At 45.1% G+C, this 62,811-nt stretch overlaps 1 long non-coding RNA gene across 2 annotated transcripts; it reads left to right on the top strand.

Moving 5' to 3' along the window:
- The first annotated feature begins 33,560 nt into the window (after positions 1–33,560).
- On the top strand, positions 33,561–53,746 carry LOC136388719 (uncharacterized). 2 transcript variants are annotated; one of them, XR_010748209.1, is made up of 6 exons: positions 33,561–33,676; positions 35,690–36,018; positions 44,347–44,504; positions 48,139–48,345; positions 50,529–51,034; positions 52,856–53,746. It is a non-coding gene; the product is annotated as an uncharacterized lncRNA (long non-coding RNA). The 2 variants fall into 2 exon arrangements; XR_010748208.1 differs by having other exon boundaries at positions 50,373–51,034.
- The last annotated feature ends 9,065 nt before the right edge of the window (positions 53,747–62,811 follow it).

The raw sequence follows: 62,811 nt of genomic DNA, 5'->3' as shown, positions 1-62,811 counted from the left end.
CCCTCATAAAAGCTGTTGGGGGTAAGAGGATGGGACTGGAGTGGGTTAGGCTCTAAGCCTCTCCTCCCTATTTTACCAAGAGCACTTCAGACTTTACACAAATCTTCAGGATAAGATTTCACTTGAACTAAAGAATGTGCCCTTAAAAATAATTTGCAAAGAACTGGATTAGATGACCTTTGGGATTCCTTTAAGCCGGAAAATTCTGTGACCTGCCTCTTCCTGCTCTGTGTGTAAGGGACCTCAGTGGTCCTACAGCCCACTGCCCACTGCTGTGGGGCACTTTCCTGCTTGTCACGGGAGTCTGAGCTGCTGCTCACGTTTGCACAAGCACACACGCTCTCCTCGGGAGAGACATTTTCAGGGAAAATGTTATTTTGCTGCTGTGTTTAGAAAAGAGTCTTTTGGAGAAACTATATTTTTTCCTACCCTGTCTGGCTGAAATACTGCAGAGTGAAAAGTTTCCTGGCAGTGGCCGTGTGTGACAGCAACCCTGTCTGCCTCACCGTTCTGAATGTACAATACGGCATCTTCGAGAGCCTGTCTGGGAAATGACAGGCTTTGGGGCCGGTGCATAAAAGGGGTGATTAAATAAAACCAAAATAAAAGAGGAATTTGACTCTAATTAAGTCCAGCTATCAAATTAACCCTAAATTTGATTGCAGTGGAGATCTTGGATGATATCAAACACTAAGTTTATAAAGACCGTATCACAAAGGTGAGTCAAAGACAAGAGGTGGGGGTTGGGGACTGGGAAGAGGAGGCAGAAGACATGGAGCGGTTTAGAATTTCCAGCCTATCCTCCTTCTGGTGTCTCAACCGTCCAGTAATGACAGGTAACACCAGGCTTAGGAGAGCCACTGGTGACTAAGACCCGGTTCTGGAGGGAGACTTCTTCAGTTTCAAATCCCTGCTTTGCCATTGGCTGGCTGGGTGAGACTGGGAAGTTTATTGAACATCCTTCCATTCCAGTTCCCTCATCTATAAAGTGGAGAAAAAGAACACATCTCTTCTAGGGTTGATGGGTGAATGAAATAAGTTAGAATCTGGGATGTGTCGTAAGCCTTCAGCATATGCTCTACTACTGCATGCTAGCCTGCTACATCTGTTAAAGTAATGAAGCAAGGAGGCTGTCAGACGCCGCTGGTTCTAGTGCCTGAGGAGCCTATGCGAGCAAGTGGGAACCTAAGCCAGAGTCCATTGCAAACGCACTTGCATCCGGAAAAAAATCACAACCAATCACAATGAACTAGGCCTTCCCCAGTTAAGCAATGGCTGAGAGCTATAGCCAACCAAGCGGTTTTCTTGCTTTGCTTCTTTGTCCTATGAAAGTCTTTCCCCTAGCTCTCCTTGGCGGAGTGTTCCTAACCACTCCAATTTGGTGATGCCTGAATGGGGTCAATGTTGCAAACAAACAGTTGCAATTTTTTCTGTGTCTCAGCTTACCTTCGAATACATTTATTATGTCAAATTCTCAGAACTCTTTGATGAGGGAGTTACTCATTATCTCCATTTTACAGATGAGAGAACTGAGGCACCAAGAGGTTAAATTGTTCATGGTCACATAGCTAATAAGTGGTGGAGCAAGTAATTTAGTGCCGGCTGCCTCCTCTAGAGCCTCTCCTCTTAACCACCATGCTACCCAGTCTCCGGGTGCTCCTGGGGTGGTTGTGGAGGGGCAGAGAGGAGAGAACCGCGCATGCACAGAGCACCTACCATGTGCCAAGCATCGTTCTGGAAGCACTCACCTGTCTGTCCCTGGTTATCTTTCACAACAACCCTGGCAAGTAGCTCTCCCTACCTTCTGTTTTAAGATGAAGAAACAAAGGTTCCAGGCTTGCTGGGTGGCACCCAGCTGGGCAGTGGCCAAGCCTGGGTGGAACTCAGTCCTGCCCTATGTCAAATCCACACCACAGACACAGGAGCTCGAGCTGGCCCCTCCCCTTCTGCTCTGGCCTCAGCACTGGCCTCAGAAAGGGTCCTTTCCTTTCTGTTGGTTCAAGACTCGTGGCTCTCACGGTCAATACAGGCACAGTCTATCTTTCAGTAAGGCGGACATCCTGGTACTTCCATTTTCTCCCTGGTGGCTAGTATGGCTCTTGGGACTCAGTACACTCACCACAGAGTGAATGAAAAGACAAGGGACCTGCTATAAGGCCCAGGTCTCCTACCTAATTCTTTTTATTAGATATAATGATTTCATGCTTTTCCTAGGAGCTGCTCCTTTTAAGCTAGGCCAACATATTTTTAGTCATGTCTTTTCTAATCTGCCACCTTCACTACCACCTCAGAGGCAGCAGAGGCTGAGAACAAAAGTGATTAAAAATATATATATATTTAGGTAAAAATTTCCTAGATGATATCATTGGCAGGAGAGATTTGCAGGGTGATGGGGAAATGTGTGAACTTTAGATTAGGCCTCCTGTCTCTGTTATTCTGATACTATTTTTAGAAATTACAGTTGCTGCAGAATGACATGTTTCTATGTTCTATTCATTTGGATACTTAAGAATAAAAAGTTTTCTATCCGTACACATGTATGACAAAAAACTCCTGGCTCCTGGCTCCTGGCCAGATTAGATGGCTCATCTAATCTGGGAGACATTAGATGAGCCATCAACTATTCAGGGCCTCAGTTACCTCATATGGAAGTACTTACTATGATTTCTGGTGCATTGTAAGTTCTCAGCAAATGGCAATTATTAGGGTATATGGAGAAAAATGCAGATATTGATTGAGATGCTACCCTTCAGCATTACCACAGAAACTAGAATAATGCTGCCGTTCTACAAATAAATAAACATAATCACTACCATAGATCAATCATTTAGCAGTTCTTGGTAAGCATACCAAGAACTGTTTAGGTATGGTACACGTATTAAGTGACATAATCTTTACATGATTTCTCTGAGGTAGGCACCATTATTAGCATCTAAATTTTACCAGTGAGAAAATGGACGGGGAAATTTAAGTAACTTTCCCAATATCACATAGCTGATAGAACACAAGGCAGGATTTGAGTCCAGGCCCTGGAGTCCACAAGCTTCACCATGATGCTATCATTTGGTGTTGCTGAAGGAGTTAGAATCTAAGTTGAAGAGATATCAATTTTCTTAGACATCTCAGGTTGCTGGCAGAATTCTTGAAAGCAAGGGTAAGTTATAACCCTATTGTCCTCTGTAACACCTAGCATGGGCTGAAGCGCAGATAGTGCTCAAGCAGTTCTTGTTGCTGATTGCGTGTTTGTTTTATTTCCCTTCCCGAGTCTCCTATATCCAACTCCCCAGTTAGCTGTTCATGCTGGCTGTTCTCTGACCAGGAACCCTAATTCAGTCTATAGCAGCAGTGAGGTGGCTTCTCTGACAGTCCCTCCTTGGCTAGGAGCCCCAGGGAGGTAATGGGTCTTCGTGTGATTTGCAGCACTAAGACATCATGGTGGTTCAGCAGAGCGGAGTCAATGGCCGGCAGAAGCATAACGAAAATGAGAGTAAGAGTACTGACTTCCTTGTGATAAGGTTGAATTATGATAACATTTATGGAACAGCAGACACAACAGCATGACCATTTCTAGTCTCTCTTTTTTTCCTGTAAGGATACTGGAGGTCAACCCAAGCAATATGGCTGTACAAAGTCCCAGACCTGAGAGGCTAAAATGGAGGGTTTTTAAAGACAGAATTTTCCTCAGTTGTTTTCCTACCGAACATCAGTCCTCAGGCAGACATGAGGGCTTGCTCTCAGAGAGAATTGCAGGGGGTGACAACCTGAGGAATGCATGACATTTACTCATGCACCCGGTCCATTGTGTTGGTTGGAGGATGGCATGGTGCTAAGGCTGCTGCCATTGAAATCTTGGGTGTAGAATCGTCTGGTTCCTCCAGCCATAGCTAATTTGCTTGGTTAATCTAGAAATCACATTAAGTGAAGTTTAGGCTATCAGTAGGTAATTCATCAGTCAATAATTAAAGACTTAATCTTCTTATAGGTGAGCTGACATTGGACTTGCTGGGTGAACTTAATTGTCTGAGCCTCAGTTTTCTCATCTTTATCAGGGGACGTGATCACACACGTAGTTTGGTAAAGTGCATGGCCATGCTGACTTCCATGTCTCCAGACTGAACTCCTGCCTTACGCCAGTTGTCATCCAGAGGCATGTCTTTGGTGATGGGTGAGGGGAGGGTGTGAGGAAGGAGAGTGGAGGCTGAGGAAGGTGAGACGGCTGAGGAAGGCTGTGATTTAATCCACACAGATCTGTCCTCACCAGTCAACCAAATCTGACTCTAAGATGCTGGTGATTGTATTGATAATATACATCATTGGTTTAGTTAGTCATCTCGGGGAGAAAACATTATGTTAAATGTGCAGATAGATTATAAAGCTTATTCTGATTTCAGAAATGTTAAAATGTGAATTTGGTAAATATAAATAGTTATATATATATATATATATATATATATCCATCCATCCATAATAGGCCAGTATTGACAAGAATATAAAAAAGACTGAGACCTAGTTGTGGCCTTTAAGTAATAGACATTTTAACAGAGAATCCACGAGGAAACATTTAGAGGTAGTATATAATTCCAAGCCAAATTTTGAGTTAGGGGCTATCGGACTTCAGTGAGAGGGAGGTCAGTAAAGGCTGAGACAGTCAGAGAAAGCTTCCTGTGAGATGTGGCACTTGAGTTGGGCCATGAAAAATTGGAATGACTTGCTAAATTATGTGCCAAGCACAACAATTGTTGGAGCAGGGGCTGTTATTATGCCCATTTTACAGAAGGAGAAACTGAGGCTCAAAGAGTGTCAGTAATTTGATCAAGTGCACACAGCTAACAAATAGCAGAGCCAGGATCTCATCCTAGGATTGACCGAAAGCCCAAGCCATTGCCCACTATGCTCTGTGATGTCTTTCACACAGGAGGTACGTGAGAGGAGAGAATGTATGAGAGAGCTCAAGACCGCTCATGGAAGCTTGACAAGTCTTACACTGTCACCCCATGGCAGCCGTGTGCCTGGGCTGTCCGCTCCTGTGCACAAGGAAGCTCTCTGGCCAGTTGATGGGGACTTCGAGTTTGAGGACGCCTTAGATCTTGTCTGTTCTTCCGGGGCTTGTTTGTGCAAGGCAGCAAGTGAGACTGGGTGAAAAACTATGATTTTGCTCTCACTTTTGGCCTGTGTATTGCTCCGGGATCTGACTGGTATTTCTTATGGAGATTGTTGGTGAGTTTTTTTCTTCCACCAATTCTAAAATAGTATTGTTTCTGTTGTTTGTTTGCATTCTTGCACTATCTCCCACAGTTTAATTTGCCGTTAAAAGCTATAAAAGGTCTGAAGTGTACACTGTGATGTCCTGAGTTTGGTTCCTTGCAGGAACTTAAAGAAACAGTCTTGGATGCACATGCAGAATGATCGAAGACTCTACAGGTTGTGCTTTTTACAAAACTCCAGTCTATCACTATTATGCAGTTTTCTGCTTTACCTCTTCATTACAGAGGTTGTCATCATATCCTGATGCTTAGAAATCTGAGGGAGAGCCCTCCCATTAGGGAAGCTGCCCATTCTTACTAAGAGGTCACACCAACACAGACTCATCTGTGCCTTGAACTTGCAAATGTGGGAAAGTTCCAGTTAGAAAGTCTTCACTCCCCCAAGGTGCGTGTCCAGGGTCGGCATTTTTGGACTCTAGTGTTGAGCTATTGGAGTTAAAGTGAAGAGAGTCTTCTTCTTTGGCCCTGGACATTACTCTCTCCCTCATCTCTTTTCATAAAATGCTGTCTTTTTCATTTTGGGTGATCCCTTTTCAACGAGCGAAGGGAGATGGCCAGAGTTGGTTTCGTTTTGTGTTGACAGCTGTCTCCCTGGTTCCACAAGAACAAGTGAGGTACGGTGCTTAGCTGAACAGTTTCAGGTGAGCCAACAATGGAAGAGATAACCACGGTGTTGCTAAGAGCACAAGCCAGATGAGATGGCAGCTAAAGAAAAACCAAGATTCAAAAGGGCACTGGGTTTTGAATCCGATAGATGTGAGTTCAAATCTCTATCACTTGGTAGCCAGCTAGTTATCTCCTTGAGACACAGTTTCCTCATCTAAAAACCTGGGTGAATAAATTGTAACTTCCTAGAGTTTTGGTGAGGATTAAATGAGATAATGTAATAGAAGAAGTACTTAGCTTGATGCCTGGCACATATTAAATACTCAAAAATAATGACTTCTTTTTCTTCTTCTTCTTCTTCTTCTTCTTCTTCTTCTTCTTCTTCTTATTATTATTATTATTACTATTAAACTCATCCAAGTCTCAGTTTTCTAATCAGCAAAATGAGGATAATATTAGCTGCTCACTAGATTAACTAAAATAATACAGGTGTGTGCATTTGGAGATAGTAGATACTCATCCATCCATTTGTTCACATTCAATATCTTATCTGGTATTTATCAAAAGTTTATCAACCTTGGGAGGGGCCCCTATATTTGACCAACAGACCTTACTTATCTAAAATGATGCAATACTTCTTTGACATGCTCATTCCGTCATCCAAACCTTTCTTCTGAGCTCCAATGTGCCCTCCCGGGAGCCAGAAGTTCTAGGAATCTCAACAGCTCACTTTCCAGAGTGCCTAACAGATCTGCCCCATGACTAGAAAGACCCCACCTGGCCCACCTTGCATCTTTCTACACAAGCCCTATGAGTTGGGCTTTGGCGAATTCACCTCTCCGTAACACCCGTGGGAGCATGGGCGTCACCTGCTTCTGTGGGAAGGAAACCGCTGCTAGATCTTTCTGGTTTCCAGGGGTATCCACCCCAGGCTGCGGCTGTCCCTTTGGGCAAAATTCAGGAAGTACCTCCGCATTAAAGGCAGAGGGCAGGTTTTCCACAGGCCTTCTGAAGGAGGAAATAACCAGCTGGGGTCAAGTGCTCCGGCTAAAGCAAGCAATGAGTTGCACAATCGACCAGCACATACGAGCTGTGCTGAGAGGGCTGGTCTGGGTATCTAAGGCTGCCCGTCCACCGGGGGCAGGGACAGAAAGGACCAGGCTGGCTCTGTGCCTGTCCCACAGTCTCTGGGCAGCTGCTCACCTCTCTTTGTAGGAGGAACCAACTGAGCCTTCCCATATTACCCGACACCTACCTCACCACCGATATTTAATTAAATTTAAATAGGGACTGGCCCCTCTACAGAGGACACCTTAATCGTCTGGGCTTCTAGGAATTCATTTCTCCTGCCCAGAGCTGAGTGGCATTGACTTCAAGTCAGGATCCCTTACAAACTGACAGACTGGCGTACAGTCATGGACATTGAAGGCAAGCCAAGCTGGTTCTGGAAATGAGAGTTGACAGTTTGGCTCACAACGAGTGGCTAACGAGGGCGCCTGCAGGGAATCTGCGACTGGAAGCCCTCAGACTCCAGCTAAATTCAAAGATGGAAAAGTCTATTTTTTTGGAAAAAGAATTATGACGAATCCAAGGTATAGTGAAGAAACAGAGATACTTTCGAGTCCAGTTACATAAACCTGAGCAAACAAATGCATGCACTGGCCCGCAACGCCATCACGGATACCTCCATCCCTCATGCCCAGAGCCCACAGGACACGCGGACACAGCTCTCAGCCACACTCCTTCCCGGGCACCGTCCTCCCTCCAGACCAACCGCACAGCACAGACCGCCTGCCCCCAGCTGTCAGGCATCGCCAACAAAGAAACAGTCCCCTTAGGAAGCCGATTAATAAAACTATTTTATCTGTAATTACACTTGACTGATGATAATGTCCTCAGAGTCTGCATGGTTAGATTGACTTAGATTGTAACATCCAGATTAAGTCTGAACTCCCTTTGAACTTGGGCCACACCGCTGGTTTCTCCAGCTCAGAGATTACAAATGGCTCTAGCTGGATGTGCCTCACAGAACCAGGAGGGGAAGTAGAATTCCAGCTCTCCTTGGCCCTCTGTTCTGTCTGACGCTGCACAGATGATATCTGTGAAAACACTGGCTAACACGAGGAGGAAGACTCAAATCAAATGACCTCCTCCAAACCACCACTGCGAACCCCGGAGAGCCTTTTTTCAACCCAATGTCAAGCTCAGATTTCAAGGAGGAAGTTGCCTTGAATGAATGCTGTCTTAAAGACTGACACTTGAAAATGAACAGTTTAATTCCTGGTTCTTGGACTCTTGGGGACTGGCTCCGGTGAGCCATAATTAACCCTTTCAAGTGTCCACGGTGTCCTACAAATAGTAAAATACCTGATTCTTTATGATGTAATGCTGAATGGAGGCAGCGAGGAGGCCTTTGAGGCTAATTACATGTTAGAATGAGGTTAATGACATGCCGAAGATTCTTTGCACGACTCCTCTGACATTGACAAGTCACTTGGTAACACACTAGAGCTAAAGACAGCGATGGCTTTTAAAGAAGGCTGGGAGGGGGGAGGGGGGGCTGAAAACTGAACTAGACAGATCCCTGACATCATTCCCTAAATCTGATCCCTCCCTTAGGAATAGCCCCCAGGAATTAAGAGGTCTAATTCCTCCCCACATGGGCCTGGAGGTGTGAGTCTCAATATTTTCCTGTGCCTTTTACAGTACTGGACTTTAGTCAAGCATGGTAGCAAAAGCCTGCTACCTTAAAGGGATACTTTTGGGATGAGCAGAAGGCATGTCAGTCTGAGTAATCCTGGTGTGGATTAAAATGAACCACTGGTTCACAGCAGAATGCCCAGTACCCAGGTATGGGCTCTGGAAGCGGCCGGCCGAAAGAGCAGAACATGGTCACGATTCCTTCCCTGGCCTTTCAAAACCATACAGGGAGATCCAACAACTGTGTCTTTTCCATCTTTCTATTCAGGGCCAGGTGTGAGTTTGGTCACCTGCAGAGCTGTCCCAAGGGACTGCAGCCTATGCTCCAGGTGCCCCGTGCTGCTTGACTGACTCCTCAGCAGTATGGACAGCAGCCCCAAGGCTTTCTTGGCACTTGGAAGAAGGCATCCTTTTCCCTCCATGGTAGAAGGATTGGGGCCAGGCCAGCTCTGCCCGCAGGAGGCCACGGTTTCTTTTCCCAGGTGTCCTTTCGTCCCCCTGCACACGTGGACATGCAGCACCTACCTCTGCTCTCCAGTGCCGCCAGCCTGGGCCGGGTGCAGGTCCTCGGACGTTGTCATCACTCTGCTCAGAGAAGGCCCCGGTTGGAGGGCCCCCTCCTCCTCAGTGACAGGGACAGCGCATGGCTGCCTCCAGGCAGGTGATGCCTCCTCTGGGTGCCCCAGCCCCAAGCAGGCTCCCAGAGGCAGCAGGGTCCCAGACTGGCTGCCGGCAGGTGGGCTGCCCACCTCCACAGTGCCCACGTGGAAGCGGAAGGTCAGGTGAGTCTCTGGCGCTGATGGGAGCTACAGAAGAGAGAGGCAGAGAGATGCCTGCTCGTCTCCCCAGTGTTGTTGAGGTCTGAGTGAGACACCGGGGACTGCCAATGGCTCTGTGGTCTGCGGAGGCCACTGCGGTGTCTGGAGAAGCCAGGGAGAAATGTGTCAGACAGAGCTTGTCAGCACCTCAGCACCTGCCACATAGTAATTACCAGCGCCTCATGCCGTCCAGGAGAGCGAGGCTAATATTTTTATCCCCATTTTTATAGAAGGGTAAGTGGAGGCCCAGGGAGGTCAGACAACCACTTTAGCCAGTCAGAGGCTACAGCTGGCCCCGGGAGAGGCTGACTCAGAGATGACCTCTGGAGCTTGGGTGAAGCCAGGCCAGTGGGGACAGCACAGGCTGGCCTGTCCCCTGGCAACCGTGGGCCCCAGCAGTTGTGGAGCCTCCTGTCTTCCTCAGGGCTCCCTTCTCTCTGCAGCTATTCCTGCCCCATAACCTTTATCTGATTCTGCTTTCTACTCTGGCCCCTTTGGCATGTGCTTAGAGCACAGTTTTCCCTGGGGGAACACTAGTCTTCCATGTACGGTGTGAGGAAAACTGTCTGCTAAGCAGCAGCTGTTTTAGGATAGGCTGCCCTCCGTATTTCCTGTTCAGATTCACAAGGCATGTTAGCCTAATAAAAGCTCCAAGAAGTCTTCTAGTCAAGAAACCTGTTTAATTCTGCTTACTATAGCCCTGCCCAAACGTATTTGAGCAACTTTTTCTAGTAACACCCATTAGCATACCGCCCAGCTAGTGTTCCACCAGATGCATGTTGGGAAATGAGATGGTCAACTCCCCAGGAGAAGGGATTGTGCCTCTTTCTCTGCACTACCCACTCAGGGCAGGGTGGTGTTACATGCACCACCCACTCAGGGTAGGCTCAGTAAGTTGGGAAGAACTGAGCAGTGCCAATATATCCCTAGTTCCTCAGGCATGAAAGCCTGATGTTGTCTTTCGTCCTCATTCCTCAAAGCCCTTGCCCAGAGCCAACCACCATGTTCTGTTGATGCGTCTCTCCTATTTGTCCCTCTTTTCTTATGGTCAGTGTCTAGTGTCTCCCACCTCCATGGAGAGGTCTTTCTTGGCCACTCTTTCTAAAGTGGCCCTTCCTGTCAGAGTGACCATGTTGCTCAAGCCCAGGGGGCCTCATTTTTATAGATCACAGTACCATGATGACTTCTGAAATTATGCAATATGGCTGCCCCCTTATTCTCAGTCCTCTTACTTCATGTTAGTTTTCTTTAGAGTAGTTTCCACTACTGAACATTATGTTTACTTATATATTTACTTGCTTGTTGAGCATCTCCAGGACATCAACCAATGGTTGTGCAGGTTGCTCACTGCACCAGGGGCCAGCTATTATCGTGTGCCTTTTGGTATCATTCCTGAACCCATAGTTTGATTGCAAATCCCTAAGTGCAGTAATGGAAATGAGGTAGACATCCAGCCTGAGCTGAGTTTCCTGGAAGGAACTGCAACTTCCCATAAAGATGCCACTATCCAGTTTGTGCTGAGAGGGGGATATCTGCTTGACCCACTAGGTACTTGTGGGCTATGGCCACCCAGCAGTAAACCCTTCATCTACACAAAGGCCATGTGATCTAGCCTCATGGTCTCTTCTATAGAATGTAAGCCCGTGAGTTGGGTGAGCATTTAATTTATTATTATCCAAACCAGGGCAATTTGGAGAATGAATATGATACTGTTTCATAATTATGTGGAGACAACAGACAAAAATTGAGATTGTCCTGAGCAAACCAGAGCTCATGGTCACCCTGCCCATGTTGAGTAGACTTTGTTTTGTTTATGGCTTTACTCCCACTGTCTAAACCAGTGTCTGGCACATCATATTTGTGTCATCATGTTTGGGGAAATAACTCCTGCTGTCATCTTCAAACTGGACTCCAGGTTCAAGTCTGTCTTCTCTCCTAAAATCTCCTACCAGATTCATCTTCCCCAAATACCACTGTGTGTTCATACACCTCCCACCCAGCATCTTTAAAGCTCCTGATGCTCCGTTTTCTTTCTTTCTTCTCCCTTCCTACCTTCCTTCCTTCCTTCCTTCCTCCCTCCCTCCCTCCCTCCTTCCTTCCCTCTCTCCTTCTGTTTTCTTTCTTTCTTTCTTTCTTTCTTTCTTTCTTTCTTTCTTTCTTTCTTTCTTTCTTTCTTAAGAGGAGGGGAGGCAGAGACAGACTCCTGCATGCGCCCCAACCAGGCTTCACCCAGAAAGCCCACCAGGGGGCGATGCTCTGCCCATCTGGGGCCCTTGGTCCTTTGCAACCAGAGCCATTCCAGCGCCTGAGGTGGAGGCCATGGAGCCATCCTCAGCGCCCAGGGTCAACTTGATCCATAGAGCCATGACTGCAGGAGGGGAAGAGAAGAGAAGAGATAGATAGATAGATAGATAGATAAGAGGGGGAGGGATGGAGAAGCAGATGAGTGCTTCTCCTATATGCCCTGGCTGGAAATCAAACCTGGACATCTGCCAGGCTGATGCTCTACCACTGAACTACCAGGGTCGGTCAGGCTCCATTTTCTAAAGTGTCTTCAAGAAAACACTAATTCCAGTGTGATGTGTTTAAATAAAAAAAAAAAAAAAAAAGGAAGAGTGCCCTGCGTCAATACTCAGGAAGTATTTGGATATTCACGATGGTATGGCAGAGGTGAAAGAAAGAGCCACAGAAAAGAAACTTGCTAAAATTTTTTTAGATCCAAAAATGTATTGGAAGCTGCATCCCTCTTTTTGACCGACTACACCTGTTAGCAAACACGTGGGAGTGCTCCTCCATCGGCCACGGTCCCTAGGCTTGAGACTCAAAGGCAATAACAACTGAGCTCGCATATTTCTCCATACTGAGCTCCTGTAGGCTCCCCTACAGAAACCTTTGGTCCAGTCATTCATCCACTGAGTATTTTCTGAGCACCTACTATGTGCCAGGCCTTGTGGAAGGTGCTGGGAACACAGAGGTGAACAAAGCAAACAAGGTCTCTGTCCTCTGCATATAGCTGACCATGGAGAAAAACAAATCCCTGTTTGAGGTGGACTAGTCAGGGGAGGCCTCTCAGAGAAAGTGACATTTGAGCTTGGTGTCACCAGAATGATCTTTATTACCTAAATTGATTTGATCTGTTCCCTGAAGGCATCCCAAGCTTGTGTCTGCAAGTTTCAGATGATACTGTCCTTGAAGCCTGAATTTTTCTCCACTTAGCTAAATTCTGTTTTTCCTTCACTGGCGCCCTGTAGGCTAATTCCCTTCAGCAGCCTCCTCGGAGCCATCCTCTTCTTCACTAACATCCAAACTCCTTCAGTGGGTTAATCCATCGTGGGTTTGACCCATAGCTCCGGCATTGCCTTGTATCTTTCACTGTATCTTTTTTGAATCCACCTTGACTGTAAACCCTTGTATACACGAGGAGCTCTGTGGATGTTTTGTTGTTGGTGAAGATATATTCTCTAACACAGCCTGGATGAGGAACGGGAAATGGCTTTTATCTCACATGCCGAGTTAGGCTGATGACTGTGGCTGGCTGCCCTCGAAGAGGTGCGTTTAGAAGGATTCTGACGTTATGTGTAAAGAGCGCCACAGTCTATAAGCAGTGTCTTCTGTGCGTGCGTGTGTATGTGGGGAGACGGTGTGGGGAGTGGGGAGCAGGCTCGGCATAGGCACATCTATTTGCTATTCCAGAGCTAGACCTTTCAGAGGTTTCGTGTTATGAACTCGAATGGAATTAAATAACCTGTAGGATGGAAGGAATTCTCAGGTTGAAGACTATGTGATATAAGTGCCCAGCATCTGGGGTGGTTCCCATCACCATTCCCTGTATCAGAAGGGAGAAGGGCAAATGATCAGAGAGAGCCTCTCATAAAATGTCAGTCTCTAGTCCTACGCTGCCTGAAGGTGGCTGCAGAAGAGGGCTTGCTGAGGAGGAGACCAGGAAGGGTAGGGGTTCTCCCAACCTTGACTCCTCGCTCTGTTTCATAACATTGAGCTATAGGAAGGTTTTAACTTTTCAGCTTTAGACAGACAACTCTGAGTAATGGTAAAAAAAAAAAACAAAAAACAAAAAAACAAAAAAACAAAACAAAACAAACAGAAAAGAAGGCCCTGGCAGGTTGGCTCAGTGGTAGAGTACTGGTTTGGTATGTGGATGTCCTGGGTTTGATTACTGGTCAGGGCGCACAGGAGAAGTGACCATCTGTTTCTCCACCCCCTCCTCCTCTCCCTTTTCTCTCACTCTTTCTCTTCCCCATGGCTTGATTGGTTTGAGTGCACTGGCCCAGGCGCTGAGGATGGCAACATGGAGCCACTGCCTCAGGCTCTAAAAATAGATCGGTTGTGAGCACAGCCCCAGATGGGCAGACCATTGGTCCTAGACAGGATTTTCTGTATGGATGCTGGTCAGGGCGCATGCAGGAGCCTGTCTTTCTATCTTTCCTCCTCTCACTTGGAAAAGAAGGAAAAAAAAAAAAAAGGAATAGAACATCTGAAAACTGTAGTAACAAAAAATAACAAAAGAAAAATAAAAAGGAAAGATGTTTTCTACAGTTTTTCATTCTAAACACGTTATCTGCTCTGGGTACTGTAGTTTATTTGTTCCTTCAACAAACATCTGTCTATCACAAACTAGGCACTGGGCTCTGGGTTACAAGAACACACACCATGGAATGAATCTTTAAATGGAAAACATATTTGTTTTTGTTGATTGTAAAGTGTAATGTACCCAAAGATAGGTTCTCCCAAAATATGTCTATGTCCTAATACCCCAAAGCTCTCACTGTTACGTTATATGGTTCAGAGCGAATAAGATGAGATTAAGTTAAGGATACCGGGAGGCAGAGATTATCCTGGATTCTCTGGGTGGGTCCTAATGCAATCACATGTATCCTTATAAGAGAGAGACAGAGAGCGTTCAGAGACAGACACGCAGAGGGCAGACACACAGGAGAGAAGGCTGCGTGGTCAACGTGGACTTGAGCCCAGGAGTACTGGGAACCGTCAGAGGCTGGAAGAGGCCAGGGTAGACTTTCCTTCTAGAGCCTTGGAGGGAGTGTGGCCCTGCCGACACCTCGATTTCAGACTTCAGCCTCCAGAACCGTGAGAGAATAAATTTTGGTTATAAAGCACCCAGTTTGTGGTAATTTGGTATGGCAGATCTATGAATCAAATACACAAAAAATACGTGTGTTTTTTTTTGTAGAAAATGTAGACAAACCCCAACGAAGAAAAGTCACAGAGTGTCTACAGTCAAGCGATTCTATGGTTAAGAGACGTACCCACACAAGTGAGATTATTCTGAACATTTCTCACGTCTTGTTCATCAGCATGCTTCCAGTGGCTTCCGTCCCGTTCTGCCTTCTGCATGTGCTGTGATTTATTTAACTGATTTCCCTGTGTTTGGTGTTTTGGTTGTTTCTAGTTTTCTACCGTTACAAACACCACTGTAGATCTTTTTGACAGTGGCAGCTGGGGCCAGGGCAGGGTGGGGCACACGCCCCCCCTGGAGTAAGTGAGCCTCCCGGAGCCCAGCTAGGGACCCACGACTGGCAGGAGGCTCAGGCCAAGCTTATTAGCACAAGGGAGCTGCTTCAAAACCCACAAAAATCCTTTTTTATTTTTATTTTTTGAATGAAGAGGTTTAGGAAAGATTTATGATCCAACTGAGAAGGGCAGGATGGTGTTTTCAATTTAGCATTCAGAGAAACATAGGTGACAGGGCAAATGCAGATTTAAGGCTGGGCAGTGGGGTTGCTTGGAGTAAACACGGGTGAGGGGCTGCCTGTGGCTTCAGTCCTGCCCCATCCTGTGTGATGCAAAGGTCAACAGGGCCCTTTCCTGCATGAAATTCACCCCTGCTCAAAAGGACAAGGAGTGAGATGAATTTGGAGCTACCACCACATGTCCTACAGGAAAGAATGGGCTTTACATTTGCAATCGGGAGAAAGACGTTTTGTGTTTCCTTTGATGGAGTCACTGCCATGGGCGTTATTGTGTTTCCATATTTCCATTTCAAGGGGAAGGTAACCTAAATTGGAGGCAGGAACAACAAATGGACTTGGACTGAAAAGAAGTGTTCGGAGATACCTGACCAGGTGGTGGCGCAGTGGATAGAGCGTCGGACTGGGATGCGGAAGGACCCAGGTTCGAGACCCCGAGGTCTCCAGCTTGAGCGCGGGCTCATCTGGCTTGAGCAAAGAGCTCACCAGCTTAGACCCAAGGTCGCTGGCTCCAGCAGGGGGTTACTCGGTCTGCTGAGGGCCCGCGGTCAGGGCACATGTGAGAAAGCAATCAATGAACAACTAAGAAGTCGCAACGCGCAACGAGAAATTGATGATTGATGCTTCTCATCTCTCTCCGTTCCTGTCTATCTGTCCCTGTCTATCTCTGCCTCTGTAAAAAAAAAAAAAAAAAAAAAAAAAAGAAGTGTTTGGAAAGTAAACTTCTGACACGTGCGACAGTCGTGGAACATGAAGATGAACCTTGAACACGTTGTGCTGAGAGAAGTACGCTGATCCCAAGAGGAGAACTACTGTACCATTCCACTCGGAGGAGGTATCTGGAGCAGTCAAATTCAGAGACAGAGAAAGAGAACGGTGGTTGCCAGGAGCAGTAAGGACAGGTGGAGTGCGGAGTTCTTAAATATGAACTTATATTAACGGACACACAGGTTTTGTTTGCAAAGATGAAAGCGCCTGGAGGTGGATGGTGGTGAGAGTTACACAACATCGTGAATATGCTCAATGCCGCTGCACTGTAGGCCTAAGAATGGTTAACATGTTACATTTTATGTCAAAAAAGAGCTCTTCGAGGAGTTTTAGTCAAGACAGTGGAAAAAGAACAGAGGTTCATAGGCGGCAGTGGTGGGATTCAAATAATTTAACAACTGGTTCTCCGCCCTAATGACCGTTTTAAGTGTAAAAAAAGATATACCAAAAGGTAGTTTATTATTTTATGCATTTAATAATTAGATAAGAACAAACAAAAGAGGTACACAAAACTAGATTATGTTATGAGTTTTAAAATATGAATGAAAACATATTAAATAAAACCTGACAAAAACCAATAAAACTGTTATTTAAGATATTCCCATATTGCTTCTTGATTGGTGTCCTCACTTGCAATTTTTTCCACCTATGGATGAAAAGGACAGTACTACAGGCGCTTAGCATATGCTGTTGTGCAGATGAACGTTAAAAAAGAGTGAGGAATGTAAATTTGTAATTTCCACATTGGGTGGCTGCCCAGGCGCCCACCTTAGAGAGATTGTTGATTGCAAGTGCCATTTTAACAACCGCTTTGGCAAACTCAACAAAAAATTAGGTCTCAGTTCTGGTGAACCAGCTGAATTCCACTCCTGGTCATAGGGCAATGCAGAGAGGAGAAAGAGAATAAACTACTCATGCACCTGTACGGGACCGAGCTCAGCACTTTACATACCCACGTCAGGTTGTCACACAATGGTTTCCCCTGTCTTACAGAAGGGGGAACTGAGACTTACTGAGGTCTGGTAGCTCCCCAAGGCAGCCCCAGAGCAGAGCTGGAATTCAAACCCAGGTCTGGTGTGTCTGGACTGCTTTCGTTACATTCACGGGGAGTTGGCCACTTAAGGATGTACTTGCATATTTCTTTCACTCTATCCAACATAACAACTGGTCCATTTGTTATTATTATTCCATTTTATAGAAAACCAAACTAAGACTTGGAAGTTAAGAGGTTTGCCTCACTGGGCACAGCTAGTGAGTAGCAGAGCCTGGCTTTGAACCAAGCTCTGTTTGGATGTGGAAGCCCCGTGAGGTTTTTCTCTAGCTTACTGGCTTTGACCAGGCTCCAGGGCAGTTTCTCATACATCCTCCTTTGCAGCCTGGCTCTCTGTTACAGCGGGAGAGGGGGGAGAGATTATTTTGCTGGTGTTCTCATTAAAGTGTCGTATGTTAAGACGGCCCCTGGCTTGCAGGATCTCTTCTCCACCTTCTTAGAAGTTGTGCAAGTCCTCTCCTGCTTGCCTTCATTGCTTTTCTAAGAACTCCTGCCACCAAGACAGTCTTTACTCTGAGACATTGAAATACAAAGATTTATGGACCCATCTGTCTTGTCTACCAGGTTATACGCTTTAAGAGGGTGTGGGCTCTGTCTGATTTATCTGTTTCCTCAGTTTCTGGCACGGTGCTTCAGTCACAGGAAGGACTCATTAAATATTTGTTGAATGAATGAAGCAAGAGTGCCCAATGAAAGGTTTTCCTTTTTTTTTTTTTTTAAATTAACTCTTCAATATCAGCTCTATCTGGTTCATAAATAAAATAACCTATGAAGAACTGTGGTCAGCTTTCTCCTCTGATCTTGGTGTTCACCTGAGAGATAGTGACGAAGCCCTTGCTGGATGAGTTGGAAAAACAGAAATCAATATGACAAGGCCCTGCTTTTTCAGGAGCTGACAGTCTAGAGGTGGTGCACAGTCACATGTCCCTGTATTAGGGGTCACCAGGTAAACACTGGAGAGAGGTCAGACTTCTGGAGAAGGGCGAGGATGGAGACAGAGTGAGGCTGAGATCCCAGACCTTAGCATCTAGTTGGCTTATGGCTTGTAGGACGCTGGCAAACTACATAAATCCTGTAAGGTTTGGTTTCCTCATATAATAAAGATGTTGGGGTGTTATGTGTTGAATTATGTCCCCCCCAAAAAGGTTGAAAGTCCTAACTCCCCATACCTATGAATGGAACCTTATCTGAAAATACGGTCTTTGCTGATGATCAAGATGAGGCTATGAACATGGGTCTTAATCCAATGTGTCCTTATTATAAAAGGGACAATTTGGACATAGAGACAGAGACTTACAGAGGGAAGACAATGTGAAGACAAAAGGAAAATGCCATCTACAAGCCAAGGTACGCCTGGGCCACCAGAAGGCGGAGGAGAGGCAGGGAGCAGTCTCCTCGGAGCCTTCCGGACTCACTCCCCAACATCATGACTTCAGATTTCTAGCCCCAAAGCTGAGACAATGCATTTCTGTTGTTTAAGTCACCCAGTTTGTAGCACTTTGTTATGACAGCCCTAGCAACTAAGAAGGGGCAATAATAGTGCTTATCTCATGCAGATATGAAGATTAGATGAGATAATAAAGGCAAAGTGCTTAGCAAAGTTCTTGGTACGTAGCTGTGGCTGTTGGGTAATGTGGGGGATTTCTGTTAGTTCTGCCTGCCCAGCATTCCTTTCCTGTTCTTTTGGTAATAGCCACTCAGTGTTCCTTTGAGAAACTCATCACTCCTGCTCCAGTCATGGCTCTGCCCTGCCCCCAGCCTGGCCAGTTACAGGTGTCCAGCTCCTGGTCCTCGTAGTGACTCCCAAACAGGGCCAATCAGAGTCCTCACTAGAGGGTCCTGAGAAAGGAAGGATCCTGAGAAATAAAGGATCCCTGTTCCTCTAGGGTGAAGAATATTAAAGCCAAGGAGCCTGGAGCTTCTTGGCGCCCTTGTTCTTGACCTGGTGGAGGAAGTCTTCAGGATAAGGGAAGGAGGATAATGTTAGAATAGAAGTAGATCTTAGGAAAGTGATGGAGATGAGTGGGGAGAGAGAAAAACTGAGAGAGAGACAGAGGTCTGAAGACATAGTATTTGAGTCCCGAGAAACAGCACTCCTGAATCCAGGTGCCCATGGATCTTGAAGTTATGGAAACCAATATGGTTGTTACATTAATTTGTGCTGGAGCTGATCATATGCATCTAGAAGAGTTCTGACCTAGCTGTTGCCTTTAGATGCCTGCCTTTCCCTGAGGGCAAAGCAGCTCCTGGCTCAGAACATTCAAGTGGATAGTGCTGGTGGTTGTGGTGGGGATGGTGGTGTTCACCACGGCCCAGTGGATCACAGAGGACAGGAGGCTTCCACTGAAATCTCACATCAGGCTTGACCTCTGTCTGTGACTTCCCCTCAGGTGCATTCATCATGCTAAGATGGATATTTGGGTCCTTCTATTTTGACCAAAATCCTCTGTGGGGAGTAAGGCTAGTCCTGTAAAGAATTTCTAAGTTTTTAAGAAGTCAGAGCCCTTACTTCTCAGGTTGAATGAAGAATTGCAGGGGTCTGAGCTGGGGGACCCTTCTGAGTGGCGGTGGAGGGGCAGACCCTTTCTTTTGAGGTGTCAAGGTGCTAGAGCTCTTTTTTGTTGACATTTCTGCTGAAACTTAATATCTGGTACTCTTGACATAGCTACCTCAGGGATGACCTAGCTGTTTTTCTCATCCAAAGGGATCATGAGAAGATCTAGGTTCGATTATCACTCTGTTGACCTTCACCCAACTATGTGCAAATATTCATATGCAGAAGACAAATGATCTCTGAAAGTCTTTTGCTAATAATTTACCATATATTTCTATTTAGCCTTCTAGTGGAAAGGTGACTGGGTAAATGTACACAGTTCTTAAAAGCATTGGACAGTTTCAAAAATTTATTACTCAGTAACTAAATCATGTGGGAACACATAGCATATATGAAATTGTCAAGTTAGATTTCTGTTTATCGATTTTCTGCCAGGAAGCTGGAGGAAATGATGAATACATTTTGGCTGCCTTTTCACCATCCACGATGCTGTGCTCTCTGCCACAGGAACCATATTCAATAATGTTGTACTAACAATGGCGTCAGATGGGTACAAGACTTACTAGAGCAATCACTTTGTAAGGTATATAAATGTCTAATTATCATGCTGCAAAACTGAAAGTAATATAATTTTATAAGTCAACTATAATGAAAAAATAAAATTAAAAAATTAATTAAAAAAGATGCTGTGCTCCCAGGCTTCTTGAGAGAATTAAACTATGAAACAAACATGGGCCAGGGGACATAGACGCACATATTGAACGTTTGGAAGCTTACAGAGATAACTGTAATAAATGTCTTTACAGACTGGTTTTGTCTACAGGTTCCTATAAATCTTAGTAACTGATGGAAGACCACTGATAAATTCTGTCCTTTTATTGGTTGTGTATGCCTAGAAGAGCCCCTGATCACCGCAGGTACTCCATGAATATCTGGTGAATAAATAAACAAAGTATTGGTGGTCTCCAATTCCCTTTTCCCTCCATGGCCAGCTTTTCTGGAATTCTGTTAGTTCCTGAGATGACCTACATGCTTTCTTTTCTCAAGCCCTTTGAGCACGCTGGTCCCCATGCCTGGACTCTGTACATTCACCCAGAAAAACATTGATTGAGTGCTAATTATGCACCAGACACTTGTACAGGTGCTGGGGAGACCCCAGTGAACAAAAGAGACAATGGAATTTACTTCTTACTTGGGAGAGACAGGCAATAAAGAAAAATAGGTATGTATGATGTATGTTATGTTGGATGAAGGGAAGAGCTATAGAGAAAAACAAAGCCAGGAAGGTGGGTAGGCGGGGTTGCAAATTTTAAAGAGAAGATGACAGCTGGCCCATTAACTCCCACTGCTCCTGCAGGCCCCTGCATTAAGTGAGCTGCAGGTCCCTTTGCTTCCTTTATTGCTCTAATCGTGATTGCTGCCATTTCTTCACAAAAACTGTCTTCCCTGCAGGACTGAAGCTTCACAAAACCAAGGACCACATTGTTTAATTCATTACTCTATTCCTGCTACTTGAAACTAGGCTTTGCCCATATAGAGCGTCTATGAATACTTACTGGATAAACTGATGAGCAAAAATAGGACATTTCTTAGAAAATACCTTATGTTTCCATATTTGTTATGTGTAGGCTATATAAGATATATTGAATTTTTGCTTGATGGGCATATTAGGCACTTTGGAAAGCAAAGTATCAAACACATAAACGGTCTAAAATTGTTGTTGCGCTGGGCTTCTCAATCTGGAATGCGTACACCAGTAACCTGGAGACTATATTTTCCAGAGATAGCTCAATGAGATACCCAAGCCCACGTGCTTTTCTTACAATATAACTTTGACATGTCTCCTATGGAGATCTGGGGTCTGTTTCCTTCCCCTTGAGTCTGTGCAGGACCCAGCAATGACTGATTATCGTAGAAATGATACTACGTGACTTTTTGAAATATTTGCTTTTGAAAATCTGCCAACAGGCCATGAAAAGACGTAATCTCGGGATCTTTGTCGGAGCTATTGGAATTTCTCTTTCTCCTGGGTGTGTATAGGCTTGGAGCTGCTGAGGGTTCGTCATGTGGATAGAGGCCGTTCCAGAGTGACCTTCACACAGAGAGACATCACATTCTGATGATTGTTTGAGCCCCTTGATCCAGCAATGCCTGAACTTCCCTTTGAGTTTTCAGTTAGATGAACCAATAACTCTTCCTTCCCTTTTTTGGTTTAAGGTAGTTTGAGTTGGATTTCTCTCACCTGTGTCAGAAGAGTCATGGCCCCTATAATGAACAATATTGTTGGCAACACAGACTCTACAAACCTTGTCTTTGAAAACTGTTCATTGATATATATATATATCAGACTATGGAGATCTGGAAACAGACCCCAGATCTCCATAGTCAGTGATATATATATCACTGACTCCTCCATTCCGGCCTTGAAATTTCTACAGCTGGGAGCTTTCGGAACCCATTCTACACACTTTTTAGCTAATGAGTTGTTGGCACAGTGCGCTTCACAGGGCTCCTTAAGGATTTGGTGGTGATGCTTCAGGATTCAGGATTTTATATATATATATAAATCCAGTACGTTGCTAATCCTCCTCTCATAAGAATATGCTAGAGGAGTCTTATTCATCAATTACTATTAATGACCACATGCAAAACACCGGCCCTTTGATGATCTAGGCACTCTCCTCCTTCTGTGACCCCTGACATTTCCCAGGCTGCCCTGACTCAGGGATAAACACCATGAAGTTTCCCAGGTTTATCTGGAGATGTCATGGGAGTCGTCGTGTGAGAAACTGTAGATTACACATGAATAAATGAGTTGGATTCAGTGCCACTTTGGAGTGAATAAAGGATCCTGTGAAAGTTGAACCCCTAGAGAGAAGAATACGCTTCTATTGTATAGTTTTCTACATTGAAACGGCAGAGGAGTAGCCTCCTTTGGTCTGAGCACCTGTGCACACCCACTCATGGCTCTTGGGCTCTTGGCTGAAGCAAAGTTCGTGTCATCATGGTGGCCAGCCTCAGGCTCTTCCTTATTGTCCTGGGAATGCCTTCTTAAGAATTCCTCCAGAGAAGAGGTTCTGGGCTGTGCTGACTATTCTTAGTATTTTCAGACTGGGCTGCTGGGTCTTCCCAGCAGCCGTGAGTTGCCGGAGGGGTCAAATTCTTCCTCGGAGGCAGTTCACTCTTCTATCGTCTAACCGCAAGGGATGCATCCTTCCCTACGTGCTCCTTGTCTCGGAATCCCCATCCCCTTCCAAGGCTGTCAAATGCCATCTTATCTGGGGATGCATCACTGACTCCTCCATTCCGGTCTTGAAATTTCTACAGCTGGGAGCTTTGGGAACCCATTCTACACGCTTTTTAGTTAATGAGCTGTTGGCACAGTGCGCCTCACAGGGCGCCTTAAGGATTTGGTGGTGATGCTTCAGGATTCAGAAAGCAGCTTCTTGAACTTCCATTTCTCTGAGACAGCCTCCTACAGCTGCCCAGTGGGACGTGTCGGAATCCTAAAAGATCCAGTTAATGCAAACTAGTAACTCATCTTTCTCTGTCTCCGGAAAGCAGGGTAGCTAAACTCTGGAGACAAGATACTAGCCTTGGAAACCTGCCCCATCCCTTTCTAGCTATGTGATCTTGGGCATGTAGCTTAACTTGTCATCCTCACTCTTCTCACCCATATAATGGGGATAATATGAGCCCTACGACTGAGCATTGCTGTGATAATGAAATCAAGTGATGCAGGCAGAACATTTAGTGCAGTGCTTGGCACATAAGAACTCAGTAACAGTTAGCTGTTGTCACTACTATAAATCAGTGACATTTTATTTAATATTCAGTAGGAGACAGGGCACAGTCTTAGGTTCTGGCCTCCGAGCCTCACATGGAATTGACATCCTGGTGTCTTAAGGCAGTGTCTCGACCTTGCTGTCACCAATTGTACCTTTTTTCATCATTTTGTTTATTCACTCAATAGATATTTACTGTTTGTCTACTGTGTGTCCACTGTATATAAGCTACGGCTCCCACAGTCATGTCATGGGAACCAGGATCATTGCCACTGCAGTTCTGGCTGAATGATGGATTAGCGTTCTAGATGTTTACTTCCTCACTAGAATTTATTTCACCATGTCCCAACTCTGTGGACAGGGACAAGAGATATTTGCTTTACTTTAGGGGTAATGCCAGGGGTGAAAATAATACCCTTGTTTCTGCTATTTCTTACACAGAAGCAATTTAAAGGAAGCTTAGAAGAGAAGTGTGTGGGTTGAGACAATGCTCTCTGGCTGGTAATAAACAAAACCGCAAGGATTAGGAGGTATATTGCACATTTTTTTAAAAAACGGGGACATACAAGGGACTTGACTCTTTGTGTCCTGGGCTGAAGTTGGGCATCCAGAACCCACAGTCTTCGGCTAGTGGTAGCATATGGATTAATGCGTGGATTTGTGGGCCCGGATGATTCTCAGATGCAGCCAGGATTGCAAACCACTGACCCAGGGCAAGCTGAAGAGGAGAAGCTTTTCTGTTGGTCCCATCCCCTCAAGAGCATGTGGTCAGAGGTTTTTAAAAAGAGGTTATAAGGTATAGGAAGCTAAATAAAATCCTAAATTGTTTCTGGGGAGAAATGAAACCAAAAATTGATGAAGAGAGTTGTGTCCTGGGTAGGGTTTGTGTGCAGAAGCCTACGTGTGGCCAGCCGTGTCATGGTGGTGTCCGATATTTCTCTGGCTGCACCCTTCCCCAGATGTAGGACTGAAGTAAGTAGACCCAGGTGGTGATCCAGTGCCCGTGAAACAGAGCCTGTCCCGGCTGATGGCTGGGTGGGCTAAGCACGGCATGCCCAACCACCGGCTCTTCCAGAAGGGGACCAGGGGAGACTATGGACTTGGGTTTTGATGAACTCCATCAGCAACTGCCGAAAATCATCCAAGAAGAGGACGCAAGCCTCCATGCTCTTGACTCCATCTTAAGCCACCCAGAACAAGTGGGGCTGGAAATTGGGATGAGCTGGATGTACAAAATGACATGATTGATGATCTTGCAACGTGAGGAACATAGATAACACACTTCACACTAAAATCAGACACGTGTCTATGGCGGACAGAAAGTCAAAATTTTATGGGATGAAAATGGTGACTCTATTGCTGCTCATGGCCACTGTGGTCGTTCCAGTCTGCCCTATCAAGAAGTGGCAATAAAAGGCCCACCATCTGTGACTCCTGCCAATGATGGAGAAAAAAGCTCAGTATCTTTTTCATACATGAAAGCTGCTCTCAATAAATACCCTCAAAGCTCTGAAAAAAGGTATGTATACATATTTATTATTTTTGGGTTCTGTAGGAATTCTGTTCACAATATAGAACCCTTAGCTTGACTCTAATTGGAGAAGCATGGGTTATTCACAATACTTTGTAGAGTATGATTGTGTAGACAGAGTTTTCCCCTTAAATTCTGTTTGCTCCTTGACCTTTAGTGGATTCTTAGATATCAGCACCAGGTTCATGGAAACACTAGATAGTATAGCATCTATTTCTCATAACCTAGTCAAACTGAACTGCACTGTGTTTTGTAGACAAAAGCGGCAGTCAAAATATTTTAGAATATCATCAGAGTAGCTATTGTGTACAGTGTGGTACACAGAATGTTTTCGAGACACACTGCTAGCCATTCATTCATTGACCAAATATTGTGAAATTTTTTTTACAAAATGTTTCCTTCTGGTGCCCAGCTTTTCACCACTGCATTTTCCCCCAGAATTCTCTCTTCTCTTTGCTCAGTCAATGACAGTCACAGTATTCAAGAAAAGAATGAGAAAGAACATTAGGGTTCATCTTATATTTCACAAATGTAACCCAGAGACAAATACCTGTTGCTCAGGAGCCTGGCCAACATTTGCTCCAATAACAATTCCTTCTAAGTCCTTTTCCTCCTGCTGTTGAAGCCTGACCCCTTTCTTCGTGTGAGTCCTTTAGACTTCTAGTCTCCAGACCTTTATGGAGCAATGGACACCATAGAAGTGGGGGGATAGTGACAAAGGTTTGGATTCCAAGGTATCGGGAGCCCCAGATTTTAGTCCTGCTTCTTCCCTTACCAGATGGGTAATTTTAAGCAGAGAATAAAAGCACACTCAGGCATTGGGTGCTTGTGGATGAATTGCTTATTGTCTCAGTTTCAACTGTAAAACGAAGGGTCTGTGTCAGCTGCTGTCTACAGCGCTCCTAGCCCAGACTCCACTGGTCCCATCTGCTCTGATCATCTCCAGGCTGTGGAGGTGAAAGTCTTTTCCCTGTTTTGGCCGCGTGCCCACTGCACTAGCCTCTGGTCGGTAATTTCCTCATCTGTGTGGCTAGTACCCTTGGGCTTCACCCCTGGGATTTCAGGCTTTGACCACTCTCCCTTCAGCCAAGGTTCTCTGAGTGGTGGAGCCTCCAGCCCTAGACCTTAGTTCAGAGGGTCTTCCGCAGGAAACCCCAGCTGTGACTCTTTCTTTTCTCCTCCACGTCTGCTCCTGCACGTCTCTCTTCTGCTCTCTCACTCCCACACATGTGCCTGCTCTTTCTCTCACTTCTCTCGCTCCTTCTCCCATCTCCTTTCTTTCTCCACACTCTCAGTCCTGGACCTCATCAGCTCACCTGCTTCAACTTCAAGAAAACGGAACGACCAACGCCTCCGTCACTGCAGGCAGACTGCCGCTCTCTTCCTCTGGGTCCATGGGAACTTACCAAACCTCTGCTTGCTTCAGTTTCCTCATTTGTGAATGTAATATTTGGTCTCAGTTCATGGGGTGATTGGGACAGTTCAATGAGATTATATATGTAAAATACTATAGCAGTGCTTGGTAAACGGGAATAGCTTAATGTTGGTTAGAGTTTCTTTTTTTTTCCCCTGCAGCAGTTGACTTGGCTCGTTGACTACATATAGGTGTGATTAAGTGAGTTATTACTGTGCCCTGGAAACTGCATTATCTTTCCTTCTAGCATTTAAAATACATGAGCAATTCCCTGGCCGGTTGGCTCAGTGGTAGAGCATCGGCCTGGCGTGCGGGGGACCCGGGTTCGATTCCCGGCCAGGGCACATAGGAGAAGCGCCCATCTGCTTCTCCACCCGCCCCCCCTCCTTCCTCTCTGTCTCTCTCTTCCCCTCCTGCAGCCGAGGCTCCATTGGAGCAAAGATGGCCCGGGCGCTGGGGATGGCTCCTTGGCCTCTGCCTCAGGCACTAGAGTGGCTCTGGTCACGGCAGAGCGACGCCCCGGAGGGGCAGAGTATCGCCCCCTGGTGGGCAGAGCATTGCCCCTGGTGGGCGTGCCGGGTGGATCCCCGTGGGCGCATGCGGGAGTCTGTCTGACTGTCTCTCCCCGTTTCCAGCTTCAGAGCAATTTACTCTCCAAGCCTTCTTTTCCAATTCAGCTGCCATCCCCATTCCTTTCTACAGATACACACATGCTTCAGCTTGACTGAACTATTTGGACTTTCAGAACTCATTGGGCTTTCCTTTCCTTTCTTGTCTTTGAATTTGACTGGCGTGCCCTTTCCCCAGTCTATCTTCTTTGTTTTTGGTAGTGGGAGAAGTGGACCTCTTATTGATAGAGGTTTCAGAAATTAGCTCACATGCCACCTCCTTCAGGAAGACTTCCTTGACTGCTGCCACTTCCCAAGGCAGAGATAAGTGCTTTTTTGTACTCTTAGGATATCATTGTTGCAAGGCTTATAGCATGGCAGTATTATTATTCCTGTTTACTTGTCTCTCTTTCTAAACTGGCAAGTCCTTGAAGACAGGCTCTATGCTTTATCCATCTTTTTGTCCTCAGCATCCAGCCCAATTTTTGGGTATGTAGTGTGTACTTAGTGAATATTAAATTAAACGAATGAAGAGAATGGAAAAACACCTCATGAGAACTCACTACAGAAGTTGCAGAGCCATTGAACTAAAAGGCATTCATTTCACTAAGAAGAATGCTTCTCTCTTTTTATTTCTTTTCAGATGTATGTTCCTCCTTTGGGCACAATTATAACAAGTTTGATTTGTACAAAATCCATAACTGTTGGAAAGAGCTGATTAGGAGAAGCGGGGAAGAAGCGGTTTGAGATAAGACCACGAAGCAGAAATGACAACTGACGCTCTGATAGTGATAGAAACAGAAAAAGTAGAAACACAAAACTGGATGGTCAAGTATGGGCTCGTTTAGAGTACCAGGAAACAGCACAGGATATTCCTACACAGTCCAACAACTGACATTCAGGAGAAATGCCCTGAGTTATCGAAAGGTTAAAAGTATACTCTGCATACTCTGTTTAAGAAAACAAAACGTCAAGACCTATTGGGTTTTCAGTCGCTTGGAAACAGCATGGAACCCTTCAGTCGTTAAGATGCTACTTGGACATTTTAAGACAGAAACCGTGTAGCCAGTCTACAAACATTCCTGTAATCTCATAATGACTTCTGGATACAGAGGGATCTTGCCAATAAACAGCAGAATGGTAAACAAAAGGTGTCTTAGGACACTGCTTTTCTAATGCTTCTCTTTGGAACCCTGGGGTTCCTTGTCATTATCTCCAATACTGATTCCGACATGGGGAGTGTGGGACCCACATTCTCTCCACTTACCGTCTTCGGCCCCTTATTTTTTATGCAATAGGTTGGGTGTCAGTGTAGGATTTTGTTTGAAGAAAAGAGCCCTTAGGTTAAAAAAATATGTGGTGACAGTTTTCTTACAGTAGATAAAATAGGTACCCAGATACATGTTCTTAAGAGGCAGCAAGTAAGGGCATCATCCGAGTGAGTTCAAGTCCCTGCTCCGTGGGGTGGTGAAGCAGACGGTCACTTTTCCTGTGTGCTCTGTCTGAAAATTGAACCCAGAACTTTCACACGCCGGGCCAATGCTCTGCCACTGAGCCAACTGGCCAGGGCCAAGCAGGGCATTTTAGCTGGAAGCATAGGGAAGGGTGGGGAAAGGTCCTATGTCAGGCCTGCATTCAGGACCTAGATTGGGAAGAGACAGAATGAATGACAAATATGAAGTAGGGTCTCCTGTCAGCCAGTGGGGTCAGGATGGAGAGGTGGGCGGAAGGCAATGGGGAACCACTCGAGTTGAGGATGGGGTGTGGCTGGGGCCATGGTGTGGACTACCCAGAACTTTATTCCTGGAAATCTCTTTCGATCTGGGTTTTATGTAGATACTCTGGAAGGGCTGCGCAGGAAACAGCACTAGAAGGAGAAGACAAGAATGGAGCCAGTGGTTATGTTAGAGATGGAACTCCCCGGGCAGGGCGTGAGGCAGGCGGCAGGGAGAGGTGGAAGCCGGCTCCAGTTTCCTGGTTTGGCAACTGGGCGGATGGGATGCTGCTCATCAAGGTGGGAAAGATGGGAGGAGGAGCAGGTCTGGGCGGGGCAGGGAGTGAGCTCACTCCTGGGACAGGCTGGATCTGAGGTGCCGAAGGGAAGTCGAGGCGGAGATGCCCACTGGGCAGTTGGATGCTGTCTCTAGGGTGCCGAAGGAAACAGCCCCGCTGGAGACTGATCCGGAGTCACCTACAGCCAAATCCGAACTAACACTGGCACTTTGGGAGAGGCTAAGTTCGCTCAGGGAATGAGCGTAAAGTGACAGGTGAACAAGTTTGTCACCCTGGGGGACAGGGACAGACAGGGGGGCAGGTGGAGGTGGGAGGCGGCACCAGCGAGCAGGAGGGGCTGCCAGGGCAGTGGAGGGGCCCTTCCCGAGACTTGCCCGTCCTGATCATGTATCTGAACATATCACCACTCTCAAAGGGCAAGAAGGGATTTATGGTCTTGGGATCACTGTGCTCTGGAGTTGGAAAGACTCTCAGAGATTTTATGGTCCAGCGGTTTTTTCAAAAAATGGCTAAGGCAGACAATCTTAAAAAAACTGAAAAACAAAAAACAAAATAAAACAGAAAAACCCCAAATGAGACCTTAGCCAATGCCAATCTTAGCCGATGAGAGAGTGATAACAGAGCCGCCGGCTTCTCCCCACTGTCTCCGAGCAGCCGTGTGCCCACTCATCCCTCAAGCATTTCTCAGTCACCAGGTGTACAGCAGGCCCTGTGCTCGGGTCTGGATATAGCTGTGGACAAGACAGTTTCTGCCCCTGGGGCTCGCTGTTCTCCATCTTGGCTGCACCTTCCAATCACCCAGGGAGCTTTGAAAAATTCTGGAAGGCCCAGCCACTCCTCATTGCAATGAAATCAGGGTCCCGGACACGGAGACTAGGAAAACTCTCCAGGTGACTTCACTGCACAGCCAGGTTTCAGGACTAACTCAGGAGAGACCATCCAGGGTGCCAAAGTACTTTGACTGAACCCATGTGGAGGACACTTGAGCCAGCCCACACAGTTTGATTTACCCACCAGGGCAGGAGTTAAGGTGGTCAAAGGGGACAGCAAAGGGGCTGGGCCCAGAGCCCCTGCATCCTGTCCCCACGCCTCAGCCAGAGTGCCCTCTCCTCTTCCACTGGGGCAGCCTCAGCTGGCCCCTGCTAGGTGGCCCTGAGCCTGGTTGGTCACCCAGCTTTGATGTTAAGCACAAACCAAGTGAATGATCTGCATTGTTCTCATTTTTCACCTGGGCTGCCTTCTTTCTCTGTGAAAAACCAGCTGGATTCTTTCTCTAAATGGGGTATTCTTCATTGAGCGGACACACAATGGGCCTCTTTCACCGGCAATTCAGTTTCTAGTAACAGAGACCGCGGGCCTGCCAGCAATCCCCTTGTGAAACTGGCGTGCACCCGGCTTCTGAAAATGAACCGTGGGCACTGACACCTGGGGAAATGGGGCCCCACTCATGTGTGGGGTTCCCTGAGAGCCAGGGGCTGCTTTGGCCCTGGCAGGGAGAGAGCTGCTGGCTGGGCTCCCTGCCCACACTGAGGTCCCCTGCACTTGCTCTCCACAAGGGGAACCAAGTCTTTTCTCTATGTGGCTCACCACAAACCTGAGTCTGGCAACTGCTGTTTGAGCCAGGAACAGGTACCTACCTGTGTGACTTTCGGTGAGTGGCGCAACCTCTCTGAGCCTTAGTCTCAGGCTGGAACACTGGGAACATAGGATGATTGTGAGGATTAAATGACATGATGGATGCGAAATGTGGGCCACCTACACTTATGTGCCAACTGCTAACTTAAGGCCCCTTTATATATAATCTGTAATGGAACCCAGAGAACTAAATCAGAAACTAGCTGTTGTAGATTGTTATCTAGTGTATAAATGAGGATATCGAAGCCCAGAGAAGCAAAGAAACGTGTCCAACATTTCTCAGTCATCAAAGGAGCTGGACTTTGAACTCAGGCCTCCCACAGAGAGAAGTCAATGGTGGGTTAGCTGTTACTGTATCACCAGATGTTGCTTGAAATTCAGGTGGGAAGAAAGGAAAGATGGCATAGGGCATAGGGAAAACTTTTCTTATTACTTTGGAGGTTGTATTCACAGCCATGATGTTCAGCCGGAAGCTGAAGGGTTTCTTGCCGAGAACAGGAAAAAAGAAACCAATTTTTGCTGAGATCAACTATGTGCTAGACGCTGTGCAAAACCTCTTTCACGTACATTTCTTCATTATTTGTTCCGCAGGACTAAATCTGCAAGGGTGGTGCTGTGGATTTTTATCTCTACTTCAGGGATGAGGATTCAGAGCTCAGAGAAGTTAAGCAACATGCCCAAAGTCACAGCGTATTTAAGCTGGACTTCGAACCACGGTCTCTCTGGCCTGAGAAGCAGTTGCCCTCTTGCATTTGCCTGGCCTTACTGTGTGTGTCCTGTTGACCCTGAGAACGGAGGTCACCGGTGTCTTTCCAGTTCACTCACTTCCTTACGGATTCCTTTTCAATTTCCTAGGTCCTGCAGCAGTCAGAAAGGGCGGTTTCCTAGGTGAAGTTTCCTTGGCAACCATGGCAGGAGGAAAGTAGCGCTGATGCTAATATTAATAATAAGAACAATAATTATGACTAAGTTTGAACACTGTGTTCTAAGTGCTCAGTGTGTTCCGGACACTGTTGCAAGAACTCAATAGACCTTATCTCATCTAATCCTCGCAGCACTCCTGTGTGGCTGGGATAATGACTCTCCCCGCTTCTGCCAATGGATACTGGCACAGATCAGTTCCGCAGCTGGCCGGAGGTCACACAGCCTGTCACTGTGGAGCAGGGCTTTGCACCGTGTGCTCAAACCCAGAAGCCACTTGGCAGAACTTGCTGGAAGCAGCAGTCGGGGTCTTTGTGCCTCCTGACCTGACTTCTGATTGACAGCTGCCAGAAGGGGTGTTCCGTGGGGGGAACGTTCCCCGGGGGATCACTCTCCTTTCACTTCGTTTTGAGGAAACAGTTGTTCCCAGAGTGTGGGATTTTGGGGTGAACTTGAGAGGGCACTTACTTTTTTCTGCCTGTAGGTTTCTGGGGACTGGCCCCTGTTTTACTTGGCCCTGACCTGCTCACTCGCTGGGATCTCAAACCTACCGAGTCCTTCCCTCCCCTTCTTAACAAAGGCCCCTCCCTTTGTAGGAGGAGGTGGGTCTCCTGTGCTTTCTCGCCTTGTACCCAGGCCATATCCTCCCTGCAGGCCACCTCTGTGTCCCCAGACCTTGGAGCCAAAAGCTGGACCCAGAGGGTGGCTCGGAACCCTTGCATGTCTCTGGCCAACCAGAGCCACCAGCCCAGCTCCGGCCCTGGGCAGCTTGGCTCTAGTGAGTGCCGCCATTCTAGCCGGGGGCTCGGTGTTACGTCAAAGCGGCAACTATGTGCCTGGAGTCACATTGCTGGGGAGGGAGATGACAGTTTCCCTAAAAAATAAAAGAGTTTTATTCAGTCTCCTCACTTTCAAGGGGGAGCAAATATACTAGCATTCCTTCTGCCCTTTATAGTCTCTACTTTAAAAAACGACAACAAAAACAAACTCTGCCTTAATCATATTGTGAGCAGCAGTGATTTATTGAGAACTTACTGTGTGCCAAACACTTTACAAATATCATCTCATTTTAATCCTCTTAAAACATTTTGAGGGGAAGGACTTGATTATCCTGCTTTAACAGTTGAACAAACTGAATGTGGAGAGATTAGTTTGCTCACAGGCACACGGTAAGAAGTGCCGAGTGAGGACCTGAGCCCGGGTCAGCCTGACCCCAAAGCTCTTAACCACTGTGCAACTTTTCACCTGTCTCCTTACCCATCTTCCCCTTCCTCCGGAAGTCCTAAGTGTCGCACGGATGGGTGAGCACTTGGCCAGTCTAGGTGACATGGAGAGCTATTCTAGCTGCTCTTTTCTGCCTGCCCACACGGTGTGCCTCTGATTTCTTTAATTTGGGACCAGAGGGATCTTGTGCGGTTTTGTTTGGGGCAAAGTGTAAACAAGTCGTTTGTTTTTCTCTCTCAGGTTGACCAGAAGAGCCTTGTCATGTGTGAAGGTGCATACACATTCGCATGTTCCGCCCTTCCTTGCTCCTCCTGACAGATAGCTGGTCCTGTGCCCGAGTTTGATTCATTTCTGCTGAAAAACAACCTCGACCTGGAGATAAGAATTCACTCAAGCAAGATTGGAGGGTGAGATAACATGGAGCTTGCAATGAGTTCATTTTAACTGGTAACTTATTCCACCCCAGAGTTCTCATGTGTGAGAAGTGAGCTCGGGGCTGGACAGGCGTGCAAGGGAGGCTGGGAAAGCAGTTAGCTTCTCCTGGGGAGCCCGGGGCTTCCTGCTGTACATGCGTGGGAACCCACACTGTGGGCCAGACCCACACAGAGGCCGGGCACAGCTGCTGGTGCAGGCCTGGGGGGCCATGCATTCTGCAGTAGGCATTCCTTAGCTTTGTGGAGTCTAGCCTTTCTGCATATCTTCTTAGTTTTGATTCTGCATTCTGAGTCTTGATTCCCCAGTGGAGGAGCTTTCTGTGGGCTTTCTCAGACTACTTACAGCTGGGGCAGGAGTCATGACATAGACTCCTTCACTGAGCCCACCCCCCGCCCCCTGCAAAGCAGACTTTGCTCTTGAAAGGGGATATATAAGGAAGGCAGCACTGCAATAGAGCTGTTTTCAGGGGCAGCAGTGGTTGGTGTCCTGGCAGAGTCAGTGTGTGGCACAGTCCAGGGGTGGTGGCAGGGGCATCTGCAGAAGTACCTCTGCTGCGGGGCTTGAGGGGTGTTCTTGTTCTTCTTTGTGGCGGAGCATCCGAGTCTGACTCTCAGACCCTCCAGGAGGTTTGTGAGCTACTCAGTACCCTATACTTTGTTAAGGTTTGCCTGATGGTCCAGATGTGGGCTACCTGTACATGGTCCACGGATGCTGGCATGTGCGTTCTGCTGTTGCGGGGTAGGGTGTTCTATAAATGTTGATTAGATTCTGTAGGTTTGACAGCATGGTTGAGTTCTATGTTTCTGTTGATAGTCTCTCTAGCTGTTGTATTAATTGTTGAAAGAGGGGTGCTGCAGTTTGCAACTACTGTTTTGATCTTTTCTATTTCTCCTTCCAGGTTATATTGGTAAAGTATTTTGCAACTCCATTTGATGAATAATACTCTTTTAGGAATACCAAATCTTTCTTGTGAATCGGCCCTTTTGAAATGATGTAATTTCTTCTGCTTCTGGTGATTTTCTTTGCTCTGGAATTTTTTATATAATTCTATACCCTGCTTTCTTTTGCTTAGAGTTTGCATGACATAGTTTTCCCATCCTCTTACTTTCAGCCTACCTATAGCATTCTTTTGAAGTCTGACAGCATATAGTTGAGCCATATTTTTAAGTCTACTAAACAATCTTTCTCATTTAATCTCTATATTTAGACCATTAACACTTACTGGTTTCACAGTTCTTAAGTATGTTATTTTAGTTTTTCTTTTCTGTTCATTCTCTTTTTTTTGTTTATTTGTTTGTTTCTGTATTTTATTTTATCTGTCTTCCTGTAGGTTACTTGAATATTTTTTAGAATTGCATTTTGATTTATCTGTTATGTTTTCAACTGTATCTTTTTGATAGCTCATTTAGTGGTTGCTCTAATATTACATTATATATACATAACTTATCATGATCTACTGCTGTTGAATTTTACCGATTCAAATAAAGTGTAGAAACTTATGTCCCTTTAAGTCCTTCACCCTTCACCATTTATATTGCAATTGCCTTAAATATTTCTTCTAAATACATTTAGAACTATGTCAGATAATATAATTTTTTGCTTCAACCATTAAACATAATCTAGAAAACTGAAGAGAAGAAAGATTGCTGTATTTACTCTAAATTTTATACTTAATGGGAGAAATAGGGAGAAGTATGTCTAGTCCATATTCCTGAAAGTAGAAGTCACAATATCCCTTCATGAACTCCCTTTCTGCTGAAACCGGCCACAGTGGGCTCTGCTGTTTGCAGCGAAGAACCCTGATTAACACACTACCCCTTTGAGAAGGGCAGAGACGCAGAAGAGCTATCCCTTCAAGTAGGCATACTGGTCTTACCAATGAGTTTTTCAGAATTTAAGTAAAACAGCTCTCTGTTTTACTTATGAGTGGTTTTCCTCTTTTTCTTCCAAATTACCTAGCTTTGTATTCTGTACACAACCAAAATGTTTTTATTACTATTTCTTATTTAAAAATTAGTATTTGGTTTTTGTAGAGAATTTAGAAAATATAAACAGAGAGCAACTCACACTAGAATAACTGTTGCTAATATTTATATACCTGATGCATATATAACAAAAATGTAATGCTTAGTAAACTGCTTTTTCACTTAACCAGATAGCTTTCTATCTATCCATTCTAGTAAATATAGTTTAGATCATAACTTTTTAATGGTTACACACCATTCCTTTGCAAACATAGCTATTTCCATATCTGTTCCCTACTGTTGAACATGTAGATTATTTCCAATTTCTTTGCACTGTAAACAATTCTGCATGGAACATCTTTGTAGATAATCATTGTGCACTTGTCTGGTTATCTTACCCCCTAGAAATGCAATTGCTGGGCTGTCGGGGATGCACATTGTTTTAAAAAGAGCTTGATACAAATCTTTACAGAGCCTTCCCATCCTGCGTGCAGTCCCAGTGCCACCGCTGGGCTCCCATTCTGCGACAGAGTTCTCTTGTTCACAGAGCCCGTCCCACCTTCAGTCTTCCCTCTCCTTCACCCTGTCCCCCAGGGCTAGTTTGTGGCAGGTTGACATGTGAAAATTAACTTAAGTGTTGTGATACCCTCCACTTTCCACTTGCTCCCATCTTAGGAACGTTTTCCATTCAAGGCATGGCAGAACATTCAAATTGATGTGGCACAGTTTTAAGTCTAAGTGCTGAGCGTTCAGATGGAAGATGCGAGAGCTAGATGTGATCCGCCACTTCCTTCCCCATGCCTGACCTCTCTCAATCGTCAGAGAAGAAGAGAGGTGGAGATGAAGTCACTGGGTCAGACTTGAGTGCGAGTGGCCCTCTCTCATGTCTCCCTCCATCCTGCAAGATGAATCCTGGCAGGAGGGCATGATAGGATCTGCCTCGAAGTTGTGAGGACCTGTGACGAGCATCCCAGTGTATAGTCTGGGGAGGCATCAAGCTGCAGGTAAGTTCTCTATTCATCAAATAAAGGCTGTCATAGTATGCCTTTGTGCTGAGGATTAGGCATCTGAATGTCCCTGTGGCATCAAGTTGGTGTGTGTAAGACGAGGCAGAGAAGAAGGAAGGACAGGGAGAAGAGAGGAGAGGAGAGGGGAGAGAGAAATGAGAGCTAGGAGCCTGACAGGTGCTGCTTCCAGGCATCTGATGAGGACATGGTTGCATCCCAGATAATTTGATTACCTGAGACCATGATAGATACAGAAAGTGAGGCAACTTCTTTTTTATTTTATTTTTTATTTTTTTGTATTCTTCTGAAGTTGGAAACGGGGAGGCAGTCAGAAAGACTGCATACACCTGACCAGGATCCACCCGGCATGCCCACCAGGGGGCGATGCTCTGCCCATCTGGGCGTTGCTCTGTTGCAACCAGAGCCGTTCTAGCACCTGAGGCAGAGGCCATGGAGCCATCCTCAGCGCCCTGGCCATCTTTGCTCCAATGGAGCCTTGGCTGCGAGAGAGGAAGAGAGAGACAGAGAGGAAGGAGAGGGGAAGGGGTGGAGAAGCAGATGGGCACCTCTCCTGTGTGCCCTGGGAATCGAACCTGGGACTCCTGCACACCAAGCCGATGCTCTACCACTGAGCCAACTGGCCAGGGCGGTAACTTTTTTTTTACACTGTATATAGGGTGACATTCTCTCCCCCCCCATATTTAAAAACACTGATTTTTTTTTTTTTTTTTTTTGCATTTTTCTGAAGCTGGAAACAGGGAGAGACAGTCAGACAGACTCCCGCATGTGCCTGACCGGGATCCACCCAGCACGCCCACCATGGGGCGACGCTCTGCCCACCAGGGGGCGATGCTCTGCCCATCCTGGGCGTCGCCATGTTGCGACCAGAGCCACTCTAGCGCCTGAGGCAGAGGCCACAGAGCCATCCCCAGCGCCCGGGCCATCTTTGCTCCAATGGAGCCTTGGCTGCGGGAGGGGAAGAGAGAGACAGAGAGGAAGGCACGGCGGAGGGATGGAGAAGCAAATGGGCGCTTCTCCTGTGTGCCCTGGCCGGGAATCGAACCCGGGTCCTCTGCACGCTAGGCCGAGGCTCTACCGCTGAGCCAACCGGCCAGGGCTAAAAACACTGATTTTGACAGGAGAGATACCCCAGGTATAAAGTACCATATTTCCTCATATGTAAGATGTGCTATTTCCCGAAAATTTTGGGGTCTAAAAACTGGGTGTGTCTTATAGAGTAGTTGTAGATTTTTTACTTGCATTTCCCCCTTTTTTGCACTTGTTTTTGTGCTCATTGTTGAAGACAGTGATTTGCCATCAGACACAGATGAGGACAAGCTAATGGATGGGAGTTTTGACAGTGATGAAGAGTTGTATGAATTTTATGATGAATAAAACCTGAGTTTAATAACTTTATGTAATACATTTTTTTTTCAAAATTCGGGCCCCCAAAATTAAGGGGCATGTTATACATGGGAGCATCTTATACTTGGGAAAATACGGTATATGCATTGGAGAAAGAGTGGGGGTGGGGGAAGAATTTTTGTAGTTCTAAGTTCACGTTGATGGACAGTCTTGAACAACTTAACTTATTTCTTTAAACTATGGCTTCAGAAAATGTTTTCCAGATTTGAGCTTCTACATAGCTCCAAACAAAAACTCCTTTTATTTCTATGTTATATATGCACAGTAGTTATCAAAAATTTCAAAGTACCAAAATTTTTATGGACAGCCAGTATCATGTAAAGCAAGTAAAAATCAGCTGGTGGGGTGGGGGGATGATTTCCATCAACCATCGGAGGTTCATAGGGGACTCTATGGGACCCTTAGGAGTCAACAGGTCCGAGGCTGCCATCTACGGTTATGCAGTGTGTATGCTGCAAAAAACTGCTGGCCAAGGAGTCCCTTGGGTGTTGAAGTCTGGCCCATGTTCCACTCCTTAAGACTTGGGCTTGGGAACAGGACTGTCCTTACCTGGGGATAAGGATGTCTTTTTCTTTGCACAAAGTACAGTCTATTTATAAGCCATGTGTACACAGAGCAGTGTACATTCACGGGAGGATTCTTTTCAAATTCATTCACCCAGATGGGGCACCTTTTGTACCCAGGCCCCAGAAAGGCACGCAATGACCCCACATGAGCGTACTTTGAAAACCACCATAAGCGTTTACTGCTACATAGATTTTGACTTTATAATTTTGAGTCCGCCGTTTGCTGGTAAATTTTCAAACAAGTCCAATACATTTCCTTGTCTCAGACTTAACACATTACTGCCTGAGTGTGGGTGAGGGGACCGTTGTTTGTTGGAAGCGTGGTGATGATAGTGTCATTATACTCTGGAGAAAAGTGCGGGCATGATTTTCTCTGGGCAGAATCCCCTGCTGTGATTTTTAGGATGACGATTAAAATCAGACTTAGGAGACCAAAAGATCATTTTAATGAAACATCCTTATTTTACAGTCAGGGAATGATGATCCTGGGAAATTATGGCTCATGCTCAAGGCCACAGGATTCTAGGTGGTGAAGTTGGGACTCAAATCTAAAGCTTCCTGGCTATGGTCCCAGGCTCCTTAGTTAAGGTCTTCCTCATTGGCCACCTTCTTTCAAAGACAGGTATTTACCCCTTGGAGATGCTCTAACTGTGGCCCTTCTTCGAAGAAGGAGAATGCCTTACACATCAGGGGGAGCCTAGCATTGTGGTATCATGTGCTGTCGATGAAATGAGTGGTCTCTATGTCAGTGGCTTTTGCAGCATGAAAAGGTGAAGGCAGCCCTATTTCCTGGCCTCCAACATGGCCACCTTAAACAACAACAATAATAACAAACTAATGATTGTAAACACCATCATCATCTCATTTGGTCCAGGTGGAGCACCTTTGATCTGGGGATCTCTAAGCATGTTGCCAACATAATCCAGCAGCTAGTGTCATTATATCCCTTTTATAGACAGAGAAAATAAAGCACAAGACATTTAAGTTAGAGGCTCAAGGTCACATAGGGCATCATTAGTTGAGACATGTGAGGAACTCAGGTTGTTAACTCTGAAATAAAATCTCTAGGCACTTAACAGGTTTTGGCTGGCAATGGCTGCTCTTTATGAGGACTGTATGTTTTTATGAACCATGCCATAAAAGCAAATACTGATTATTAAATTTTATTTAAAGGGTGTCTTTCACAATCTTAAATGTTGTGAGCATGCGGTGGATGCTGCCCTGCTCCCACTTGCGAATTCCACACACAGTCCTCTAGAATACTCAGGTGGGTCCCCATGGTTCAGGAAGGCGAACTTTCTCTACCAAGACTACTCAAAGTTAGCATTATACAACAGAAGAACCATTGGTCAGAGTCTTAGAGCACCTCAATTTGTCTTCTCCCTCAGCTTTATTGAGTTATAATTGACAAGTAAAATTGTATATATTTAGCATGTACAATGTGATGATTTGACATACTTTGTGAAATGGTTACCACAGTCCTGCCCCATCCATCACCTCCCAGTTACCACTTTCTAAATGGTTCTAACACTCAAGGCCTACCACTTTAGCAAATTTCAAGACACAGCACAATATTAAGCATAGTCATCATGTTATCCACTAGAACCCCAGAAATTATTCATCTTATAACTGAAGGCTTGTATCCTATGATTATGACCAGCCTCTGCCCATCACCTCCATTCCCCAGCCCCTTATAACCAGCATTCTACTTTCTGTTTTTGAGTTTGATTTTTTTTTTATTCCACGTATGAGTGAGATCATACAGTACTTTTTTCTGTCAGCTAATTCCACTCAGCAGGATGTCCTCTAGGTTTATCCATGTGGTTGCAAATGGCAGAGTTTCCCTCTTTCTTATGGTTGAATAATAGTAAAATATAAGATGGCTTTCTAAATTTTTCTTTCCAATAGTACATTGTTAATGCATAGAAATGCAACAGATTTTTTTGTAAATTAATTTTGTATCCTGCATATGGCATGATCTTATATGTAGAAGACCATAAAGACTCCACTAAAAGAATATTTAGAACTAATAGACAAATTCAGTAAAATTGCAGGATACAAAATTAACTTGTATTTCTTTTTCTTGCCTGTTTCCTTTGGCTAGGATTTCTAATACTATGTTGAATAGAATTGGCAAGATTGGGCATCCTTTTTTTGTTCCTGATCTTAGAGGAAAAGCTTTCAGCTATTAACCACTGAGTATATTACCTATTGGCTTGTCATGTGTTAACTCTATTATTTTGAACTACATTCCTTCTATACATAATTTGTTGAGCGTTCTTAAAAAAAATGTTGAATTTTATCAATTTCTCTTTCTGCATCTATTGAGATGATCATATGATTTTTATCCTTCATTCTTTTAATATGATGTATCACATTTATTAATTTGCATATGTTGAATTGTCTTTGCACCCAAAAGATAAATCAAACTTGATAATGTTGTATGATTCTTTTAATTTGCTATTGAATTCTGGAAGCTAGTGTTTTCTTGAGGATTTTTGTATCTATATTCATTCCAGGGATATTGGAATGTAATTTTCTTTTCTTGGAGTATATTTATCCAGCTTTGGTATCAGGGTAGTGCTGGCTTTGCAACATGAGATTGCAAGTGGTCCTTCCTCTTGTGATTTTTGGAAGGGTTTAAGAGGAATTGGTAAAATTTACAAAGAACTCATAAAACTCAACAACAAACAAACAAACAATCCAATAAAAAAATGGGAAGAAGACATGAATAGACACTTCTCCCAGGAAGAGATACAAATGGCCAACAGATATATGAAAAAATGCTCAGCTTCATTAGTTATTAGGGAAATGCAAATCAAAACTACAATGAGATACCACCTCACCCCTGTTAGATTAGCTATGATCAACAAGACGGGTAATAGCAAATGTTGGAGAGGCTGTGGAGAAAAAGGAACCCTCATTCACTGTTGGTGGGAATGTAAAGTAGTACAACCATTATGGAGGAAAGTATGGTGGTTCCTCAAAAAACTGCAAATAGAACTACCTTATGACCCAGCAATCCCTCTACTGGGTATATACCCCAACATTGATACGTGAAGACACATGTAGCCCCATGTTCATTGCAGCACTGTTCACAGTGGCCAAGACATGGAAACAACCAAAAAGCCCTTCAATAGAAGACTGGATAAAGAAGATGTGGCACATATACACTATGGAATACTACTCAGCCATAAGAAACGATGACATCAGATCATTTACAGCAAAATGGTGGGATCTTGATAACATTATAAGGAGTGAAATAAGTAAATCAGAAAAAAACAAGAACTACATGATTCCATACATTGGTGGAACATAAAAATGAGACTAAGAGACATGGACAAGAGTGTGGTGGTTACCAGGGGTGGGGGGAGGGAGGACAGGGGGAGAGTTAGGGGGAGGGGGAGGGGCACAGAGAACTAGATAGAGGGTGGCGAAGGACAATCTGACTTTGGGCGAGGGGTATGCAACATAATTTAATGACAAAATAACCTAGACATGTTTTCTTTGAATATATGTACCCTGATTTATTAATGTCATCCTATTACCATTAATAAAAATTTATTTAAAAAAAAAAAAAAGAGGAATTGGTAGTAATTGTTCTTGAAATGATAGAATTCATCAGTAAATTTTATAGGCTTTTGTTTGTCCAGAGGATTTAGATTACTAAATCAATCTCCTTACTTGTTATTGATCCATTTAGATTTTCTTTCTTCACAATTCATTTTTGGTAGGTTGCATGTTTCTAGAAATTAATATTTTTTCTAGGTTATCCAATTTGTTGACATATAGTTGTCCATAGCAGTCCTTCTGATTTTTGTATTTCTGCCATATCAGTTGTAATGTTTTCTCTTTTTTTGTGTGTGACAGAGATGAGAGAGCAGAGAGAGGGACAGATAGGGACAGGCAAGTAGGGAAAGAAATGAGAAGCATCAATTCTTCATTGCGGCTCCTTAGTTGTTCATTGATTGCTTTCTCATATTTGCCTTGACTGGGGAGCTACAGCAGACCGAGTCACCCCTTGCTCAAGCCAATGACCTTGGGCTCAAGCTGGTGAGCCTTGTTCAAACCAGATGAGCCTGTGCTCAAGCTGGCGACCTCGGGGTTTTGAACCTGGGTCCTTTGTGTCCTAGTCCGATGCTCTATCCACTGCACCACTGCCTGGGCTGTTTTCTCTTTTATTTATGATTTTGTTTACTTGAGTCTCTCTCTTTTCTTAGTTTAGCTGAAGACTTTGTCAATTTTGTTTACCTTTTCAAAAAAACTCCAGCTTTTAGTTTTGTTGATGTTTTTTATTGCTTTTCTAGCCTATTTCATTTATTTCTGCTTGTATCTGTTACTTCTTTCTTTTTGATAACTTTGGGCTTAGTATACTCTTTTTCCTTTAATTCCTGAGGTCTAAAGTTAGTGTTTATTTGAGATCTTTTTCTTTTTCTTAATGTAAACATTTATTGATATAAACTTGCCTCTTAGAACTGCTTTTGCTGTATCTTAGAAGTTTTGGGGTATGTTATATTTTCATTTTCGTTTCATTCAAGCTATTTTTTGATTTCCCTTTTGAATCTTCTTTGATCCATTCAGGAGTCTGTTGCTTAATTTCCACATATTGGTGAGTTTTTCATTATAATGCTGGTTCACACAAAGGCATTATTGGGGGAGCTAATTTGCTCCTAGAACCATGTTTTTCAAGGGTGTCTGAAAAATGTTGATTTTTTTTCTAGCTCCTGAGTTACAGGAAATGGGAAAATAGTGCCAACAATTCAATTTGGCACAAACACCATTCAAATGTCATATTACGTGGTGCATTAGTCAGGATAATGTCTTCTATGTTGCAGTAATAAATAATCACAAAATTTAAGTGAGTTAATATATTAAATGTTGATTTCTCCCTCATCAGCTATCTGATGTAAGCTGATTGGCCTTACTCCTTCTTATAGATGCACCATTTAGAACAAATGACATTCAGGACACTGAGGCAGTGAAGAGAGAGATGGAGGAGGCACATCAGCCATTAACTGCTTTAGCTAAGAAGTGTCCCATGTCACTTACACCCTTAGTTTGTGCCCAGAGCAAATCACATAGCCCATTCTAGCTGAAAGGTAGGCATGGGAAATTATGGGAGCATGTGGAATATTTGGTAAACACTTCCTATCATTCGTAGTAAAAATGAGGTTCTTGGGTTCCAAGTTGAGGAGCCTGCCTGTCAATCTCTTTTTCTCTTCCTGAAAGCCTCTGAAGACAGAGTTCATATGGCTCCTTAAGTGCCAATCTAGACACGCTGCATATTATAGGATTCAGAGCTAGAATCTAGATATCTGTGTGGTGTCCTTGGCTTTATGGCTTGTGACTTTGAGTGGTCTCCTAATGGATGCGATGAGGGCTGGTGGATGTATGACTTAAAATGTCTGACATCTGAAAGTATAGAAGTCTTCCCACAGAATATTCATTCATTCCAGAAAGAATTATGTTCCAGACACTGAACCAGGGTCTGCTGGTAAAATGATAAACGAGTCTTAGCTTCTGTCCTCATAGAACTCACAGTCCAGTAGAGGGAATAGATAAGTAAATTCAAGTAGAATGAAGGCTCTCACTGGCGCAGAGAGCTTATAGTTTGGCAGTGGAAACAGTTAAGTAGATGCAGTAGGGTAAGAGTTCTCATTGGGTAACTGGGCTGTTGTGTCCATAGGATGGTGGGAAGGCTAATCCTGGGTTCTGAAAGAGCCAGAGTTTTGGCCCAGATTCTGCCACTGGTGTGACCTAAGGCAGCTTCCTTCCACCTTCTGGGCTTTCATTTTCCCATCTGAGGATGGGGCCTCTCTGTAGTTCATGTTGTACTTTTACTGCCCTTTCACCTTACTTCTGTTTTTATTGTTGCTTTTTCCATTGTCCGGACGTTCCAAGACTGAGAGAATGACCAGCATTGTGGTATAAAGTATGAATTGAATAATGTTAAAAAGTGAAAGGCTAAAGGGGAAACCTATGTTTCTGTGTATTTTTTGTCCTTCTTTGGGAAAGTATAGCATCTTTGATTGAATACTTATTGGCTGAACCAACACAGAGATGTCTAGGAAGAATTCTCACTTTCCAGAGAGGTAACTAAGTGGCTATAAGAAATGAAAAGGAAAAAAAAATCTTCCTTAGGATCCCTGCTCCAGATGGATGCACTGTTTCTGCAGATGGCGAAAGTGGAACCGGATATCCAGGGTCAGCCCAGGGATCTTGAGGACAGATGGGCTGAGCATGGGCGAAGTGACTTCTCTTGGTTAATTCTGAGCCTGATCCACATGCTTCTTCGAAAGAGGTTTTCTTCTCCTTATTTTTTCTCATTGTTCAGCAGGTGTTGGTGAAGAGACTGCTACCAGAGTCCCAGTTGGTCCTTACGACAGCCCTGGTGAATGGTAGGTAAAGGATGCTGATCAGTAGGAGATGGCTGAACACCTGAGGACTAGCAAGAATGAGTTCTTTTCCACCCCTGGTAGCCTTGGAACCCAGGTGAGTATTGTAGCCATGGGATAAGGGTGCCTCAGGGAAGCTGTGACCATAGCTCAGGGACACAGCCACTGCCACAACCCTGGTCCAGTAGGGAGGGAGTGGGGGAAACAGAGCACTTGCTTCTCTCTCCCCCTGTCTCCCAAACTCCTCCTGGTGCCTCCCATTGGCTGAGAGTACCTAAAGGCAGAGGACAAAGGAGGCTGGTCATGCAGTCCCTCATGGTCAACCTTTTGAGGGCTAAAGCAGGGCCTGGTTCTGGGGGCAGGGAGGGGGGGTTGCAGAGCTGGGAAGCAGAGCAGAGTCAACACCAAGCGAGAGGCTCTTCAAACTCTCATGGCCTTGGGACCAAGAATCCAGTCCCCAGCAAGCAGTTGCTCAAACACACACACCCAGCCCTCTCTTGCTCTCTCCTGCAGCAAGAGCAAAGGATCCATGGACCAAGTGGGTTGACTGGGCAGAGGGATGCCCACGTTGCAGTAGGGACTAGAGGAGAAACCTGGTTTCTCTGACATGTCTATCCCAGGGATGCCCACGCTGCAGTAGGGACTAGAGGAGAAACCTGGTTTCTCTGACATGTCTATCCCAGGGATGCCCACGCTGCAGTAGGGACTAGAGGAGAAACCTGGTTTCTCTGACATGTCTATCCCAGGGATGCCCATGCTGCAGTAGGGAGTAGAGGAGAAACCTGGTTTCTCTGACATGTCTATCCCAGGGATGCCCACGCTGCAGTAGGGACTAGAGGAGAAACCTGGTTTCTCTGACATGTCTATCCCAGGGATGCCCACGCTGCAGTAGGGAGTAGAGGAGAAACCTGATTTCTCTGACATGTCTATCCCAGGGATGCCCACGCTGCAGTAGGGACTAGAGGAGAAACCTGATTTCTCTGACATGTCTATCCCAGGGATGCCCACGCTGCAGTAGGGACTAGAGGAGAAACCTGGTTTCTCTGACATGTCTATCCCAGGGATGCCCACGCTGCAGTAGGGACTAGAGGAGAAACCTGGTTTCTCTGACATGTCTATCCCAGGAGACGAAGGGTAGGCATGGACTTACTGGTCCACTCTCCCAAGGCAAATCTATCTTTTCATTTTTGGGAAGGGGTGGGGATAACAGACATTGGCCAGATGTCTATTACATGTGGGTATGAAGCTTGCCTTTGTGCATGTTGGTTGACTGTGAATCTTATGGTGATTGACTTAAGAAAATCAACAGGTACGGGCCAGCTGCCTTTGAGAAAAGCAGGCCCAGCTCTAGGAAAGCAGGTGACGTTAAGGAAATTCAACGGGAAGTCTGTCCTTTTTCCGTCATTCCTGTGAGACCCAACCTGACATCATGAGCCAAGAACCCACATGTCTCTCCCATCAGGAGGAAAACAAATGTCTGATGAAGTTATTCACTCCGGGTGTTAGGAACTTAATGGGTCACCCCTCCCAGGAGTTCTGTGTTTTCCAGGATGGCCAGAGAGTGGGTGGTGCTAACCCAAAAGAGTGAATCACTAATAATGGAATCCCAGGCATTTGAGGAGATCCTTTTTCTGGGGTGGGTTCCCTCCTGACATTGTTCATGTTATACAAAGGTGACAGCCACATATTGTCCCCCAGAAGGGACTGTCCCTGTGGGTATAGTCACAGTGGAGATGAGAGGCAACTCCAGGCTGAAGCCAGGGTCTAATTTCTAAAACCAAATTCATCCCTTTGAATGAGAGGTGGCTTAAATGTCCACATAGCCTGCCCGAGAGTAGGGAAGAGTCCCTGCTCTCCTCTCTGAAGCTGGATTCTTGTCACCTGGAACACACTGATGTTCTTATGCAATGTCCCTGTTGGCAGAAGTGTTTGGGCCCCTTGTTTTCAGGGCTATGCCATTTCCAAGAAGGAGCCGTGGCCTTTGAGTAGCACTGGGCTACTGAATAGCAGCCCTGGTGCCAGATGAAGGAGCCAAGAAGGGGCAGAGAAGAGGAAAGTCCTGACTTTTACGCGAAGATGAGACAGCTGCTCCCGTGGCAGCCAGGGTGACACTCCTCCTGTCCTGCAGTGGCCTCGAGGTCAGACTGGGGTCAGAACCGGGTTGGGAGCAGGAAGGGGACCAGCCAGGCCAAGTGGGACAGAAGGGCAAAGTCCCCAGCACCCAGGTGGGAAAATCTGAGAAAAGCCACTGTCATCAGGAGCTGGAGGCTCGGTGGAGAATGCCCCTCAACGTCCAAGCCCAGCACCTCATGAAGCCCATGGGGAAGGTGTTCCTATTGCATTCAGCAATATCATCGACAATAATCACTGCTTCCATTTACTGAGCATTTCTGCCAAAGCCTTTACATATTTACTTAAGTCCTCAAAAGGTTCTATTTACCCAAAACATATTTATTGAGTTCCTACTTGGAGTCAGGCACAATTCCAAGTGCTTAAGGCAGATTGAGGACAGTGGTGACAAAATCCCTGTTCTCACCGCAACGCCGCTATTTGCAATTAAAAATGCACAACTCTAGGGTGCGCCATACACATAGGCTACTTTGTGAACGCTGGTGCCCTGGCATTGGGCAGCCTGGCAGCCCCTCTCTGTGGACCTTTCATTCTAGTGGAGCTCATAGAATACCAATGAGGAAGGTGTTACTATCTTCCTGTTACTGTTTGAGACATAGAGGTGTCGGGAGAAGAGGGATGGCAGTAACTGTGCCAGGCATTTGCCATCCCTTGCCCAAACGGTCATGAAGATTACTTTCCCAAAAAAGATGCTACCTGGGTAACTTCAGTCCAAGGCTACATCGAGAGAAAGATGAAATTTGCTTAGAACCAACCCAGCTGCCCTCTGACACTCTCTCTCTCCCAGTCTCCAAAACTCAAGTAGATTGCTGGTCCCTCACTAGTGTTTCAGCCCCTGCTTTTCCTCCAGGGAGTTTATGACAAACAGTCTAAGGGGTTTACTTTTGTGTGTGTGTGTATATATATATATTTTTTTTTAAATTAATTTATTTTAAAATTTTATTTTTGAATTGCAGTTTACATTTAGTATTATTTGGCATTAGTTTCAAGAGTAGAGACTAGTGGTTAGACAATTAGATACTTTACAAAGTGAAAGTATGTAAGTCCCCCTGATATTTCCAGTATCCACTCGGCACCGTACACAATTATTACAATATTACTGACATTTTCCTGTGCTGTACTTTACAAAGGATTTACATTTTAACAGAAATCAAAGTACTCTCCGAGAGCTGATGGGTGGGAATGGACGGAGTGACATCTGAGGTAAAGTCTGCTCCCTCTGCCCATTTAGACATTTTGCTATGACTCCTCTATCGTTGCTCATAGCCAAGGCATCCCATTTTATTGTGACCTCTCCATGGAATGGCAGAGCATGGTTCTGTGCTGAGTCACAGACTGGCCTCTGGATCGATGGCCCTCAGTGTAGACTGAACGTGACTGACTCACTGGTATCTATTTGTCTCCGCCACCGACCGAGCTGGTTCTCGAGGCTCTGCTGAGACCTCTCATTGCTCCATATTCTCTCTCTTACTAATCAGGCGTTGTTCCTTAATTACTAGGTGCTGGATACCAGCATTAATTTCCTTTATTTCAGGGGATTTAGCAAAGAACTCATGACTAGTTCTGTGCTTCACGTGAGCTGCCTGATTTTTCATTTCCAGGCGTGCAAAAGTCACGGAGCTGACAAGCAGGGCCAGCGAAAGGTAACTGGGAAGCCGAGGGCAGGGAGACGCGGAGCGAGGCCCACAACACCCACGGGTGTGAAATTCATCTTCGTCAGTGAAGCGTTCAGGCTCTTGGATCCAAGTCCCCTGGCTTGTCCGCTGCCTTGTTTAAAGAGAAAAAACAAGGAGTAGCAGGCGCTGCAGGTAATTCAATATTCTAAATGATGAAAATGAATGAAATTATGATATTAAATCACTAATAGCCTTTCTGTGAAAAGTTGTTCCAACAGGGATGAGTCTAAATTTTCAACCTCGGGGTGTCCCAGCTCCTGAGCATCACTGAGCCCTCAGTGATTCAGAGTTTCAAGGCCTAAGGGTCCTATTCCTGAGAAGCAGAGAACAGAACAAGTTTGCTGAAATGAGTTGGCTGGCTACAGGATCCATCAACAAATTGTCTTTTTTGGATTAAATTCAAGATTTTTTTTTTTTAACCAATGGTTTCTTTGTTATGAAAGCTGAAAGGTTAAGGAAGGTAGAAGCTAGTTAGTTGCCAATTAACAGACGGGCTTTTTCTCTATGCCTTGGAGAAGCTGTGTCTGACGGCAAACTGAATGTCTGCTCTTGGCGATATGTGGGCCACATTAAGGGCAGAGGGCCTAAGATTGCCATGGTCATTATCCTCAATACGCTCTGTCATCCTGAGAGGTCACTGAACCTCTTTGAGCCTCAGTTCCCTCCTCTGAAGTGAGCAGAGGACTCAGGCAAGGCAAGATACTAACCTAAGTGAAGAAAGTGTATTATTGTTACCCTTAAAAACTTTAGGAAGACATTAGACATGTTTTTATTCAATCTCATATTTAAATTTGTTTTTTAAATATGGTTTATTGGGTTTTCCAGGATGGAGTAAATACATTCCTTTGATACATTTTAGAGAATACAGAAAACTAGAAATAAGAAAAAAAGTCACACAAAGTTCTCCCATCCATATATAACTTCTATTAAATTTTAGTTTATTTCCTTTTAGTCATATTTTTGTGCACTTTGATCACAGTAAAATATACACAACATAAAGATTGCCCATTTTAGCCGTTACTAAGTATATAGTTCAGTGCCACTAAGTAGATGCACACGGTTGTGCAACCATGATCACCATCCATCTCCAGAACCTTTTCATCCCAAAGTGAAATTCTACTAACTCTACCCACTGACCCAGAACTCTCCATTATCCCCTTTCCCAGCCTCCCATAACCACTAGTCAGTATTTTTCTCTATGAATATTACTCTTCTAGATGCCTCATCTAAGTGTAAGAATTTCTAGTCATTTTATGAATAGGTCTTCTTAAAAAATACGAATTGAACCTGATGAATATGGAATTCAGTGTCCAAATTTCTTAACATTTTAACGTATTTTTGTATTGTTACCTCCTCAATACAAAAATATTTTTGATGGCTGAACATTATCAGGTTGAGTGAATGCATCATCCATCATTATTCTTTTACAGCAGGGGTACCCAAACTTTTTACACAGGGGGCCAGTTCACTGTCCCTCAGACCGTTGGAGGACCGGACTATAAAAAAAACTATGAACAAATCCCTATGCACACTGCACATATCTTATTTTAAAGTAAAAAAAACAAAATGGAAGTAGTACTGTACGTGAGCGATGCCGCCACATATAGTACTCCAGGAACACAGGATATGGATGCATCCTGTGCTCCTCTCACTGACCACCAATAAAAGAGGTGCCTCTTCCAGAAGTGCGGCGGGGTCCAGATAAATGGCCTCAGGGGGCCGCATGCGGCCCGAGGACCATAGTTTGGGGACCCCTGTTCTACAGTTTTTAATCGTTTGCACTTTTAAAGACAAGTTGTGGCAACATTGTTTTGTGTAAAACTTTTACCATATTGAGGATCACTTCCTTTGTGCAGATTCAAGACATTCATTACTGGCTTAAACGGAATGAGAATTTATTTTCAGGCTCATGATCTCTATTACCAGATGGCTGGGGGAAAATTTTTCAGAGGGTGCCTTTCACAGGTAGTGCAGGTTTTCTCCTGGGGCCGTGCGTTCCTTGTCTCTAAGATGCTGACAGCCTGTACAGTTGATTAAGGCCTTGACACTCTGGGAAGGTGAAAAGGGCAGGCCTGCTCCCGAAATTCCTTTGTAGGAGAGGGTTAGGGATGCTGATCTCTTCACCAGGGGGGAAGAGTTTTCCTTGTTTTTTCCTTTAGATTGTGTGTGTGTTTGGGGCAACCTGGATGTTTGCTGACAAAGGTTATGGAGTACCTAAAGCTGCCCTCCAAGCCACGCCTCGGCTCCTCCACCAGGGCAAGGATTGAGACGAGTGACCTTTCAAACCTCCTCCACCTGTGTTTCTGTGATCCCAGAGTCATGCCACTGCGCAGCCCACCAGTTGGACCCAAGGACTTCAGCGGCCTCACGTCAGCCTGGTCCATCCATCTCTTTTTTTGTTTCATCCCTATTGTCAGGGCGGTGTGGGCCCGTCCTCTCCCTTCCCAGGCAAGCCCATGTCACAGGGAGCACTCCTGCGCGTCTCCCCGATGCTTTCTTGGTAGCACCGTCTGATGACACTGCTCCCGCTGCCCTCAGCTGCTCTCCAAGAAGACGTCACAACTGCGAGAGATCCCAATCAGCCCATTTGTCCCTGGGGCCCTGTGTGCTTTGGCGGCCCAGCCGGAAAGCCGGGCCTATTTTTACCTGTCATGGTGATACTATCTTCAGGTGTAGTTGGAACTGAGCTCTTGGTGTGGAAACTCTTACTCAGAACAGAAAGGGTTGAAGAGAGCTTGGAGGCTGAACTCCGGGAGGACTCTTGCCGGAGGCCACTTGGCGGGGTGACCCTGGTTTCTTGGAGCAACAGTATGGCCAACAGGTGGGTGTTTCCTTCGGGAGAGATTTCCTGGTTTTTCAGTAGCTGTGGGCCATGGTGAACACTGCCATTTCCTGCCTTCTCTGCATTATTTGATAAATGTGTGGGTAGACTGTTCCGTGGTTTAATTCCAATGGCAGAGCACTCACCATTGTTGGTTCTTGTCCCTGTGGGAGCCCTGGTCTGCACCTCACTGTGTTTCCCTTGAAATGTTGTTTGGGGTTCTTCAAACTGCTTCCTGCCCCTCCGGCCAAGGACACTGAGATTTTAACCAGATTTGAAGTCAGTGGTCTTACCCTTGAGAGCCACCTGTGTGTGGAACATGTTACAACTGTTAGCCACACCCATAATATTAGCTGAAAGGTACTTTCAGAGGACATTTATTTCAATGATACATGAGGTTTCTTTTCTGAATTCTTCCCTGCACAGTCTATGCAATAATTAAAAAAAAATGAGATCCAGTGTGTTTCCTTTCTTCACTGTATTTCTCATGTGAGGTTGATTCTAACACAGCAGCAAACAAATCGATGCACATTTACCAGACAAAGTCATGATTTCACAAATGAAACAGAATACAGTAATTTCTATGGAGCCCAAAATTGGTCAGTCTTTTCCTTTCTCAACTGGAATGTTAATTTTGACAGGGCTCAATAGAAAAAAAGGTGTGACCTTTTTTTTTCTTACATTTTAATGATCATGGAACTAAAGCATACACAGAAGTTGGCAGAAAAATTAATGGAGTTCCACTTTCAAGCTTCAGTAATGATAAACACTTAGCTAATTCTGCCCTTTTATGGTTCCTCACCCATACTCTCTGACTCCAGATCATTTTGAAGCATATCTTAGACATCATGTGATTTCACACCTAAGCATTACATTATGTTTCTCTAAAAGATAAGGATTACTTTTGAAAGTACGTATACCTGTATCTGCTCTTTAATGAAGAAAAGTTTGAGGCATCTTCATAGCAGACTCAGAAAAGGGATGAAATTATACTTCTTTAAAATGTTTATTAGACAACTAACCTATGTTATTGCTGCTAATATAGGTGCGTTTGTAATTTGTTAAATAAATTTCAAGAGAGGCCATTATAAAGGATATGTTATCATTTTTAGTCACTTGTTGAAATCAAGAATTTAGTTCTACAAAACACAATTATTATCACGATTCAGAATTATACACATTGAATATATTTTCCCCGAGGTAAGCTCACATCCAATTGATTTAATTTCCCTAACTATGAGGCTGGCCACATCTTAGTTTGTCCAGATGGGTGGTCTCCAAGCTTTTTTGACTGCAGATTTCTATCAGTAAAGAGTTAAGTATGTATCCATAATATGACTCATTTATTCATAAATTATATATAAACTCTATTAGGATGGTAAATTAAGTGTATGATAAAACATAAAGTAGAAACTGAAGGATGAAATAAGTAAAAATGAATAAATAGCAGTTCTAATATTTTCCTCCTGCCCTAATGAATCTTCTTGGAAGCACCCTGGTTTGAAAACCACTGGGGAAGCTAGTGAGAAGCAACACACATCTCACTGGGGTCAGTCATAAAGCTGGACAGTCTGGGTTCAAATCCCTGCTTCATCATTCCTTAGCTTGTGATCTTAGACACATCACTTAACCTCTCTAAATCTATCTTCTTATCGGTCATATGAAGATGTTAATACCTTACAAGGGTTTGTAAGATTTAATGCTTATACAGTTCCTGGTACGTGGTAAGCATTTGATTCATTTTAGTTAATAATAATGCTGATAACACAGCAGTAGAGGGCTGGACTGGGGCTAGGTTTTCATTGATTTTTTTTTTTACAGAGTACTACAGCACGAAGCACGCGTGGGCACTCACCCAGGTGTTGTGGAGCTGATGATGGTGATGCTGTGGTGATAGTCACTCACAGGGCTGCTCATGCTGGGTGTGATCAGTAACACAGTGTGCATATCTCACTCACTCTGTTTTATTTGTACTGATGATAATGGGGACGGTGTGATGATGGTTACAGGGGTGGTTGTAACATGGGGGTTGATGAATATGACCAGAAGGAGAAGTCAGTCTCTACCGGAAACACATCATCAAACTTACACTTGTTTTTCCTAAGAACCCTTCCTTTAGCCACCTGACAAATATGCTGACTAACTTGTTTGGCTGTGTCTCCCTTCCTGGCCTCTCTTTCTCGCTGATCTGTTTCGCTGCTGTGCCCTGCTGCTGTGTGCCCGTGTCTGTCTTTCTCTACAGCCTGGTGTGATGCTTGCCCGAACACAGGCCTAGCAGAAACCGGAGCCCTGTGCACTGCAGGGCGTCATCTGCCCGCGGCTGTGGGATGCGCATGTCACGGAGCCTGCCTCTCACTCTGAGGGCTGCTGGCCGAGTGCTAGACACCTGCAGAGTGTGGCGCTCTGCGGCCTCGTGCAGGATGTGGCCCATGGCTCTCCTGTCATGAGAGAGGGCAGGCATTGTAGGGAGCAAACCTGTACTGGGGCAAGCTTAGGGCAAATGCCCCAACCTGGTCAGGCAGGGGCACCTGGGAAGCACGTGCCCAGGAAGTGTGCCGTTCAGCAGGTTCAGCAGGCGGCCTCCCTTGCCGTGACCTTGGGGGCCTCCTGGGAAGGGCTGGATCCTCGACGGTGTGCAATCCCAGAAAGGCGTTCTTCTTTCCAAAGTCAGGAAGAAGGAAAGTTGTGTTGAGGCCAGTGGTGCCAAGAGATAGGCTGAATTAAAATAAAAACTTGCCTTAAGTGCTTTGTGTGGGGACTTGTGTTTTTTTCCCATTAACCTTGTCTACTGGGCTTTAGGAGAGGAAGCACCCCCTATACCCCCCCCAGCCCCCCCGCTGTTCTCCAGGAGGGTTTCGGCTTTCACACCTTTAAAAAACTCACAAGTCTGAGGATGCTCTTTCAACATGAGCACCCAGACTCTTGCTCCAGATTTGATTTGGGAATTCATCTCTTTAGCAAACTCCAACAGTAGCACCTCATCACCTCTTCTTTTTAATTTTTTTCTATAGAACACTTTGTATCCACCGAGGATATTCTTCTTTTTTTTTTTTTTTTTTACAGAGACAGAGAGAGAGAGTCAGAGAGAGGGTTACATAGGGACAGACAGACAGGAACAGTGAGAGATAAGAAGCATCAATCATCAGTTTTTCGTTGCGACACCTTTCAGGGGTCGTCAAATTTTTTATAAAAACCGCCCACTTTTGCAGTGCTGGTCAACCTGGTCCCTACCGCCCACTAGTGGGCATTTCAGCTTTCATGGTGGGCGGTAGCAGAGCAACCAAACAGTACCACGATTGGCCCACTATGAAAGCTGAAACACCTACTAGAGCAGGGGTCCCCAAACTTTTTACACAGGGGGCCAATTCACTGTCCCTCAGACCATTGGAGGGCCAGACTATAAAAAAAACTATGAACAAATCCCCATGCACACTGCACAGATCTTATTTTAAAGTAAAAAAAACAAACAAAAAAAACCCCAAAACAGGAACAAATACAATATTTAAAATAGAGAACAAGTAAATTTAAATCAACCAACTGACCAGTATTTCAATGGGAACTATGCTCCTCTCACTGACCACCAATGAAAGAGGTGCCCCTTCCGGAAGTGCGGCGGGGGCCGGATAAATGGCCTTAGGGGGCCGCATGTGGCCCGCAGGCCGTAGTTTGGGGACCCCTGTACTAGTGGGTGGTAGGAATCAGGTTGACCAGCATTGCAAAAGTGGGGGGTTTTTATAAAAAGTTTGACGACCCCTGCTAGTTGTTCATTGATTGCTTTCTCATATGTGCCTTGACTACGGGCCTTCAGCAGACTGAGTAACCCCTTGCTCGAGCCAGTGACCTTGGATCCAAGCTGGTGAGCTTTGCTCAAACCAGATGAGCCCGCGCCCAAACTGGGGACCTCGGGGTCTCGAACCTGGGTTCTCCGCATCCCAGTCCGATGCTCTATCCACTGCACCACCACCTGGTCAGGCCTCCACTGAGGATATTCTGAAAATAAGCTGTGACAGCTGAAAATATATACTTATCTCTTTATATCAATTTTGCAACTGGGGTGTTGCTCCTGTCTCAAAATTAGTATGGGTTTCTGTAGAATATCATGTTCTTAGAATACTAACCAGACACAAATTATTCTTTAACACAAGACTACTATTCTATTGATTTGAAATAACTGTATCAGTTCTCTACTTAATACTAAATATTCCTGGGGCTGAAACATACTTATCTAATAATCAGAAAGTCATGTTGTTTCAAACAATTTGGAACTGCCTTTCCAAAAATATTTCTGAGAGACCACAGGCCAGGGAAGAGGAAAAAATTTTTTTTGGTGACTCTGATGGGCTGGACTTTACCTTTTTGATGGTCACATGAACAACAGCTGTCCCAGAACTTTGTTTTTCAAACAGAGGTGAGAATGAGTGCTAGATCACTCCCCGGCTGGGAAGCCGGAGCTTTCCGCCTTTATTTAGCCGCATTGCTTTGGCTAAACATGGCAGACGTACAGCTCACATTTCTCATCTCCCCTTCTCGACTCCAAACACTCATGATAGGAAAGGAAGAAAACATCAGAAATCTGTCCATCAACTAATGCATAGATAAGCAAAATGTGCTATACAATGGAAAATTATTCAGCCATACAAAATGAAGTACTGACACAGGCTACAATATGGACAAACCTTGAAAATGAAACGATAAGGAAAGAGGTCAGTCACCAAAGGTCATCTACTACTGTATGATTCTGTTTGTTTGAAAAATTCAAAGTAGGCCAATCCATAGAGACGGAATAGATAGGTAGCTTCCAAGGGCTGGGAGGAATGAGGACTAGAGTGAATGTTTAATGGGTATGGGGTTTCCTTGTAGGTGATGAACGTGTTTTAAACCTAGGTAGAGCTAAGGGTTGCACCACATTGTGAAGGTACAGATTGCCAATGAATTGTGCACTTTAAATTTGTATATTATGTTGAATTTTACCTCAATTAAAAAAAAAAAGAATAGGCTAAGACAAAGATAAAAGGGGAAATGAGACATCTTTGGACAAGACATTTCAACAAATATAAGGATAGGGCAAACATTAGGAGAATTGAACTTGCCAGAGCAGAGAAAGCAATAACGTAAGTGATGGCAGAGGAGGGAGAAATGGAGCAAGGCTGGTACCAGTGGGGGAGCAGGCTACTTTGCTGGTCAGAACCACAGAAAGGCCGAGGCTTGGAGATATCAGGCGCTGCGGCAGGTGGCAAGAAAGAGCAGGATGTAGAGAATATTGATGACATCGGATCATTTATGACAACGTGGATGGACCTTGATAACATTATACTGAGTGAAATAAGTAAGTCAGAAAAAACTAAGAAATATATGATTCCATACATAGGTGGGACATAAAAATGAGACTCAGAGACATGGACAAGAGTGTGGTGGTTAATGGGGGTGGAGTGGGGTGGGGGGGAGAGGAGGGAGGGGAGAGAGGGGGTGGGGGGGAGGTGAGGGGCACAAAGGAAACCAGATAGAAGGTGACGGAGGACAATTTGACTTTGGGTGAGGGGTATGCAACATAATCAAATGTCAAAATAACCTGGAGATGTTTTCTCTGAACATATGTACCCTGATTTATCAATGTCATTCCATTAAAATTAATAATAAAAAAAAGATGAGAATTTGGATGCCAAGGTCTTCATTTTTTTTTTTAATTTTTAAAATTTTTAATTTTATTTATTCATTTTTGAGAGAAGAGAGAGAGGGAGAGAGAGAGACAGAGACAGAGAAAGAGAAGGGGGGAGGAGCTGGAAGCATCAACTCCCATATGTGTCTTGACCAGGCAAGCCCAAGGTTTCGAACTGGCGACCTCAGCATTTCCAGGTTGACGCTTTAGCCACTGTGCCACCACAGGTCAGGCCCAAGGTCTTCTTTTCCCATGCCAAACAGCCAGGAGACTTGTGTTATTTGCCCCTTTGGTCTTGGTGAGACCTAGCGCCTTAGAGCAGGGTGAGAGTCCACCCCGGACACGAGGGAGAAGGGCACGTGTACACGTGAGACCTAGCTCTCTTCCAGAATGCTCGCGCCTCCACCTGGAGGTCAGCACCCACACCCTGCTCCAAGCAGAGGACCGGGAGACCCCTTTCTGGAGAAGTGGACTCATCCAAGAGAAAAGGCCCAGGACTTTGTTTCTGACAGCGTCCCTGTGAACAGGCAGTTCCCTGCCGTCAGCTTCCAGAATGCCTGCTGCTCAGACCTCACCATGAACCAGAGCTTCTCACCTGCAATACAGTCTTTGTTATGGAAAGACAGAATCACTTTTGATGAAAGTTTTAACATAAGAAAGAAAAATAAAATAAAGAGGAAAAACTTGGTAAGGAGCAGAGAAATGTCAAGGAAAGAAGTAAATTAAAACAGAAACTTTCATGTAATTATTAGTTCCTGGAGAAACAAAAATATTGCATCCCTAAACAAGGAGAAGTTACCATGGAAACAGATTCATTGAGAAAGGAAGGAAAGATCTCAAAATTTAAAACATGAATGACAAAATTAAAATTAAACAGAAGGTTAAAAGGATAATGTTGAAACAATGAAACTTTAGATTTCAAAAGCAACAGTGGAGAATCAACCCAGAAGGTTGCATGTGACTAAAAGATGTTTCAAAAAAAGAACAGGGGAGGCCCTGGCCGGTTGGCTCAGTGGTAGAGCGTTGGCCTGGCGTGCAGAAGTCCCGGGTTCGATTCCCGGCCAGGGCACACAGGAGAAGCGCCCATCTGCTTCTCCACCCCTCCCCCTCTCTTTCCTCTCTGTCTCTCTCTTCCTTTCCCGCAGCAGAGGCTCCATTGGAGCAAAGATGGCCCGGGCGCTGGGGATGGCTCCTTGGCCTCTGCCCCAGGCGCTAGAGTGGCTCTGGTTGCAACAGAGCGACACCCCGGAGGGGCAGAGCATCGCCCCCTGGTGGGCAGAGCGTCGCCCCCTGGTGGGCGTGCCAGGTGGATCCCGGTCGGGCGCATGCGGGAGTCTGTCTGAATGTCTCTCCCTGTTTCCAGCTTCAGAAAAAAAAAAAAAAAAAAAAAAAAAAGAACAGGGGAAAGGGATTCAGAAGTACAATAAGAAACCCGTCTGGAACAAGAGGCCACGGGCCTGCAAACTGGAAAGACCCACCAGGACCCAACAAAGTGGATTTTGAAATAGAAAAAAACATATTGAAAGCCCTCCCTGTGAAATTTTAGGACAAGAAGATTCTAAACACCCTCAGAGAGAAAAAATGGGTCCCATACAAAAGACTTGAATCCAGAATGCCGCCAGACTTCTCTATTGCAGTAATGGATGGTAAAAGAAATGAAGTAATGCTTTAAAACTCTAAGAGAAAATGTTTAGCTAGCATTCTATATCTGGTTCAACCAAAAACCTGATGTGAAGGAGGAATTAGAACCTTGTCAGACATTCTCTGATATGAACCTAAGCTCAGAAAGTATCGAAAGATGTATTTCACCAGAACAAGGACATAAATCAAGAAAGTAGAAGAAAGGGGACCTGGGAGATAAGGACGCCACACAAAGCCAAAGGGTCCCGAGAACACGTCCAGGGTGACAAGGATGGGACAGCACCACCTGGGGAAAAAACAAAAGGAAGATCTGATCAGCTTAAGCATTTGGGAGTAGTCGCAAAAACGTGTGTAACAGATATGTTCGAACATTTGTAAAACATAATAAAAGGCACAAAGAAAATCAGGCAAATAAAAAGTAAACAAAGCAACTGTCCAAATCCTGGAAAAACAAACAAACAAACAAACAAAGCTTTCAAGAAAGGAAATGCAATCATGCTGCACTACTTGATTAATTGGTGACCGATAAATATGTACATACTCATTAAAATGCAAACACTGATTAGTGCCTTATCCCAGCGATTTGCAGCCTTTTTCATCTCATGGCACACATAAACCAATAACTAGATTTTTTTTGCTGCTCTGACAAAAAAAATAGGTGTAATTTTGATTCATTTACACCAGATGGCTCATGTTGTGTTGGCTGTTGTGTTTTTTAATTTGACAATCTAAGGGAAAAGAGGTCAGCCCCCCTGACTAAGTAGTCAGGTATTGCATGGTTTAAAAATTCTTGCAGCACACCAGTTGAAAATCACTGGTTCAACCCAACCTTGTGACATTTGGAGGGACAAGGATGCTGGGGCGTAAGAGAGATAAATCTAAACCTTCACTGACCATGTCTAAAATTGGTATGTCAACGAATAGCAGCATAGGAACATTATTTAGAAATATGGGTACAAATACCAGAAGGACAAACAAAAAACAGTGAACGTGCTTGCCTCTGGGAACAGGACTTGGGATGTTTTGGTTGGTTTGTCTGTCTTTGTTGTCGCCATTGTAAGTCTTTCAGTACTATTAACTGTTTCCAACAATGTTGAAAATAAAAGGTAAATATTCGTTAAAAACCAAAATTAGTTAAAAATACATATTTGCCCGTGTGGAGTGTGGCGATGGCATGCATGCTGACACTGACGGATTGCGGTGACTTTACCGTATTCAAACCACAAACGAGTGCAGATAATTAAAATTGGTGACATTTATTAGACATTTCCTATGTGCCAGGTACTGTGCATTATCTCAATGAATCTTCACAACCGCCCGGTGATGGAGGTTCCTAGGCTCCTCCTTTACAGGTGAGTAAACCTGGAGGTGGAAGGCCCTAGCCCAGGGTCCTGCAGCCAGCAGCCCGCAGGTGTGGAGCTAGGCTTCAGCGCAATCCAGGAGACTCAACAACTCGTGTGTTTAACCTTGCAGTTTTACTACCTTTCCTCTGCATCTTCATTAAGTATTTTTAGCGCCTAATTGCCCATGCCCGGAGCTGGGTGCTGTGAAGGGGAATTACGCAGGCGTACAGTGCACTGTGACTGACTCTTGTTGACAGCAACATGTCAGAAATAAAGGAGACATACACACATTACCCACTGACTCAGTGCTGGGACACAGTGAGGAGGTGGTGCAGGCAGCCCCTCGGGTCCTGTAATTGGGGCGGGGGGACCTGGATACTAAAGTGATTCGGGGATGGGATTCTGGTGGGTGGAGGTGTGGAGGAAGGAAGGGGTTCCTCTAGACCAGACGTAACCCTCATCACCCAATCCATCACCATGGAAACCTTCTCTCTTCTACAAATTCTCTCCAACCCATGCTGTCCCATTTCCCTTCCTGTAAAAGCCTGGTGTTCTTTAGGCTTCAAAAGTTGATTTCAACCCTGGCCCGGTGGCTCAGTGAATAAAACATTATCCTGGAGAACCGAGGTTGTGGGTTCGATCCTGGGTCGGGATGTTTGAGAGGCAATCAATGACTACTAAATGGAACAGTGAATTGATGCTTCTCTCTCTCTTCTTTCTTCCCTCTCTTTATTGATGAAAAAAAAAAATTTAAGTTGACTGCATTTTCCTTTTGTATGAAATATAAAGGTGGACAATGAAAAACATTGAGAAATATATAAAAATAAAAATATCAATAAATCACTCAGACACTGTTGGCCACTTCTAACCCATTGTAATTTTTATTTTATTGTTTTTGTTTATTTTATCAAACAAATACGTGTCCGTAGTTTAAACATTCAAGTGATACGAAGGGCTTAGAATGACCGGTGGTGACGTAGCCTCCCCTTCTTCCCAGCCCTGTGCTCTGGGCTCTTTCTAGGGCTCTTCTGGGTCTTTCTCCCATAGCTCTCAAAATCATGCAGAAATGGCTTTTCTTATTTATTTATTTAGTTAGTTAGTTAGTTTGTTGAGTGTGCCATTAAAAACGAAGACTTAGGTCACTTCATGTGTCCCCCTCCCTCTGGGCCCACACCCACCCTTACACACTTAACCCCACTTCCTATCTCCCAGCAGTGCTATTACCATTTTAGGGTAAGTCAGGGCTCAGTATTTACATAACAACTAGACAAACAGTGTTCACAGCTGAGCTACATGATGTGTTAGGAATATATATCCTTCTTTTACTACTCCTCGTCCTCCTCTCTTGCCCCCACCTCACCTCAGCATTTACAATCATCTCATTTTTCCTTCATTCTGTTTTCCAAATACCTGTCCTCAGTTTTTCTCCCAGCGCTTTCCTCCAACGCTTCTCACACTGTGCTCCTCCCATCCCATAGTCTGGGAGCTGCGTCTTTCCCCGGCGCCCCCACCTCCTCCCAGAACCCTCCGCGCTGCTCCCTGGCCCTTCCTGCCGGCTGCTTCCTTGTCTTCTTGGGTTTTCCAACCTCCTTTTCATTGTCCCGGAATTCCAGCCTCCCAGTTTCTGTGTTGGATCAACTCTGTCCTGGATCTCATGTCTTTGAGTGAACTCGCCATCTATGACATTCCTAAGAAACAGCAAGAGATAATTGTTTGAGTCTTAGGCTGGGTTTTGAAGTCTCCAGCCTAGATGATTATTGTGCCTTTATTTGTACACCAGAATTCCCTTTGCACTCCCAGCCATAGATAAGCCCCCATCTGTCTATCTCCCCAGCCAGTGGTGAACCCATCCCTCAGGACAACAATACCACATGTCCCCACCTGGCATGGGGCCACTGCCCATGCCTGACAAGTGCCAATCAACAGCACTGTCCTAATAACACCTTATCCTCAACACCTGAGGTTTATGTTGCATTAATCACCTAATAAAGAAACCTTCACAGGTGCTAATTACCAGCCTAGTCTTCATACTAGACTCATTTAAAGATGTGCCATTTTAGAAGCTGTAGTACTTACAGTCACTCAACAAACACTTATTAAGTGCCTTCCTTATACAAGACATCATGGTAGGGCTTTAACGTGCCTCATTGGAGTCAATCCTCCTGGCAATCCTGTGAAGTGGGCATGGTTGTCTTTTGTAAATGAGAAAGCAGTTTTAGAGACTAAAAGTTCTCCAGCTATTCATTCATTTACTGAGCACCTACTGTGTGCAAGGTGGTGAGGACCCTGGGGAAGGCAGACAGCCATGTCCCTGGGCTCTTGAAGTGGCTATTCTAGCCAACGGCAACAGACATTAAACACATAATTTTATAAATGATTTATTAAGAACATTTGAGGCAAGTGCCGTGAAAAAGGAGCGTGAGACGCTGTATGCTGGTCTGGGAGTCAGACATGTTTCCCGGGGCACTGCATCAGGTCTGTCAGGTTAGTAAGAGCCAGCCTGATGAAATGAGGCATAAGTGGGGGGAGAGAGGGAAGAAGAGCATGAACGGAGGCTCAGAGGCAGGAAGGGGCTTTGTGTAAGTGAGTCAGTGAAGGGAAATGTGACCAGAACAAAGAGTGTGCAGCCCAAAGCTCGGCAGGGACCAGGTCCGGGAGTAGGTCCTGGTCTTTGTGTGTTCTGTTATGGAACCTGCACGTTATATTGGAGAAAGCAATAGAATGAAGCGATGAGACTTATTTTGCAAAAACTCATTCCAGTTGTTGTGGGGACACTACCGTGGAAGGGACAAGATTGGAGATGGGGAAAGCCAAGAGGAGGCTGCTCCAGACATCAAGACAGAGGTGACAGCTGCCTACGTCAGCGAGGTGTGGATGGGGATGGGGAAACTGGAGCGATCTAGGAGGTGTTTGGCAAGAGGGCTTGCTCACGGTCACATAGAGTAGAGCAGGGGGTGGGAAGCCAGCTCTAGTGGTGACGAAGTTAACACGAAAGCTGCCTTTTTCTCTGTGCAAGAGTGAGCGGGACACCTGTACCTTTTCTTTCCCAGGGACGTGGTTGGGGATGCAAAGTCACCACCCAATAATTGTGAGGAACCCCTTTCTTCCCTGTGCAGTGAGAGAGCCCTGCATCATGC

The sequence above is a fragment of the Saccopteryx leptura genome, chromosome 1, assembly GCF_036850995.1.
Source record: "Saccopteryx leptura isolate mSacLep1 chromosome 1, mSacLep1_pri_phased_curated, whole genome shotgun sequence".
In the NCBI taxonomy this organism is placed as follows: domain Eukaryota; kingdom Metazoa; phylum Chordata; class Mammalia; order Chiroptera; family Emballonuridae; genus Saccopteryx; species Saccopteryx leptura.
The sequence above is the reverse complement of the archived record's forward strand: the minus strand, read 5'-3'. Positions and strand labels throughout refer to the sequence as shown.